The sequence below is a fragment of the Chrysemys picta genome, chromosome 3 (genome assembly GCF_011386835.1).
Source record: "Chrysemys picta bellii isolate R12L10 chromosome 3, ASM1138683v2, whole genome shotgun sequence".
Taxonomy (NCBI): Eukaryota; Metazoa; Chordata; order Testudines; family Emydidae; genus Chrysemys; species Chrysemys picta.
This window is the reverse complement of record NC_088793.1, coordinates 167,512,374-167,573,321: the sequence shown is the minus strand read 5'-3', so window position 1 is coordinate 167,573,321 and position 60,948 is coordinate 167,512,374. Positions and strand designations below refer to the sequence as shown.

The 60,948-nt window shown below is 46.0% G+C and overlaps 1 protein-coding gene and 1 non-coding gene across 3 annotated transcripts; one reads left to right on the top strand and one right to left on the bottom strand.

Moving 5' to 3' along the window:
• Positions 1-1,345: 1,345 nt before the first annotated feature.
• On the bottom strand, positions 1,346-35,284 carry RD3 (RD3 regulator of GUCY2D). 2 transcript variants are annotated; one of them, XM_005306339.4, is made up of 4 exons: positions 34,792-35,284; positions 34,216-34,393; positions 14,880-15,200; positions 1,346-3,904 (listed from the first exon to the last, which is right to left on the bottom strand). In XM_005306339.4, exons 3-4 carry the CDS (start codon positions 15,179-15,181, stop codon positions 3,607-3,609), a joined length of 600 nt encoding a protein of 199 aa, XP_005306396.1. In that variant the 5' UTR covers positions 15,182-15,200; positions 34,216-34,393; positions 34,792-35,284; the 3' UTR covers positions 1,346-3,606. The 2 variants fall into 2 exon arrangements, with proteins under 2 accessions (XP_005306396.1, XP_005306397.1); XM_005306340.5 differs by lacking the exon at positions 34,216-34,393 and having other exon boundaries at positions 34,792-35,281.
• On the top strand, positions 23,451-23,522 carry TRNAE-UUC (transfer RNA glutamic acid (anticodon UUC)). Its single transcript has one exon. It is a non-coding gene; the product is annotated as a tRNA-Glu (tRNA).
• Positions 35,285-60,948: the final 25,664 nt, after the last annotated feature.

Genomic DNA, 60,948 nt, shown 5'->3' with positions numbered 1-60,948 from the left:
CACATACCAGAGAGCTAAGACCAAGCTAATTCTGTCCTCCAAATTTATATCCTAAAACAAACGAATAAACACGCACTATCACATGTAACTACACACACAGAACACCAAGTCACAAACCAATGATCTGATTGTCAGATTTTCTGCTCTCTCTGACCCCGAGTGGAAGTAGCCCAGCTCAAACTGGATCTCATTTTTGGAAGCCCTGAGTTTCATTAATGCAGCCAGAGCCTCTGTGCTCTCTCTCTCTCTCTAGGAGGACTATACGTCTAATAAGAGACCAGAATTTCCAGCACTGTGCAAAAGTGGGCATCTAGCCAGAATACTCAGCCCAGAGTGGTTCACGTAGAGCGGATGTAGGAGCTATTCCAGCACATACTTGGGCAGCTGCTGAAGATTTAGTCCTGGCCTTAGTTTCTGTTGTCCTCCCCCAGCTCTGCTTTTAGCCTGTGATTTGGGCATGTGGCGCGCTGATGTAGGAGGAGCAGCTGGGTGGAGGGTCCTGGAGAAACGCTGCATGCACCAGGCAGCTTGTGCTGTGTGCTTTCCCTTCTCTGCCGACGGCCCACAGCACTGCGGGAGCAACATCAGTGGCTTTGGGCATGTGAGTAAGGGTTTGGCAGGCCAGGCCCTGTTCGTGCTGAGTAGTCAGGAAGATGGCCATTGTCCCAAAAGGGCTGCCCATTCCACCTTGGAGTGTTGCTGGTTGGCTGAGGTGTTTCCCCCCCACCTTACTTCCTCTGCCTAGTGTTCAAGTGAACACTGCAGCCATATTTGATGCTGTCCCTGTGCCTGTGAGAGAAGAAGGTCTGTGACCCATGCACTCCAAACTGCTCTCTTCCAGCACCCAGTGCGGCGGGTTTCAGATTAGCTGCCCCCTCTCTCAACAGACAGCATGGCAAAGTTCTAGCCAGAACTCTGGGAGAGCACAAGAGTTTCCTGAAGCGATGGAAGATGGTTCGAGGGCACAAAAACATCTCTCTTTCTAGTCAGCCACACCATTAATGTTCTAATTCTATGCTGCAGAAGTCAGGCCTAGCATTGCACCGGGCCAGCCCAGACCCGTGAACGAGTGGCCCAAAAACAGCCCGTGAAACTCACGCTACAGCTAGCAAAAGCTGCTTTTTATAATATCCACACATGCCCACTCCACCCCCACACCTCCCACCTGAAGCTACGTCCACACTAGGAGCACTTTATCGGTATAGGAATACCAGTCTACTACACCAGCAAAGCTCTCCTAGTACAGGGTTTACCCACTTTACCAGCAAAGCTGCACTTTGTACCAATATAGTAACCTCCCCCCACCCCCATGAACGAAACAAGCTAACCCCTCCCCCCCATGAACGAAACAAGCTACGCCCCCTCCCCCATGAATAAAACAAGCTATTTTGGTACTAACGTTATCTCAGTACAAATTATTCCCTAAGAAAAATTCAGGTTTCTGCTTCAATTGTTCCTTTCAAAGCTTGACTAAAGGGCCAAACGTGCCCTTGCTGCATGCAGCCATGACCCTATGGACCTGGCTGAAGCTGGGCCTGTTTTTGCCAATGGTAAATGTAAGCCAAAATTGCTCAATAGCTCGGTGTAGCCCTTCTAATAGGCTAATGGGTGGATTGTTTCCGCAGGACTCATCCATGGAAGGGCCACTGCACACAGGGCCACTCCACTAACCATCCTGCAAGGGGGCGGGGGAACCAACTGCTTCTGAGGCAGTTTTCCTCCCTGCCCTGTGCTCCAGGGGGGTCCTCAGGAGGCAGTCCGTGGTTCTGTATGTATTTGTACAGGGAGAGGTTGAGCAAGGGGCATGAGCGTTGTCATGGGTCATGGTAAAGCTACCTGAGTTAACATAGCCTGAGACTGCATTACCTTCTCCAGGGTACCCATAGGGTGCTGCCCACCCCAGAGAAGGAGTTCTGGGGCCATGTGCCAGTGTGGGAAACCCCACTGCCAGGGAGTGGGCTGGAGGGCAAACGGAGAGTCCAGCGACACAGGGCCCTTGTGTGAATAAGCTTCACCTCCAGCCAATATCTGGTGCTGAGCAGGTTCTGGGAGTGGGGCAAACCCGCCTTCCATCATGCTGATCTGGGTCAAACTGCCCTAGGCAAACTTGCAGGCAGCCTCTTTCCCTCATGTCCTTCCCTAGGAGTTTTCCCACTGGCTGAAGAGCCCCTAGATGTTAAGCGTTAGCACTGATGCAGCATCAGAGACTTTTCAGACAGCAGAGCCAGTCCTCCCACTAGGAGTTCTCCCAAAGGATGGCAGGTTGGGCCCACTCAGAAATCTCCATTGGCATTTTCCTGCATCTTCAAAGGGCCAATTTCAGAACCTCTGTTTTGCTATAGTCTGAGATTTTTTTTCCCCCTTGAAAAGATTTATTGCTTCACTGGCCATCAACCCGTTATATCCAGAAAAGCTCTCTTCTTAATATCCAGGACAAAAAGATTATGAAACGAACCTACATTCTCTCCCTACAGCGGAAATAAATCACGTCAGCAATTTGTTGGAATGACCTCTAACACTCTGGGACATAGAAAGATCCCTATATGTGAATACTGATTTCCTGCCCCCTAGTTATATACTCCAGTAATCTGCTTTCAGACTCAGCCTTGCCAGTCATTTCAATGCATCTACTTATTAAATGGAATATGAGCTGTAGCACTTACTGGAATTGCCTGGGTATCTCAATATGAGACAGTTTTGATCCAGTTGGGTTTTAATACTTGGGTTTATAACCTAATCTCTCCTTGCAACAAAAATGAAAATTAAGAGGGACTCGGGGGATTTTAATGGAGCCTCAAATGTGCACACAGAGCCTTGTATGTGTGCAGTATCTACATGTGCCAGAGTCCATGTTTGTGCATGCAGACCGCATGTGTCTGCAAAGCTGGTAGTTCGACATCTGACTGACCTGCACATGCAAAAAAGTGGGCATGCATAAAACTGAGCATCCACAATTCTATGCAAAAATCGGCTGCTATTGAAAATGTGACCCTCGTTCTAGGAAGTTTGTCGTCGATTTTGCATGAAGAGACAGATTATTTTACGATCACACTGAGTGGAAATACGCTGGAATCAGGGTTGAGTTAAGAGGCTTCTCTATAGCACATACATGAATAGAGTTTAATGTCTGTCTCAAATAGCTTAATCAGGGACCCTGATTTGGCGGGTCAGATCCTGCAAGCCTCACTGATGCATGTTCACATGAGGAATCCCATTTAACGCAATGGGGCTACAAGTCGCACGTGGTTGAGTGCACTGCATTTGCAGACAGCCATGTAGAAGGCTGGGAGGGTGGTGGTAATGCACCATGCACCAAACTGTTCTCCAATGAGCAGAAACAATAAAACTGAAATAAGAAATGACCATTGACCATCAAGTTATTGTAAACCACTAAATTATAGCCAAAGCTAACATGATAGGTGACAGAGACTATGTGCATCACCATCTGTCACTATAGCCACAGCTCCCAAGAGAGAGACAGACAGAGGCGGACAGAAAGAGAGAGAACTGGGATGCAAGTGAAATAACACATGGCTAGATAATGGTTAACTCATTCTAAAAACCAAACCAGCTCTCTCTCAAATCTCATTCTGGTTATTAATAGAGTCAGTAATCCTTGGCACTCCTAAACTCCGGCATACTCCATACTCTTCTGGTTGGCTCAGTGCCTCGCTCCACGTCCTCTGAAATGGTCTTGATGTTGCTGCTGAATGGGGAAATCCTGGTCCGGGATTTAAATGTCATTAGAGACAGGCTGGTTTTGTGTTTTGTGTTCCACTGCCTCGCAAGCTTCTTGGCCTCGTCTTCCTCTTTGATTTTCTCAGTGGCTTCCTGCAGGACAGAGCGGAAGAGCCGGGCTACTTCCTGCACCTCTGGCTCATATTCAGCAATAAGTTGCCGGAATCTGAAAAAGTGCAAGCAATGGACAACTTTAATTTTTAAAAAGCTGAGCATTAGTCCAGAGTTCGATATAGAAATTCAACTCCCATTGGGAATGGGTTTGAGCACTTTAATTTGGGGGTATTTCATCAGCTCATAATGTATGATAAGACAGTTGTTAGTCCAGTACAAATTTGGTACAGCACTGGTCTGTGCTGCAAATCAGGGTGTATTTATAATAATAATGCTTCTATGGTACCTTTTCAGGGAGGCTCTCAGAGCAGTTTACAGGCACTAATGAATTTAGCCTCACTACAATACTGGAGGCTAGGGAGACAGTATTATTTCATTTGAGAGGTAGGAAAGCTGAGGCACTGAGAAGCAGAGTGACTTACCTAAGGTCACACAATGAATCAGTGGCAGAACTAGGTGTAGAGCCCACGACTCCTGACTCCCAGTCCTGTAGTCTAACTACTAGGCTGTGTTCCCACCTGCACCTGGAGAGCATGTAGTTCCACTCACCCGACTCTCATACTGGTAGCATCTATATTCTAGTTCTAGTTAAATGCTAGTGAATTACACCCATGAACAGACAGACATAACTATTTAATGCTGAGAACTGCATATATTTAATAAAACCAAAACTATATGATGCTTGTAAAGCATTGTAGATTCTTCTATAGAATTTAATAGTGATGAAAGCAATAGGTTTCTATAGAAATGAAATCTGATGCTGCAGGAATTGTCCTAAAAACCTGAAGAATGAAGTTCTTTCTATAGGTTTTTTGAACCATCCTATGGAATGTACTAGGAAATTACATGTCTGCAATAGAATTGGATAGTTTCATTTAAAATCCTACAGCAAGATTATCATTCCCTTGTATTCCAAAGGACTTTTCCACATGGGATGAAGTAAATCCGTGTGTAAATTCAAACTGCTTGGCCTCTACTGTGCAATAATATCATCGTGAAGCACGATTGTACTGGTGAATGGCACTGAATGCGTGTTTTAACACTAGTTTTACACAGCCAAACATCTCAATGTGCTTCACTTCCTATGGTAGCACAGTAAACATATCTGAGCATTGCCCAGTGCTGCCTGGCGCTGAGCGCACTCAGCTCCAATGAAAGCTAATGGGAGTTCAAAGTCCTGAGCACCTGCCAAGACTGAGCCTATAGTTTCTGATCCAAAGCCCATTGCAGTCAATGGAAGATCTCCCACTGACTTCAATGACTTTGGAACAGTTCCTTAATGCAGTAAACAAAGCCCTTATGGACTTTGACTATCGGAGGCACTGAGAATCCCTGCACACTCCCAGTTGGACTGAGAGAGTCTGATTCCGTCAACCCATTCTGACATGAGTGTTCAGGATGCATGTAAGCTGCACATGCTTTTACCATTTAAAATAATAGGCCGACCGACTCAGATGCAGGGACTGAACAAGTGGGGGAAGGGACGATGCTTACGGGTTAATATGTAAAGATGTTAACTGACAGAGACAATGTTGCTGGCACATTGGCAAAGTGTTGCTTTTAAGCAGTGCCCTTAGGCTGTGTTCTTGGCTCTTTGCTAGGTCCAACTAGCAAATGGATTTACTTTATTCCCTCCCTTATAGTCAGAAACTTCCAGAGATGGGACTATCCAAAAATGAGGTCTTTTCAACACCAATGAAGTAGCCTCAGCATGTAGGAAAAGTGCCCTCAAGGGATCTTTCACGCCACAGGAATGAATTTGATGATACATCCTTGTGTTAGTACTCAGAACTCAGATTAGTACAACTGAAATCATTTTCTAAATCAAATTAACTTCTCACCATCCTGACTATCTGTTGGACAGCGTGGCCAACAAGACTGGGATGGTCAGTTTCACTTCTGTGTTTTCATGAACAACAGAAGTCTACAGCATTTGAATAGGAGCATGTTTCAATGAACATAAACAACCCCAAAGCCTGTTTCACTGACGTTTAAAAAAAGATTGAAATAATTTCTCTGAGGTTTCGTTCTTTTTAAACAAAATGTGAATGTAGATTTAGCCACTTGACTCTGCCCATTAAAATGTCACCACATTAGGGGCACATAAATGCAGCAAAAGGAATTGCCAAGTGTGACGCATGGCTAGAAAGGGTTAAACATCCTGCAAAATAAATAACCCTCAAAAGACATGTGGGGAGATCATGTTTGTGTTTTTGTGTATTTACATATGTACGAGTAGTGTGGACAATGTAACCAACAGTCCTGTGCTGGATTCTGATAGCTCAGAGATCAAAAGAACATCCTAGAATTTAAATGAATTGTGAACACGGGATATCTCAGTATTCATCTCTCTTTGAAATGTCCTGTGAAGGGTGGAGGAACAAGCAGATGGCCTTATGTTAATTCTATAGCTAAGTACCGGTGATGGACCTCCTTCAAAGTCCTGCTAAACACCTTCTGAATTCCAACTTGTCAAAAGACATGAAATTGTATAAAAGATCCTGGGGTCCTGATTCTGTCATCTCAGCTCTGCTTAGGCTTCATCGGGGGAAGTTTGAGTTGCACAACTGAGGTCCTAGTTATGCTGGTACACCCTGAATATGAGATTTGGACATTACCCAGGGGTAGGCAACCTATGGCACGCGTGCCAAAGGCGGCACGCGAGCTGATTTTCAGTGGCACTCACACTGCCGGGTCCTGGCCACCAGTCCAGGGGGCTCTGCATTTTAATTTAAGTTTAAATGAAGCTTCTTAAACATTTTTAAAACCTTGTTTACTTTATATTCAACAATAGTTTAGTTATATAATATAGACCTATAGAAAGAGACCTTCTAAAAACGTTAAAATGTGTTACTGGCACACGAAACCTTAAATTAGAGTGAATAAATTAAGACTCGGCACACCGCTTCTGAAGGTTGCCGACCCCTGCTATAACCTATGAACTATTTCAGAAAGAACTCTCTGCAACTACAAAGCTCACCATCTATGCTATGAATCTGAACCTCAGTGGACTGAACTCATGTCTGTAAGTATATTGATCTTTTAACCGTACTCACGCTGTTGTTTTTAAATACATTTTAGTTTAGTTAATAAGAATTAGCTGTAGCATGTGTTTGGGTAAGATCTGTAATATTCAATAACCTGGGAAATAATGTGTCCAATCCTTCGGGAGTGGTAGAACCTTTTCTTTTATATGATGAAATAAGATTTACAGAAATTTTCACCATATTTGACATGGAGGCCTGAGGCTGGATCACTTTAAGGGAACTGTGTTGTTTGGAGTTCTGAGTAACCAGTAAGGTAATAAAGAAGCTGTTTTATGCTGGTTTGGTAAATCTAAGTATTGGAATATCCACCAGCTTTATGGGGACTGTCTGCCCCATTCTTTGCAGTTCACCCTAATTGAGTGCCTATAGCTGGCCCCCACTGGGACTCCGGTCACACCAAGTAAGGGATGTTCCTAGATATAAGGTGCAAAATATATATGTGGAACAAAGAAGGAACTATTTCTCAGGAGGAAGAGTGGGCAGGTTATCACAGGCTCAAGGCAAGAGCCAGCTCACACTCCAGCTGAGGTTTACATGTCTATTTGTGCTGCTGCTGGACAAAAATATATATTAACCATGGCAACTTGTGCATCACAGGAGAGACTGCGTTTCCTGAGACAAATCAACTTATTGTTATTTTTAACAGAGTAAATATATGACAGCAAACTTTTTTCATCCATAAGCCACTTTTGTGAACAGCTAGTTATTGCAAAACTTTTATTTTTCTGTAATTTTTCCAATTTTTTAAAAAAAGTATTGACTATCCCAGTCTCAGATCGTTTCCTCCTCACCTCCAATTTAATTTTGTTGCTTTTTGGCTTCTTAGGGTATGTCCAGACTACCCGCCGTATCGGCGGGTAGTGATCGATTTATCGGGGATCGATATATCGCGTCTCGTTAAGATGCGATATATCGATCCCCGAACGCGCTCCCCATCGACTCTGGAACTCCACTGGAGCGAGCGGCGGTAGCGGAGTCGACGGGGGAGCTGCGGCCGTCGATCCCGCGCCGTGAGGACCCAAGGTAAATCGATCTAAGATACTTCGACTTCAGCTATGCTATTCACGTAGCTGAAGTTGCGTATCTTAGATCAATTCCCCCCTCCCTTAGGATGAGTCAAGATGGATATCATCTTACTTCTGTGCTTTCTTACAGTAAGATAAGAGTCCTTAGTCTTTACTCAGGCAAAACTCTGTAGGAGTGTTTCTTGAGTAAGCACTGCAGGATTGGGCCTGAAGTTTGTCACTTGTTGAGGGATCCTTCATGTGACTCATGTGTAATCAATAAATCGTGTGCAGGGTGGTGGTTTCCCACATCAGGTCCTGTTTCTCATATTTCAACGTCTAGAATGGGTTTGTGCATCTTTTTCTCGTGTACCTTTCCCCTTCTTCAGCACTAATGATAGACATGTTCTTCTGAGCATATGGTAATTGTACAAACATCAAATTCTGACTGTTTCCAACCCAAGAAGGAAGGATGAGGAGGGAGTCAGAACATTCCACTCACTAAACATTACTGCCCATCATTTAGGACTTTGCCAAGGGAACTAATGCTTAGCTGGCATATGGTTAACAAACTGCCTCCCTGGTAAGAAATCTGCATGGCTCCCCAGTCATATTAACTGGATGCTGCAGGGGAGGAACCATCACCAACAACAGAGGGATGAGTGGTCAGACAAATACTGTCTCATGCCAAGAAAGAACCAGAGACACTTGCTACAGAGGTTGCTCAGAGCAGAGTGTTTAATCACAAAATCAGGGTCACTATGTTTTCCCCCTAAAATGTTTGGGTTCTCTTACATACCAAAACAAGCACACAGAATCATAGGACTGAAAGGGCCCTCGAGAGGTCATCTAGTCCAGTCCCCTGCACTCCTGGCAGGACTAAGTATTATCTAGACCATCCCTGACAGGTGTTTGTCTAACGTGCTCTTAAAAATCTCCAATGATGGCGATTCCACAATCTCCCTAGGCAATTTATTCCAGTGTTTAACTACCTTGAAAGTTAGAAAGTTTTTTCTAATGTCCAACCTAAATTGCCCTTGCTACAATTGAAGCCCATTGCTTCTTGTCCTATCCTCAGAGGTTAAGGAGAACAATTTTTCTCCCTCCTCCTTGTAACACCTTTTATGTACTTAAAAACTGTTATGTCCCCTCTCAATCTTCTCTTCTCCAGACTAAACAAACATAATTTTTCAATCTTCCCTCAAAGGTCATGTTTTCTAGACCTTTAATCATTTTTGTTGCTCTTCTCTAGCCTTTCTCCAATTTGTCCACATCTTTCCTGAAATGTGGTGCCCAGAACTAGACACAGTACTCCAGTTGAGGCCTAATCAGTGCAGAGTAGACTGGAAGAATTACTTCTCGTGTCTTGCTTACCTGCTAATACATTCCAGAATGTTGCAAAAAAAGTAAACATCCGTGTTACACTGTTGACTCATATTTAGTTTCTAATCCACTACGACCTTAAGATCCCGTTCTGCAGTACTCCTTCCTAAGCAGTCATTTCCCAATTTATATGTGTGCAACTAATTGTTCCTTCCTAAGTGGACTGTTACTTATCACCTTATTGTCTTCTAGATGTTTGCAAATTGATTACTTAATTATTTGCTCCATTATCTTTCCGGGTAATGAAGTTAACATGACTGGTCTGTAATTCCCCAGGTTGTCCTTATTTACCCTTTTATATATTGGCACTATATTTTCCCTTTTTGAGTACTCTGGAATCTCTCCTATCTTCCATGACTTTTCAAAGGTAATCACTAAGGGCTCAGATATCTCCTCAGTCAGCATCCCTGATGCCATTCAGAATTGCCCTCGGTGCATTCCTGAATCTTTTCTCAGATATGGAGACCATCATATACTAAGCATTTCCATGCCAGTATTAGTCAGATTAGCAGGAGTATCAGTCAAAGTGTGGAATGCAATATTGACTGATCCAGCAGTACTGGCTTCAGCGTAAAAGGTGTGACACAGAAGTGGTGGTAATACTATTCACAAGGCACAGAGATTAGTATCCATCAATTCCAGTGTCTATTGTTACACTAAGGGTAGGTCTATACTTACCTCTGGGTCCGGCGGTAAGCAATCGATCTTCTGGGATTGATTTATCGCGTCTTGTCTAGACGCGATAAATCGATCCCGGAAGTGCTCGCCGTCAACGCCGGTACTCCTGCTTGGCGAGAGGAGTACGCGGCATCGACGGGGGAGCCTGCCTGCCGCGTCTGGACCCGCGGTAAGTTTGAACTAAGGTACTTCGACTTCAGCTACGTTATTCATGTAGCTGAAGTTGCATCTCTTAGTTCGAAGTGGGGGGTTAGTGTGGACCAGGCCTAGGACACAGAGTTCTTACATGCAGTTGTTCAGTGGAATCAGGGTCACCATTCTTCTAGGCTGGATTAACACCCTAGCGTTCTGTCAGAGAATAATTTCAAAGCAGACAATCCTTTCTGATTAGCAAAGCCCCTCGTGCTGAGTAGGTAACAGCATTTTCTTACTCATCAGAAGATTACATCTTTATTTACAAAGCATAATTTGTGAACAAAGCTGTTCTTTAAAATATCTGAGGTTAAAAGTGGTTTCTTAGGAGAGGGAACTGTCCAGTGGAAGTTGGCGTTAATTCAGGTTGTGCTGTACGCCAGCCCATTTTGTGAGCAATGCACTAACCATGCCTGTTTATGTTCTTTCTATGACCCCAATTCAGAAACACACTTAAGCATGAATGAGGCTTCACTTTAAGTATATGTTTTGGTGGGATTTAAGAACTTCTTATAGTTATGCAGATGCTTAAGTGCTTTGCTGAAGTGGGGCTATATGTTATTTGAATTGCTTAAATAAACTATTAACTGCTAAATGCTGGTGATAAGCCGCTAGTTGATTCCCGAATTTATTTTGTTAAACAACATTTTGGTTATACTTTGCAGCAATAAACAGCTTTACTGTAGAAAATTACTTAACTTAAATTTAAAATTACTTAAATTACTTACTTAAAAGATTGCATTGTTCACACCAACCCCCACCCTCCAAACAAATCAGCTTTGCAGCTAAGCCGGTAAACTGTAAGCAAATAAACTTTTGATCTCAGTAATTTGATTCTCATTCAATGTCAGGTAAACTATAAAATCTGCTTCCTTTTTTATAGTCCTTACTAAATTATAACCCTTATAATACTCTGTGGTATTAATGATACCTTAGTTTAGTAAAATCTGATTTGCTCTTAAGTATGCAACTTTTTACATTTCTCTCCATCTTGGACAAGGTAAACAGAGTGGGTGGTTTCACTTTTGTTTCTAGTCAGTTTCACTTTCGGCAAGAGAGGAGCCACACAGGCAGTGATCAGATCTGGATTAGGGGTAGGTTTGAAGTTCAAGAGCAGTGAAATCCAACAAGCTGTTCTTGCACAATCTCAGATCCAACTGTAGAAATCTTGTGAGATCAACTATGCTCCGGAAAATTTCACCATTGTGGGATGTATCTAAACTGGATCAATCAGCCCATCTAGGCTAATGTCAGCATTTCTAATGTGCCTATCACTCTAGCATCTGGGTACTAGGATAGAAATCATAGACCCAGTGCAGTCAATGGCAAAACCCCCATTGACTTCACTGAGGCCAAGATTTCAACCTAGACATATAAAACAGGTGTCTTTTGGTTTTGAATTCAACCCAGAGCAAAACTGAATGAGGTAGGTTTATGTTGGCAGGAGATGAATCAGAATCCCTTGGAATTTGATGGAAAAGATAGTTGAATTTAAGGTTTCATTTTGGGCCTATTTCTAGATCCCTCTTGAATTTGAAAAGGAAAAAATCCATCAGAGAAACATATCTACTTGTAAAAAGCAACAGAGGGTCCTGTGGCACCTTTGAGACTAACAGAAGTACTGGGAGCATAAGCTTTCGTGGGTAAGAACCTCACTTCAGATGCAAGTGAGGTTCTTACCCACGAAAGCTTATGCTCCCAATATTTCTGTTAGTCTTAAAGGTGCCACAGGACCCTCTGTTGCTTTTTACAGATTCAGACGAACACGGCTACCCCTCTGATACATATCTACTTGTGTTAGGTTGTGCAAATGCTCATTTTGTACAATACCTACATTCTAGGCCAGTTTGACCTGACAATCTCAATTTAAAAACTTTAATATCCAAAGAGAGTGAATTTGCAGACATATATCTAATATCTAGCAAAAGCTCCTGGTTGCTTTTGCTAGAAATCAGTCAAATGATGACTGGGGTGCTCATATGAAAATCACCTGAGTCTTTTGGAGGAGCACATGGCATTGCTGACAAAAGCTATCCGATGTTTTTTCTTACTATGACTCTTAATTTAGCAATTCATTCACATTATCAAAGGAAGAGACCTGCCCAACAATAGCAAATACAATGAACAGAATGAACCCTGTAATTTTATGACATAGCCCCTAACAATGGAGTCTGACTATTATAATCAACTTGCTGAGTATCAAAAAGGGACAGTGGCCCTTCAAATGCCTGAACTGGAAGGAAAAACTATTGTGCAATCCCGATGAACCTTTTATCTGCACTTCACTGGAACACGTTATGCAGAATTGTATGCTGTCTCGTTCAAAGGCTCCTCTTTTAAGCTACAACTGTTTGTGCAGCCTCTGAATGTCCAATGACAAGTTTGTGGGTCTTTTTAAATGCAAGATGATTATTTTACAAGCAGTTGTGTTTAAACTAATGGTGATCTTTATACTTATAGCATGACAGAATGTTATGGGATGCTCTCTTTTTTTTGAGAGAGAAAGGAAGGATTGAGAGTGAGATGGTCTGAGATTAAGTCACTGGACTCTGGAGCTCTGAGCTGAATTCCCAGCTCTGCCAAAAGATATCTTGTGTGATCTTGGGCAAGTCACTTAATGTCCCCAAGTTTCTGTCCCCCATTTGTAAAATGGGGATAATACATCCTTTGCCTGTCTCGTCTAATAGTTTGTAAGCTCTTTAGGAGAGGGAGTATCTCTGGCTCTGTGCACGTACAGTGCCTAGCACAATGGGCCATGGCCGGCACCTCTAGGTGATACTGTAATACAATTAATGATGATGATGATGATGATGATGGATCCTTTTTAATAAGGAAGGTTATGTCCTATTGTCCTTAGTCACAACTGCTTCACAAACACAGCCAACTAGTACTAGGGAGCAGATGTATTTACTGCAATGTAGGGCCAAGTCCTGAACAATGCTGAGCACCTGCAGGAGCCACAGAAGTCAATGGAAGATGCAAATGCTCAGCTCCCCTTGTGATCTGACCCAGGGAGAAAATGAACTGTGCTGTACGTCAGATTGATTTGGGGCTTAAACATTAGAAGATGGGAGCCTCAAGTTTCGCCAGTAACCACCCACTGCCATCACAGGAAGCCAGTCTCATGGGATACGCCCATCTGCCAGAGGATCCTTGCTCAGTCCTCTAGAGGCAGGGGAAAAGAGCTCAGGTTCCGTTCCTTCCTGTGTGGTTTATAATGGGTTCTGGGTTCAGGGTGTGAATGAGTGTATGGCCAGTGCTGTTTTGAACTGTTCTGCTTTCAGATGAATAATACTGGTAAAACCCTGCAGGGGCCAATTTGGCCATTTTGGTTTAAACCATCAGTAAATCCTAGACTCTGCCATCACCTGGGAGCCCTGCAAGGGAACAGAGGAGCCTCTGACAGTCTCCCCATCCCATCCCACAGGAATGAATCAACTCCCCACCGGGGGAAGAGGAGCGCCTTTCCCAGTCTCCTTGCATTTGCAGGAAGGATCCGTGGGCAGCAGCAGAAGGGCCCCAGGGTGTGCTGTGGCTCACTTCCCTGCATTGTTGGCACTGGTGGCCAGAGAGAGGGAAACAGGAGAGCATTAGCCCCGTTGGGATATACGTTCAGTGCTTGTAAAAAGGTCTAAGCTCCCCCCCGCCAATCTTTTGTTTCCTAATCAAAACAATGGGAAATGTATCTTAAAAAAACAAAAAGAAAGGGAGAGAGGCTCAGGGCCTGATTCTCCTCTCACTTGAATCAGTTTTACTCCAGGAAAAGTGCACTACTCACTGGAGTCACTCCTGATTACACCAGGCTCGCTGCATTGACTTCAGTGGAGTCACTACTGATCTGCACCGCCTTAAATGGGAAGAACAGGAGTACTTGTGGCACCTTAGAGACTAACAAATTTATTAGAGCATAAGCTTTCGTGGGCTACAGTTCACTTCTTTGGATGCACATAGGGGAAGAGAAACAGACCCCATCTTTAATATCAAATGTAAATAATTCTCTGTCTTCTCGAGGTTGACTCAACAGTGAGCAGAGCTTCCCTCAGCCAGTGGCTGGGCAGACTATGTGCATCTTACAGGTCTCAAACACAAACCCTCGTGGTCCCTCCATAGTAACTCTACAAGGTAAGCCAAAATGGAGCATTTTGCTGGTCAAAACACGAGGAGCTCGTTCTCAGCCTCTCAGCTGGAAGTTGCTTTTTGCATCTCTTCTTTGCAGCAGGAAATACTTCCATCTCTTACCCCTGTATTAATAAACTTTGACCCTAAACTATTAGATCTTTGTTCCCATAACCTCCCAGACTACTTCCACTTGACCCACTCTGCTTCCATTTGAAATAATCAGCTGTAGTAAATGGCAATAAATATCAGTGTGATCGTACATGTAGTGTTGCTTTCTGATTGTGAATTTGAGGTTCTCGTTATAACAAATAATGAATAATACTTAATACTTCTGTAGCACCTTTCATCTGAGGTATCCGAAAGCACCAAACATTAATTGACTCTCATACCAACAGTGCAAGGCAAGTATTATTATACCTGTTTTACATATGGGGAAAATGAGGCACAACGGTTATTTGGCCAGTGGTCATACAGTGAGTCACTGTCACAGCCTGCATTGAAACACAGGTATGCCAACTCCCAGTCCTGTGTTCTAACCACTAGGAAATCTGCCTCACTGCGTGGGATGCGCAGCAGTCCTGTGTCTACAAAGCCTCCATTATACCTGAGTAGGACTGGCCCACAGTAGGAGGGATGTATTTTGGTGCACATGTCCTCCAGCTGCAGCCGCTCCCCTGGGCTGATGTCATAGCTGTGCTTAGGCTTTGGGTAGCTAACCAGCCAGCCGTAGTCCACGCCCGTCTTTATCTTGCGATATTCATTCTCTCTCTCTCGTTGCTGTTTCTCTGCCTGCTTGATCTGCCAGCCTAGTTCCATCATTAGTGTCTCCACCACCATCTCTGTGGGGCTCCTTTGGGAAATCCGGCTCGGTGGCTCATTCCACCTGAACCAGGAAGCCAGCGACATGCTTGCCCAGTTCTTTTACCTGTAAAGAAAAAAAACACATTATTGTTAATGCGTTCACTGCAGACGCTGCATCTCTCCAATTTGCGGTGCTTGATTTTCCAGAGCTCAGCACCCAGCACCTCTCCACCTAGACCAGTAAGTGCTGCTGGGTGCTGAGCACTTTTGAAAAATCTCATCAATAGGGGCCCAGTTGTGCTTGGCCTTTGTGCAGGTTTGCAGGGGGAGAAGGAAGGTGCAAGGAGACACTGCCTCCCCCCCACACACACACTATGCCCAGGCATTAAAGGGCCAGCGGGTCACAATCACAGCGTCTGAGCTTAGAAGTTTCAGAGTAGCAGCCGTGTTAGTCTGTATCCGCAAAAAGAACAGGAGTACTTGTGGCACCTTAGAGACTAACAAATTTATTAGAGCATAAGCTTTCGTGGGCTACAACCCACTTCTTCGGATGCATATAGATTGAAACATATATTGAGGAGATATATATACACACATACAGAGAGCTTAGAAGAGCACAGTGCCTGCTGCTCTATTCATTTAACCATGGGAAGAATAATGCACTAAAGGGAACAGAGGCAGGGCCGAAGCCTGAGCAGCTTCCCCTGCCAAACCCCTGCATATTTGAGAGCTGAGAGAGGGACTGTAGGACAATCCTTCCCAAACTCTCTGTGGGACAGAGTGGCTCCACGCCATCTGCAACCCACAGCTGGGCCCTGAATGTTCCTGCAGTTATCTTCCAGTAGCAATGGAGCTCTCAGGAGTTGATCAGGTATTGGGGGCAGCTTCACTGGTGCTGATGGAAAGTGGCGTGAATTACAATGATATCTCACATGTGACCAACCGAGGATCTGAGGATAGGAAAGTGCGTATGATCATCTCCATTTTACAGATGGGGAAACTGAGGCACACAAAGGCAAAAAGACTTGTCCAAGGTCATAGAGTAAAGCTGGGACTCTCCTGTATGTACACACACACACACACACACACACTCTCTCTCTCATGTTTTTAACACCATAACCATCACTATGGTTCCTTCCTACCATTCACACCTTTCTGTTCCAGTAAAAGTCTCCACCCCAGGAGGAATTCACACCAAAGGAGGACAAGCTGTGTTACCGCCACCACCTTCCCTTGGAGCTTCCACTGGCAGAGGTAGCTCCAGTTTGCAGCCAGGGGTCCCGAGTCCTGCCAGCAGACTGAGGCAGTGTGCCGAATCAGCACATCCTGCGCTCACTCTGGCTACACTCCCTTCTCAGCCACATCCTGCTAATGAACACAGCATATTATTGTATCTGATGACATATCTTAGTGCCCTGGTCATAAGGAATTCCTCCTAGTTAATGGCAGTGAAGTGTGGGCCAGTAGTTAGCAGACAGCTGGCCCCCCGGGCGGCCCTGTTGGACACTGAGTCGCTGCCTGGCCTTGGGCAAGTCACTTATACAAACCAAGGCACACAAAGGTTATCTGTAAAATGGTGACAATGATACTGACCTGCCCCACAGGAGCTTTGTGAGAGCTGATAAAATTGGGGGCAGGGGTCACACACTCCTCAGCTTCTGTCAGCTGAGTTCATTGCATGCACCAGAGGCTCCTTGCATCTCTCCATTCCCTCCACAAGTTCTCCATGTGCTACCCTTCCACCCCCCCCCCCTCTATTCAGCTATTCCTTGCACCCCACCACCACCAGGGGTTCTTTGTGCCCCCTGACTGATCCCTTCCCCCATACCAGGGTGTCCCATTCTCCCCCCCCCCCAACCCCATGCCAGGGGCTCTGCATGTGTCTTCTTTCCTAGAGGGTTGCACACTTCATTGCGTATGTTGCTTAGGTAGGCAGAGCTGTATTCCTCCCATTCCACTCCTCCTCCCCTGCCAACGCTCACTCCCCTCCAGGTCCCTGCTTCCCCCCCCCATTCCCAAGCCTTAGAGGAAGCATTTTTAGTGGTGGAAGCAGGGTCCGAGAAGTAGGCAGGCCACTCATTCAGTATTAAACTGAACAGTCATTTGCTTTTCCAGGGTTTGCCCCCATCAGGTACTTAGACAAAACTGCATGTGGTTTTGTCCAGTATTGGATGGGGGATGCTCTTTTGAAGAGAATATTGCTCTGCACAGGTCACGCTGGCGGGGGCAGAGCTACATGCTTTTAAAAAAATGGCACCTCCTGCATGGCGTGACCTTACACACACTGCACATTTGATGTCACACCAGCAGGGGCAGGCCTACACCATTCCCAGAAGTACTGGAATGCCCAGTGTTCCAGGAATGTGTGAATGGCCACCCTACCCAGAGGGGATTGGGGTGGGAGGGAGGAGGGACCATTACAGCTCAACTACGTAAGCAACGAAGTGTATCCCCCCTTCATGGGGCTGGCCTGTTTCCTGCCTGTGCAGGGGCAGAACTGTGTGGGGTGCCATGTAATGCCCTGAGAGCAGTGCAGCGAGGAGAAGCCACTCGCATGCGCGAACGGGGTTGGACTGTGTCTGTCTCTTTGACATTCCTACAAACATTTTTTCAAGTTTTCTGATTGTCACCAAAATCAAGCGGATTCTGCCCACTGATGCCTAGCACATTCCGTGAAGTTCTGGAATTCACTGGATGCAGCCTTCAAAAGTTATTGTGCTGCATACAGACAAACAGAGAAATGCCATCAAGTTGTGTTTAGGGCCTCGCTTTGCTTGGCCAAAAACATCTGTGAAATTCTTTGAGATCCTCAATTGAAAAGAACTGGAGGGACAATTTTTTGTCAGTAACGATGGGCTGAAGAAGGAGCGTGCAGGTGCAGATTAGATCTAGGCTCAGCTCTAGGGCCTGGATTTGAGGCTGAATCCTGCTTTTGGGCTCAATGGTACTAAAGTCCTATGAGCTGCCATCATAAGATTTCAGCACCAAGTAGTAGAAGCCTCACAAGATCAGTTGATCCCACAAAAGTTCCATCTTCCTGATTGCTGTTTAAGGAACTCAGGTATCCTGTGCAGGGTTTGTAATTGAATTAGTATCGTTTACCCCTATTGGTTTTTGCCCGCCAGAGGCTGCCCGTGCCAGCTATAGAAGAATTCAGTGAGTGCCAGTCACAGTCTCCTCAACACAACAGCTGCCTGGTTCCTTACCTGCTATGTTCTGTGTTGTTTTCTTGGAATAAAGCCTGAAACTGTTTCAGCTGAACCTGTCAGTTGTGAGTGTTAGCTTGTTCCAGGACATGGTGGAACTCTCAAGACCAGCCACTCTCATATTTCAGCCACATCTGAAAATAGGTTCAGGATCTGACCCAGAACCAAAACAAGAGTGGCAGGTCTGGAACAGGGAATTCAAATGTGAACACCCTCTCCTCCTATCTAATACACAAAGGGGTTTGGATCTGGGGGTCAGCTCATCTCTAATTATATTATTGCTGGTAGCAATAGCAGTTGTATTAACCATAGTGTCATGCAGAGCTTTTGATTTAAATGGAGGACTTACATGCACCGAGGGAAGGCCCTGGGACCCCCACTGACTTCTAAAAACAGATGACCTGACTGTTCTGGTGTGCTGGAACTGTACAAACAGGCAATATCACAACTATTAATGGAACAGTGAGGGCTGTCCTGGGGGGAAGTGAAAGCATGCATATGCTTGGACTATTATTTTCAAATTAAATGCACCTGTGTTGCTGGATGTGTTTATATTGTATTTGGGCAAAACATTCAACACCAACCAGCTCCTCCTAGTGTAGTCATTTTAACAGCACTCTATTGTGTCAACAATAATCGCCATTACAATGGTCAGGATAGAGTCCGAAGCAGGTGCTCAGAGCATGAAGAAGAGCATGCACAAAACAACGTCTACTATTTCTTCTCCTAACACTTACATGCCTTGCTGCTTCCGTCTGTTAGCCCTCAGGGATGGGTACAAAGGATATTTGCAGTGGAGGTTACAGAGAGGCTAATGTCAACCAGTTCTAGATCAGTCAGGAGATGACATGCCATGACTGAAAGGGGCATATGAACCAGGTGATGGGCTAAGGGCCTTGATCCTGCAAAACGCTTGGGACTAACCGAATAAGAGGTGTGGAGAGATGTCTCATGAGGAAATATTTAAGTCAACACAATAAGCGGGTTCAGTAGGCTAGCCAAAAATTTTTCATCTAATTTTTTTTTCCAGTGGAAGATTGTTTGCAACAAAATTAAGATTTTCACAGGAAGTATCTGCTTTATCACCATTTTTGATTTTTTTTTAAAACAGAAAACTGAAAATTCAAAACCCAATTTTTTTTTTTTTTAGTTTTTAGCTGAACATTTTGGGGTTTTGAGGTTTTGTTTTTTTGATGAAAAAGTCAAAATTTTCCATGGGGGATTTCCCCCTGCCTCCAACCAGCTTTAGTGCTCAGCATCTTGCAGGACTAGATTCCAACAGGGTGATCCTACATCTGTGGATCCAGGCCTAACACTCTGAAAGGGTTCGCCCCAAAACGAAGAGTATTGCATCATGATGCAAATGTTGTGATGGCACCAGTTAAATATCACAGTGTCATTTATCAGCTTCATCCACTGCTGTGTGAGCAACAAGTTGGGTTGCCAACTTTCTAGTCGCACTAAACCAAATACCCTAGCCCCACCCCTTCCCCGAGGCCCTGCCCCTTCCCCAAGGCCCCCCCCCACTCACTACATTCCCCCTCCCTCGGTGGCTCGCTCTCGCCCACCCTCACTCACTTTCACTGGGCTGGGGGTTAGGGTGCGGGGTGTGTGTGAGGGCTCTAACTGGGGGTGTGGGGATGAGGGGTTTTGGGTGCAGGAGGGGGCTCCAGACTGGGGGGTGGGGCCAAGGGATTTGGAATGCAGGAGGGGGCTGTGGGTTGAGGCTGGGGGTTGGGGTGCCAGAGGGGGTGAGGGCTCTGGGGTGGGGCCGCAGATGAGGGGTTTGGGATGTGGGAGGGAGCTCTGGGTTGGGGTGCAAGGGAGGTGAGGGCTCTGGGCTGGGGGTGAGGGCTTTGGGGTGGAGCCGGGGATGACGGGCTTGGGGTTCAAGAGGGTGCTCTGGGTTTTGGGGGGGAATCAGGGCTGGGGCAGGGGGGTGGGGCTTGGGGTTGGGGCATGGGATTACCTTGGGCAGCTCCTGGCCAGCGGTGCAGCGGGGGGAGGCTAAGGCAGGCTGCTTGCCTGTCCTGGAACCACACTGTGTGCGCCCTGGAAGCAGCCAGCAGGTCTGGCTCCTAGGCAGGGGGGGCCAGGAGGATCCATGCACCACTCTTGCCTGCAGGCACCGCCCCCCCCCCCAGCTCCCATTGGCTGGTTCCTGGCCAATGGGAGTGTGGAGCCAGTGCTCGGGGTGGGGGCAGAGTGCGGAGCCCCGTGGCCCCCCACCTAGGAGCCAGACCTGCTGGCTGCTTACGGGGCACAGCATGGTGCCAGCCAGGACAGGTAGGGACTAGACTGCCTTAGCACCACAGCACCGCCGACCGGACTTTTAATGGCCTGGTCGGTGGTGCTGACCGGAGCCACCAGGGTCTCTTTTCCACCGGGTGTTCCGGTTGAAAACGGTTACCTGGTCACCCTAGCAACAAGGAAGGCAGAAGCTATGAAATAGCCTGGAGTTGTCCCAACATTAGGCCCTTTATACCACATGGCTGAACCATGCTAACAGCCACGTTTACAAAAGAAGGCAGGGATTTGGGATGGCTCAGGTTTGGAGTGTCCAACTGGAGGCCTTGACTTCAGATCCTCAACATTTCTGAAAATCAGTCCCTAGGAGTCTCAAGTTGGGCACTCCAAAATGAAGCCTGGCAGAATTAATAAACTCTTCTGAACAGTTGGGTCTATTTTTTTAAAACAGAGTAGGTAGCAGCAGCTATGCACTAGCAGAATGAAAGGCTCATAACAGAGCTAGTCAAAAATGTTCTGTCAAAAAAACTTTCTTTGATGGAAAATGGCTTTTTTGGCAAATCAAAAATTTTAATGAAAAGTGTCCATTTGTGTGACAAAAAATTGGATTTTCATAAAAAGGTAAAAAATGTTCAGTTTTAAGTAACTGAAAACTGGATTTAAATTTTTTTTTAAACTGAAGCTTGTCTTGGTTTGGGTTTTTCTAATGAAACACACCAAAAAGATGAAGAAAATTTTCAGTGAAAATGAAAAAAAATTTCATTGAAATTTTTCACAGGGGAAAAAAGCAATTTCCTGATGAGTTCTCCCTCAATCATCTCTTGATGATGGCTGCTAGTAAACTGCACATCTAAGTCCTGACGCTCCACAGATTTACACGGAACATTAATAGGAGGCGAGAGTAGCAGCACAGTAAGTGGTGTGAAGAACCAGCAGTGAAGCAGTTAATACAACGTGGTGGTATATAATGTATTTCGTTTGGCTCTTGTTTTAAAATGATTACATATTGTAATTCACCTTCCACTTCACTTGTACGCTTCAGAACACTATCTCAAGCACTCTGCGAGCTAAGCACCAACACGTCCACTCCTCCTCTAGGCAGGATGACCTACAAGATAATTTCTACCTTGATTTTCTAGGTCAAATTGTGTACATTTGATTTTAAACATTAACTTTAATAAAATTTTTAAGCTGATGAAGCCCCTAGAGAGAGATGTACCAACTTACACAGGTCTGAATTTGGCCTTATACCTCTACGCTTCTGTTGATGCCTTCATACCGTCACAAAACCATTTAAATAAGCAACTCAAATAGTTAAATGACTTAAAGCACAAATCTCATTGACTTTCAATGGAACATATGATCCTAAATCACTTAGGTGCTTTTGAAAGTCCCACCAGTAAGCTTAGATCTAAAACCTGAAAATGGCAGCAGCCTCAGAAGCCAGAAGAGAAGGAGAATTTCATATCTAAGTTGCAAAGTGACTAAAGCTCTAGTCCCCAATATAGTGATAATTACCAAAAGTTCATAATCACTTAGAACTCAAGGTACAACTTGGAATATCCTAAGTGCTTCTGGACTCCCAGAAGTAGTAGTGGTCAAAGGGCTTTTCTTCTCCATATGGCAAGGAAATGGTTTCAAAAGTGGACCTTGCCGCAGTGAGCCACACCTTTTGTCACTTCAAGACTGCATTACTGCAAGGTGCTCTATTCAGGACTATATTTGAAGACCACATGGAAATTCAGCTAGAGTGGAACAAAGTTGTCTGCTTGCTTACTGGTGTGCCAGGTATGGAGCTCATTGCACGGTTACTCCATAGACATCACTGGCATCCAATTTAGTATTCAGGTGCAATTCCTGGTGTTGATTTTAATCTAAAAGCCCTGCATGGTTTGGATCCTGGTTATCTTTGAGGCCACTTCTCTCTTCATGCCTCAACCTGGAGGTTGAGACCAGGTGGGAAGCTCGAGCTGACAAATCTAGATTAGTATATTTAGCATCAGAGTATTCTCTGTGAGGAGCCCCTCAATTCTGGAACTTGTTTCCTGTGCTGGTCCAGAAGTTCACGAGTCAATTGACTTTCGGGGCATGATGTAGATCTATCTATTTATTTACCAAGGCTTTTGCCTGATGAGATAAGCTGGGAGGGTTGGAGTTCTGTGTTGGCAGTGGGAGATTTCCAGTTTGATGCTATGTCATTTTAAGATGTAATTGTGTGTGATTTCATATTTTTTCCATGACCCTAAAAGTGCAAGTAATAAAATGAAAAATAAAATAAATACAAATACAGTAGGGAACAAGATTTCTAAGATAACGTTTGTGGAGTTCCTAGAATGTATGGAACTCCACAAATTGTATGCAAAATCAGATCTTAATACAGAAGGACTGGGAAAGTGTGTTGAACATAGCTAACTTGGGAGGAACCTTTTTTGGTAAGATTGCCCCATTCTGCAAGGGTTTTGCTCAAAGATCAGTCAACAAATCAATAAAGTCCAAAAGTGGAGTCTAGAAGTAATCAAAGTGTGCTATGCATCAGCACATTGGTATCAGAGTGGGGACAAACCTGGAAATGGTTCTTACAATTTCCTCCCAGTTTCCAACAGCATCTACAAATGTAGGTGATATGATTGTTCATCAATGTGCATGTCACTAAAAGAATCCACACCATTAAAGAAAGGTGCCCCAAGAAGTCTATATTCTGTTCTTGGGGTCCCAAGTTTGAAAATATTGTACAGTCTAATTTTTAGACTCTTCCAGATTCAGAAAATGTGCCACACTGGATCAAACCACTGGTCCCGTATCCTGCATCTAACAGCAACCAATACCCGATCCTTCAGAAGAAGGTAAAAAACAAAGCAAAGATTACAAGTTCTGTGGGACAAGGACCATATATGTGTGTAAGGCAACACATACATACACAGTCCCATATGGTCTAGTGGTCAGGATTCCTGGTTTTCACCCAGGTGGCCTGGGTTCAATTCCCAGTGTGGGAATAGTGCAGAACATACACTTCTGGTGCTCTATAAATAATGATGCCCTAACTAGTCGTGCACATGAGGGAACCCTGTGGTGATTAGTTTATGCCCCGAAGCTTTGATTACCCTTATGTTAGCAGGCAGAGCAACAGCTATTGGAAATGATCCTGCTCCTACTGAACTCCCATACAGTACAGTGGGAGCAGGTGCCAGTTCCCTTCCTATTAATGATAATGGTAATATCACCAGGATGACTCCAGTTCTTTCAAGCCAGCCTCTCTCACTTTCACATTACCACAGATGGCAATGTCTGCCTGTTGCAGATCTAGCCCACCTGTATAGGTGACTAAGCTCACATGGGAATGGTGGGCTGATGGCTCTGAGTCCATAACTCCATTACCCTAAAATGCATCTATGCTCTGTTACATACTTAGATGGTATTTTTGTATTTGTGAGTTTACCATGTGTTCACCAGTATGTTATTAAAGGTTAAGATACCTTGACAGATCCAGTAAGAGGCACTGAGGCAAGCTCACTGCTAGAAAAAGTGGATGGTAGAATGAACTAAGATATTGTAAAGATTTAAATGTCTCTGCACTCTCACTCACATGACTGGGTAATTTATATTAAAGAGAAACTATTCTACGGTTATTTAGAAAAGATGCAAATACCTACAACACTTAGCAGCACCTTCCTTCATCTGATACAGGTTGAGCTGGGTCACTCATATAACGTGTGGGTATTTTACCAATGTTTTTAGCAGCCAACAGGCTAATTAGTGCTATATTCCTGTCAATTAGCCTGTTCTTATTACTGTCTGAGTCTGACCTCACACTGGTATATACGCACCAGTGTACGCACAGCCTAGTGAGAGGAGAGCTAGGCCCTGTAAGGGTAACTTGTGAAGCTGAACAGATTATAACCGCCCATCATCTTCCAGCTAGTGCCATTGCTGGCTGTTTTATTAGAGGCAGCAGGGCCCCTAATGGATAGAGCAAAAACTGGGAGTCAGGAAACCTGGGTTTTAATTCGCACTGACTCACTATGGGTACGATCTTGCTGAGCTCTTCTTATGGCCTTCAGCTTTTTGAGCTGTTTCAGTGGCTCTTTATCAAGAGCTGTGAGGGAGTGCAGCTTTGAAAAGTGTTGCTGTAGCAGGGCATCAGAGTGGTGCTGCAAGATGAGAATCACTTCTGAAAAGAGTTCAGGCACACTGGTATCAATGGGAGTTTTGCCTGAGCAAGGACTGCAGATTGATTTGTCCAGTCCCCACCAAGTAACTAAATGACTTGGGAATACAAGTCCCACAGGCTTTCAACAGGGCTTGTAGTCCTCAGTGTCCTAGGTGCTTTTGAAAAAAATCACATGCCCCAACAAGAAGGATGTAGGGCAGGCAGAGCAGATTGCCTGCAATTCACACTGCCTGTTTTCTAACAGAGGGAAAATCCAGTCCAAGCATCTCATGAAAGCTACAGTCAGTGCTAGTTGTCCCTAGGTGGTTCTTGTTTGCATGAAGCTGTTTTTCCATCCTCTTCCTTTCTAGCGCTGGAAACCGGCCACATACACTCAGTGGAACTGACAAGCCACCCCCCCCTCATCCTGCCATTGGTCTTTTCTATTAGGAAGGACACAAAGGACTGGGGCTTACAGTCAGGTTGCAGGATGCTGATGACCAAGAGGGCTCAGCCTGGCTCCCTTCTGGGGAACAGGGCTAACACAGCCATCTGTGTTAAATAACAACAGTGCTGCATCTGGCTACAAAACCTTCTGTTGGACAATAAGTCAGTTTTGCTGCTACTCAGAGTAGCCCATTCATGTTTCAGAGAGCTGGATTTGACCATGCTCAGTTTATAAACTGGTCAAATACTAATAAATTAAAAATATTAAACTGTTCATAAAAATCTCCACTCCAGAAGTAGTGCAGAGTTTGAGGAATTTTGCCTACTCAACTCTATATTTCCTTTTGGAAATAACACCTTCTCCTCAAGGTTGACCATGTTTGACATCAGATAGTATATTTTACATGGTTGCTTTTTCAATGTACATATATAACTATACCTGTACCTGGATTATACAATACTTCTATACTTGTACCTGTAGCTGGATGTTAATATTGACAGAAGGGGAGTTTCCTTGATTGTCAGTGATCATGTTCATAGGAAATGCCATTGAGTAACCTTAGCTGTAAACAGCTAAACTAACGGCCCTTTCTGTGTAGGCATTTCCTTCCAGAGATGGGCCACGCCATCCCCTGTATCTTAACCAGCTCCTGTGGCTGCCTCCATTCCTTTTCCAACTCTTCCTCCCTTGACTCCGTCCATGTTCCCCCTTGTGCTCTTTGTCTCTGGCTCCCTTAAACATTTATAAATATAAAGATGTAGAAGTGGAAGGGCCAGGGAGGGAGGAAATCAATGGGGGAGCTAGTGCAGACAATGAACTGAGGAGCCAGGAAAGTACCAAGCCCATATGTGTTGTGGCTAGGGTGACCAGGTGTCCAGTTTTCAACTGGAACACCTGGTCAGAAAGGGATCCTGGCAGGCTGTTGACTGTTCAGTTGGCAATGGCGTGCAGCAGGGCTGATGGGCTCCCTGCTAGCCGCCACACCTCATGACTCCCGGGAAGCAGCCGGCATGTGCTCCCTCTGGCTCGTAGACCAGGGATCTCAAACTCAAATCACCATAAGGGCCACATGAGGACTAGTGCATTGGCCTGAGGGCCGCATCACTGAAACTTTTCCATACAATGATACAAAAGTATTGTCAAAAATGAAAAAAATCAAGAGTAATATAGTATGCTATTAAAAGTCCATGTATTAAACTCCTTAAAAATTGTAATGCGAAAAGTCAGTGATAATTTTGACAGTCATTTCATTTTTGGCCACTTAGCTGGCAGCGTTTTGCATCAACCAGAGCATCAATATTAGGTTTGATATCCTGAGATGAAACCCATCTCAGTGTTGCTTGCAAATTGTACCACATTCCATACAAAAAACTACACCAAGAGAATGTTAAGGACTGCACATTATTAGGGTTATTATTATTATTAGTGCCAAAATTAGGGTTGCGCACACAACTTTTTCTCTACTTCTTCTCTCTTTGAGACTATGTGTACTGTTTCTCATATAATATATACCTTTTTTCTACACCCTTAAATTGTATAGCATCTTACAGTGATTTTTCTACTGACTTTTATTGCATTGTCACAGTAGCCCAATATATGCTTATTAGCAAGGACTTGCCACTTAGCCACTCAAGTTTATGGTAAGTATGAGTGAGGGTGGCAAATGTGTGTTATGATGGGAAGCTGTGTTGATTTGTGCCTGGGTTGTGTTGTGCTGGGAGATTTTGGTTGATTTGTGTTGGTGGCAAATAAGGGGTGTGTGCCGGGGTGAGGGGCTATCTGTATTTGGACTTGCTGGTTGTGTTGATATGTGAGGTGGCAGCTAGGCACAAGTGTGTGGCAGTCGGGCCAAGTAATCCACCATCTGTGAAGTCTCCCTCATACAACCAATAAAACTGTAGGATGCAAATTAGTTATTGAGTAAGGGTGGTGATTGGTTGAGTCATCTCTGATATCACAATGGTATAGTACTCTTGGCACAGCACAGATACACACCTTTCTGTAGTCGTACACCAATTGTCAAGTCAAAATAGTTGAGAACTTCAAAGTTGGTTGGTAACAGACTGCAAAACCCCACTCCATCCCTTCCATGAGGCCCTGCCCCTGCCTCACCTCTTCCCACCCCTTCCACGCTCCCATTCCAACCCCTTCCCCAAATCCCCACCCCAGCCCCGCCTCTTCTCTGCCTGCTCCCCTGAGCACGCCACATTCCCGCTCCTCCCCGCCCCCAGAAAGTCCTAAGCACCTCCCAACAGCTGTTTGGTGGCGGGAAGTGGAGGAGCGGGGACATGGTGCGCTGCGGGGGACAGGCGGTGAGGGGAGTTTGGCTGCTGGTGGACGCAGAGCACCCACTAATTTTTCCCCGTGGGTGCTCCAGCCCCGGAGCATCCACGGAGTTGGTGCCTATGGCAGGCTGCAGGAAATAGGGTGTCCAGACAGCAAATGTGAAAAATCGGGACGGGGGTGGGGGGTAATAGGAGCCTATACAAGAAAAAGACCCCAAAATCGGGACTGTCCCTATAAAATCGGGACATCTAGTCACCCTAGCAGGAAATAACTCCACAGGCTACATGCCCCTCATCCCTGGCCCCACCCCGGAGCCCGCACCCCCAGCTAGAGTCCTCACCCCCTCCAGCACCCCAGCCCCGAGCCAGCCCAATGAAAATGAGCAAGTGAGTGAGGTTGGGGAGAGCGAGCGACAGAGGGAGGGGGGATGGAGTGAGCAGGGGGTGGGGCCTTGGAGAAGGGGCAGGGCAGTGGGCAGGGCAAGGGTGTTCAGTTTTGTGCAAGTAGAAAGTTCGCAACTCTAGTTTTGGCTCCCTGGCTTCCTAGGTCTGCTCTCTACCCCTCCCCCAGCCCCACTACTGTGCTGTGGTATACATTTCTTTGACTTGCTGGCTGGCTATTCTGACTGCAGGCTGCTCATATAGCCAGACCCTGATTCCCTTCAGGCTCCTACAAATCAGCCATGCTCAACTACCGGGAGTCTCAGTCTGACAGACTTGCTAAGTTTTATTAGAAGGGGTCTGCTCTGTTGTGAATCACAGGAGGTTCATCAGATGGAAAATGTGCTTCCCTGGCAGAAAGAAGAGTTCAGCAAGCAAAGTGTCTCCCTTTCTCCCCAATGCCATGTATCTGCCTCCAACACCAACAAAAGAGGGCATGGATCAGTGTTCATGTCGCACTCCCCGTCAGTACCTGGCCCCGGCCAGGAAAACTAATCATCCAACCAGCAAACCAAATTCGGTGATGAAACCTGATCACATGCCACCCGAGGCACATTGCACATACACTAAGAAAAGGCACCCACAAACAAAACGGAGGGAGGAGGCAGAAGGTGAGACTGGCAGTCAAATTGGGTTGAAAAGCAGGGCTTGGATCTTGGAGGGGCACATTGTCAAACTTACAGTACAGGAATGCCACTGGCAAAATGTATTGGTTTGCCGGAGCCTTGGGGGTACTTGTAGGAGTAGGAGGAAGAAATCTACCGCGAAGGGCTTGGATGATTGTCTATGAAGTTAATTCAAAGCCCATTGAAATCAATAGAAAGACTCCCATTGACTTCACTTGGCTATAGATCTGGTCCTATATGATCAACCTGTTAGCCAGGCAAAGAAATTCAGCCCCAGGCTCACTAATGGGCTGGGGAGCCATGATGCTCCCTGCTGCCCAGCTTGCCTGTCTCGCTCACCAGCCTGAGGAATGGAGCTGGGCAGTCAGGGAGCAGACAACTGAGTGGTGGCAGTGCATGGCAGATACTGACACACCTTTGAGCTTTCCGTACAGCTTGTGAAAAGGTTATGAAAAATAGTGGGGATACATTTTAAAAATGTGACAAACCCAGCATCAGAGATGTGATGATAATCTGCGAGCAAATGTGTGGAGGGAGTTTGGAGGGACTGTGGGTCACAGGGAGGCAAAAAAGTGAAACTAGGTGAGGGAAAGTTAATAATTACCTTATCCAAAACCCCACCATCAATCCAACCGTCCTCTGAACAGCAACTGTGTTAAATCTGGAGACTAAATTCAATCACTGACATCTCAAATGGGAGTTTTAATCCTGCTTTAAGTGAAAAGCTCAGCACAGCCCTAATTATGAAGTTGCTACTGACGCCTCTGTAATAGTAATTATATAACATGCCATACAACTGTAATAAAAATATCTGCTTTCTTCCTACATCAACAGTTCTCCACTTTTTCCATATGGGGACCACTTTTTCCATACCAGGGCCCCTAGTACCACCACCCCTTCCCATTTAGTAGCCATGATCCTCTCACCTTTATACTTAGCAATAGGGGATGGACAGAGTGATTGTGACCTCCTGACAGCTATTTGCAGCCTCCTTGGAGGTCATGACCCTAGTTTGAGAACCCAATCTATGTAATAAACCATAAAAATGGAAGGAAAGTCTTGTACTTAAGAGGAAAGTTTGGAAGTCAGGGAATCTGGATTATATTCCTGGTTGTGCCACAGACTTCCTGTGTGATTTTGGACTAATTGCTTAACCTCTCTGTTTCCTAATCGGTAAAATGGGCATAATCAAATGTATCTATCCCACTGGGATGTTCTGAGGCTTAATTCATTAGTGCCGTAAAGCACATTGACCTTCTCACACACAAAGCAGGACAAATATAACAAGTTATGCAACATCTTTCTTGTTCCCAACAAGTGGAATTAAAAGACATAATTCTTGCACACATTTCAATTATTCTGTTTTGTACCACAGTGGACAAAATATTCTTTGTTTTGCTTTACAAGCTGGACTAGCCAAGTGCTATGGAGGACACAAGATATGGGATGCAAAGGGAATTGTCACTGTAATTAACAGATGTCAGAGGACATGACCCTATTGCAAATACCAGGGAGGTTTGGATAACTGAGGTGCCTGTAAGTGTAACACTGTAAGGCCATGTCTGCACTAAGGACGCTACAGCCACACAGTTGTAGTGCTGCGGCTGTGCCGCTGCAGGTGCGTATTGTAGATGCTTCCTACATTGGTGGAACGGGGTTTTCCATCACTGTAGTTAATCCATCTCTCAGAGTGGCGGTAACTAGGTTGATGAAAGAATTCTTCCATTGACCTAGCCATATCTATACTGGGGGTTAGGTCAGGTTAACTATGGCACTCAAGGGTGTGGATTTTTCACATATGATGTAGGTAGGTCAATTTTAAGTGTAGACCAGGTGACCGGGTCTAAGTGAAACGTATTTATTATCAGTCTTTCTAGCTATAGGCTTTGCAGGGCTGTAAATAGTCTGACATGATTTCTAAGGATGAGCTAATTAGACAGTGACAGTTTGGAATGCTAGCAGTAGACTTCCAGGTAAGGCCCTATCCTCCCATCCCTTTCTTACATGAGTAGTGCTTACTGATTCAAGTAGTCAGTAACATCAATGGGACAAGTCAATGTCAGGATTGGGCCCTGTCATTGTATCAGGTTGCTTTTGCTAGAGATGTGACATGACTGACAGTAACTTTCAGAGGCATGTGAGGAGTACATTTTTATCTCCAAGTACAGCATATAATTTTTGTATTTTATATGGAGTAGATGTACGTACATTGAGCAGAGGATCTGGCTCAGTGTATATTGTACTGCTTAAAGGGTAGTTTAAGGGAGAACAGAAAATGTTACACAAGGTGCTGTGAGATAAAAGGCTAACCACAAACCAGGAAATATAAAGACATCATATTTCTTCCAAGAGTTAAGATGCATACTGCAACTGTGTTGCATTTTCTACATTTAATGGCACCCACAAGATTGTGTAAGGAACCTTTTTATAAAATTAAAAGCACATGACCTTCCCTATGTTTGTATATTTTCTGAAATATTTTGATTCCTAGAGATTTGTTGTTATAGGAGAAAAACTTTTTTCAATGTGTTTTCAACATACACTTTAATTACAAGAGAGTAAAGGAACAGGACATGGACTCAAGTATCAGAGGGGTAGCCGTGTTAGTCTGAATCTGTAAAAAGCAACAGAGGGTCCTGTGGCACCTTTAATACTAACAGAAGTATTGGGAGCTTATGCTTATGCTCCCAATACTTCTGTTAGTCTTAAAGGTGCCACAGGACCCTCTGTTGCTTATGACATGGACTGTGACATGAACACTGTAATGGTAGTGATCCAAAGTAACAGAGAAAGCATGTGTTTTGGCTGATCATGGGAAAATATAACAAGGAACATATGCTACCAAGCAGAAAAAAAATATATCTACTCCAGATCGACAGCTGATGTAAGAGCCATAGCTCCATTGACTTTAATGGAACTACACTCGTGTAAATCCACATAACTCCACTTAAGTCAAGAGCTATGTTGATTTACAGCAGCTGACCTTTATATGTCAAATAAAAAAAGCCAACAGAGTAGATCCCTAACTATGGCTAGGAATCTCCACAGAAGCTAATCTTTATGTTATCTGCAGAAGCAAAAGGGTTTTTGTTCTGTTTTTTACAATTTACTTCAAATGCATAATAGCACTTCACAGTCTACCTACCTATCAGAGCAAATCAGGTTCATCTGCTGAAACCCAGAACTATTTTCATGCCAATTTCCCACACAGACTTCAAGCACTAAACATTTTCTAATGCAGACCACAATAAACAAACAAATAAATAAATAATACAAATGATATCAGTGGAATGGCTTAAACCTAGTAAGCCAGGAAGTTCAGAATTAAGACAAACACTCTTTCCTTAATTGAATCTTGTGGGCCAACTGTTGTGTAATGTTGATGTTTGCTGCTTAAGAGCTGCCATATTTTACCCCAGAAGTGGCTGCATGTCTGGGATGGAGCAGGTAATCATGAGATTCATACATCTCAAGTCCAGAAAAGATCATGTAGTCTGGCTTCCTGCATAATACAGACTATCAAATTGCACTCAGTTATGCCTGCTGCAATGGAGGGAATTATTCTTCCCTGCCATATAAATAAGTGGTAGAAAGGAATCCCGCTAGAACACATACCATGAGCAACATCTCTTTCCTCTCATTTTGTGGCTCATCTAATTTTAAAGGTATGTTCAAGTAATGTTAAGGATCTGATGTAAATCCACAATACAAAAGGATTTCAGAATTAAAACTAAATATATATCCCTGACTCACCCTTTGTTAATCCTTAGTTATTGTAACAGTATTCCTTAGCCACAAAAGGGCGAGTCAAGGATGTAACTTCAGCTCAGAAATTCCTTGCATTGTGGTTTATACTACAGGTTTATTTAAAAATAACACATTGTGCTTTGATTTATCTTCATATTGAATGGACAGAGTTATTGCTCATGCACTGTGGCATAGAATTACAATTTCTTATATCAATGGACCTGTTAAGGTTAACAGAGCTTCCTATATTATTCCTATATTCCCAGCATAGACCAGACTATGTGCTATGAATATGCAGATGGGATGGTGTGAACTCTAGTACCAATCCATCATCTGGAAAGTTTTGGAGGGATAGTTTATTCACAACAGATAGCATAGTGGCATATGGTGGGAATGTATATTCACAGGAGCATGTGTATCTGTGTATAACAGAGTCACCATCATGAGACTAATAAAATTCCCACTGAAAAGATTTACTGTGGGCTAAATCCTGAAGATTTTATTCATTCCCATGCAGGCAAAACTCCTAGGTTACTACATGGGAATTTTGCCTGTGTAAGTATTGCAGGATATTGGGCTCAGTCTCAAAGTTTGGTGTAGCACAGTAGCTGCTTAAAAATACATATCGATATGAAATTAGTGCTCATGACAACAATGCCAGTTTTCCAGCACTGAAAACTTGACTCCTCTCTCCATAGAACAGTACAGAAAAGACAAGAGCTGGCAAGCTTCCCTTACTCTGTGAAACCCATTTAGTCCTTGGCGTCTCTGCAGAACAGGCTATCAATGATGCCCATTATGACAGCAGTACCTGTCCACTGAGACTCCAAACAGCCTTCCAGGAGGTAACTGAACTGAAACTAAATTGAGGTATTTAGCACTGAGAGCAGAATGTGTGCCTCCATGACACTGGAATAAATACAGAATAACACAACTGATTTCAGTGGAATTATTCTGGATTTACCCAGGTGTAATTGAGAGCAGCATTTGTTCTGGAGCACACACATCTTGATCTGAACAATACTTAGTAACTAACATTGCTTTTCTCTTGTGTTCCTTTTCTTTATATGTACACTGTTACCCCATGCTTAAACCATCATCTTAGTGACCACTATTTAAATTAAGATCAATTATAACATCTGAGCTGGTAACTGATTTTCTTCAGAAAATACCAGAAGATCACAGGGCCTGATCCAATGCTAATTAAAAATCAGTGGAGTGACTCCCATTACTTTCAAGGGCTTTGGATCAGACCTACAGTTTTTATGGACTGAGAACTCTGTTTTTTAATTTTAAATTAGAGGGTGATATGAAATACTATGATGATGAAGCGCATATAAGTCCTAGATAGATAGACAGACATATATTTTCATTTTAAAAACTGCTGAGGGTTAGTTTAAAAAAAGCATAAAAGCATATGATATTTTATTACTGTCATCTAACTCAGTGACAGCACAACAAATATTTTAGGACTTAATTCTTCACGTCACTCCAGTTTTACAGGTGTAGTCATTGCCATTGACTCTGGTGGAGTTATGCCTGCGTAAAACTGGAGTAACTGGGAAGGGAATCAGCCCCCTAGTTTTTAAATTGTGTTTTAAATAAGGACAGCATCCAGGGGAAAGACCAAAACAAGCACAGTGGTATGCCAAGATCTAATTTAAAGTGGATGCATGACCCCTTGTAATGACTTGTCACAACATTCAATGAATGGTCTGTGACAGAGGCTGCCCAGTGAATTCTAACCAATTTTCCTGGTAGAATTGCCTCAGTTAAATGTAACTTTGCTGGATTTCAAGACTGCAGTAGTCTCGATTCACTTTTTTGTGGGCTTGTTTATTCCCCTGGAAGGTGGCAAGTCAAATAAAAATGAACCTACTCCGGGCACTTTCTATGCCAAGTCGGTGATAAATACTGACAGCCAATTTCGAAACTCCTACAGGAGGCTGAGTGGGTTGTCGTGGAGCCGGATAGAGCAAGAGAGGAACTTACCTCCAGCCAGAGCAGACCGCGTCCCCGCGCTCCGGGCGAAGGAAAAGCCCCGCGGCCGCTGCTATTTCGCAGGCTCGGTTCAGCGCCCGACCCGAGCTCCCGTGCGCGGACCACGCCGCAGCGCCCAGCCCGGCCTCGCCCTCGGGCCAGCTCCCACCGCTCCACTGGGCTGGGCTGCCTGCAGGGGACGGGCCGCCCTTTAGAGGAGCTCCAGCCTCCCCTCCCCTGGCACCTGCCCAACCGCCTCCCCTGCGCTGCCTGCCGCTGCGGTGCCCGGGCTGCCCCCGCGCGGCGGAGGGGACCCAGCCCCGCCCCCCAGAGGCACGTGCCCGGGCTGGCACAGCTGGCACCCGCCGAGAAGTTGGGGAGCGATGGCCGGCCCGGGAGCCAGGCAGGGGCGCTCCCCGGGGGACACGGCCGGGGCAGTGCCCTGGCTGCCCCCTGGCAATGCGGGCCAGCTCCAGGCACCCCAGCCGGCGCGCCCGCCCCACGTGTCTGCAGGCTGGACACACAGTCCCAGTCCCGGGACTCTGCCCGGCCGGCGGAACCCGCCCCGCGGCTCTCCTGTCTCCTTACCCGGGCCGGGCCGCGGCGGGACTCGGGCGAGGAGCGGGGGCACCCGGAGCCGCTCGGCGGGAAGCCCGGTGGCCACGGGCGGTGCGCGGCGCCCGGCTGCACACTCCGAAGTAACAGGCGGGACAGGTGGGAGGCGCTGCCGGGTCGCCGCGGCGGGCGGGATCAGCCTCCGCTGAGCGCGCGGCCCCCCAGCTGCGGTTGCCATAGAGACCGAGCTAAGCCTAGGTGGGCTGAGAGCTGGGCTGGGCCGGGAGGAGCCGCGGGGCGGGGCGGCCGGGAGCGCGGGGCCACCTGCTCCATTGGCTGTCAGGGCGGTGGCTGCGCTGCCCCGCCCGGGCCCCAGTCCTGCCCCACGTGGGTCCCGCCAGTTTCTGATCTGAAAGCCCAGCGAAGTGCCACATGGCCCCGAGAGTGGGGCCCGCGGCAATCGCCGTTCCGGCTCGGCGGTAATCGCTCTGCGACCACTCGCCTCGCAAGACTCCTCTGTGTTCTCGTCCTCATAGCGCAGCGCCCTCCCAGGGCTAGACGCGAAGTTCAGGGGTGCGGGTCCCTCCAGGGGCTCGGTTCAGTCCATGGGACCATGTGTAAAGTTCGTGTCTGGATCCGGAGTCAGCATCCAAACACTCCCGAAGTTTGGAAATGCTCGAGCCAGGGGGTTGCTTTGAGACCATCTCTAAATTCCTCTGCAGTCTAGGAGGGAGAGACGCTAATTTATTGTTACCATCTGTGTAGCCAACTTTCTAAGGCACCAGTTACCTTGGCGTGAAGTCTGCATCGCCAGTGTAAGTCTTAATAAGTACGGGCCCCGCAGCTCTAGCTTCAATATACAGTGATATAAAATGGGACATGGAGTCTGGAATTTTTCAGTGTAAATTGATATGATTTTGAATCCAGGGTGATCAGTAACGAACAGCTACAGCTGTGCAAAATGCAGTACCGTCAGATCACAGCAATTAGTGCAAATCTTTTATTGGTTGTGGGTCCTGGGGACAGAGAAGGAACGGGCTGGTAGGGATGAGTCAGGGGCACAGAGATTGAGGGATGATGGCCTGGAAAGGCAGGTGTGTCTGGAAGGGGTGGGGGAAATGGACAATGACATCTAAACCATTCTGATTAGATAAAACATTTCTGTATCACTGTACATTTACTCAGGGTGGGAAGAGGATCTTTGTGTCCCTCTTGCTTAATCCCCCATGCTGGAGCCAGGTTGAATCTAGCCCATAGAAATAAACACTTCCCTGCCCCCAAAGAACTGTCTAAAGCAAATACAGACAAGAGATGGAGCAACAGTTCAAAACAGTGAGGATCTCAGGATAATTGATGAGATGAAGGTGGTTTCCTGAAGATGGAAGTATACAAGGAGGGATTAAAGGTGCATGGCAGATGAAAGCAGTGAGGCTGTTCCTGGCAGAGGGGCAGCATGATACGGAAGGAGGGAGTGGGAAATGGAGAGGAAGAAGGCAATAAGGCCAGAGGATTGGAAGAGAGCCGGGAGTGAGAAGGGAAGTGGAGGAATGACAGCAGAGGTGAGAGTGGGGGGAATATTACATAGGAGTACAAGGAGCTGTAATCTGATGTGATTGGAGACGGGAAACCAATGGAGGGTTTCATGGAGTGGAGGGTGGTAATATAGTCAGAGTGCAAAGAGAGGAAAGGTGACTTAGGCAGTAGTGGGTGGGAGGGTGAGGGAAAGACAGTAATCAAGATGAGAGGTGACCAAAATGTGGACAAGGTGGGAGAGCAGTGGGGAAAGTAAGGGATGTGTAGATTAGGGAAATCCTAAAAAGAAGTGACCAGATTTAGCAAGAAACCAACTATGGGGGCAGGAGAGAGGAGTCAAAGGTGACACTGAGATTGCCTGGGAGACAGGAAAAAGAGTGGAGTTCTCAGTGGAGTCAGATGAGAACAGGAGTCTATTAATCATAGTCAAGCACCTTGTACTGTGTGCAGGAAAGGCAAAATAGGTAAGTGTGAAACAAAGGGAGAAGAATATGGCTTGTCACCATCCCATGCAGCTTAGCTCTCACCTTCTCTATGCCACAGACCATTTATGGCATCACACAGCAGACTGAAAATTCATTAAGGGGCCAGTCCTTCTCCCACTGAAGTCAGTGGCCAAACTCCCATTGACTTCAGGGGGAGCCACACCCGGCTGAACAATCACTGAGCCAAGGCCCTGATTCAGGAAAGCATCCCTGTTCAGGATATCATTTAAGCATATGTGGGACTTAAACATGTGCTTGACTTTAAGCATATGCTTATGTGCTGTCTTGAACAGGGATGGATTTAAGCACGTGCTTAAGTGCTTTCCTGAATCAGGGCCCAAATTGTGAAGTCCTTACTCATTATCTATGTAGTACTTACTCAGGCAAAGTGCCCAGTGAAGATTTGGTCCAATGTATATGTCACTATAGGGAAGTGGTTCTGGGGATATGAATAAAGCAAAAGAAAGAGACTGGATGGCCAAAGGGTCAGAGCAGACCAGCTAGGCAGTCCCCTGTTTGAGCCCTGTAACAATATATATTACAGATGAAATTAAAAAACATGATGAGTTTTTTTTATTAAGTGCTGTTTATTATTAGATTGAATACCACAAGCAGACTAACAGAGATTAGCAGAGTCTTCTGCTCTAATTAATCAGGGAGGATTATGTATCTGTCCTCAGCCTCAACTCTAGTCCCGCAGGCTCCCCGGTATGCAGCGATTTATAACAACATTCAGCGTATGCTCCATCCAGCACAGGATTGTGGAGTTTTAATTTAATGCAAACATCACTATAGATGGCTAAAGTCCTTTAGGTTTTCATCCACAAAAATGTCTTTCAAAAGTCACTGTCTCTAACTGCATCTCTACTGCAGAACAAACGCTAGCTGGGAACCGTCCAGGAATGCCCTGCAATGAATCACAAAGATTTATGATTAAGGAACAATTTATGACTTTCTTTGGGAATATATGGGGCCTCACAATAAAAAAATCATTCAAATCCCCTACACCCACCCCAGCAGGTGAAATCTAAGGGTTGCTAATTTCAGATTACATTGAAACTTTCTTAAACAACCATTCAAGAGAAGCAGAAATCAGTAGCTTAATGGAGATGTTCTTCGTTCTAACATAGATGGGGCACAATTGTACTCAGAACATTTTTGAGGATCCATTGAGGCAATCTCTTAAGACAAGATGTGGCATCTTGTGCAAGTACTTTTCACTGTACTGTTCACAGTAATATACATGTAGAGTTGTTTTAGTTGGTTTGTTTAGAAGCACACCAAATTCTGCATTGACTCACTGGAATAAATCCAGGCACAGTTACAACATAAATCACAACCACATCCTTGTGGAGTTAAAAATAGAACCTTGGTCTTTCAGCTCTAAGAACATAGGCCTTGGACACTGGAGCTAAAGAATGATTCCCTTAACTAGAAGCAATAGTAGGTTCTTTATCTTCTTTGTGGGCCCAGCCACAAAAGGGCAACCTCACTCACACAAAGCCAGTACATTGCATTACACTGGGTTTACAAGTCAGAACAAAATTTGGCCCGTTGGTTGGTTTTTTTGGGCTAAATTACTGATGTGTGCTCTACGAGGCAAATGTAATAGACCTTGCTGAGGGAAGAAGTAGGACTGGGACAACATTACTGTTTTCAAAGTTCAAAGCCCTATGGTTGCGAAAGTTGTCAAATCCATAGCTGTATTTTTGTAGCATTTATTTTCTCTCAGTAAAGTAGTCTTTTCAGTCACAGAGAAGCATTTCTTTCTGTTAATTGGTTCAAATCTAGTCAGTCTACCCACGCAAAAGTACACTATCAGCAAAGAGAAAAAATCCATTCATTTTAGATGATGCAGAGAAACATCAGCTCAGAAAGGAGTCACTGTCTCGTATGACTGAGTACGACAAAAGAGGCTTTCAATGGGACTTCACATTCCGGCGGAGTTGAATGAAGGGCTGAAGAATGGACCGCCTCAGAAAAACCTGTTAAACAGAGCTGGGAACCTGTTAAAGGTATAGATATGCCCAGTATGGAATTTTTATCTTCAAATAAGCATATTCTTTTGTCCTTAAGAACATAAGAATGACCATACTGGGTCAGACCAAAGGTCCATCCAGCCCAGTATTCTGTCTACCGACAGTGACCAGTGCCAGGTGTCCCAGAGGGAGTGAAACTAACAGGTAATGATCAAGTGATCTCTCTCCCGCCATCCATCTCCAATCTGACAAACAGAGGCTAGGGACACAATTCCTTACCCATCCTGGTTAATAGCCATTAATGGACTTAACCTCCATGAATTTATCTAGTTCTCTTTTAAACCTTGTTATAGTCCTAGCCTTCACAACCTCCTCAGGCAAGGAGTTCCACAGGTTGACTGTGCGCTGTGTGAAGAAGAATTTCCTTTTATTTGTTTTAAACCTGCTGCTCATTAATTTCATTTGGTGGCCCCTAGTTCTTATATTATGGGAACAAGTAAATAACTTTTCCTTATTCACTTCTCCACACCACTCATGATTTTATATACCTCTATCATATCCCCCCTTAGTCTCCTCTTTTCCAAGCTGAAAAGTCCTAGCCTCTTTAATCTCTCCTCATATGGGACCCATTCCAAACCCCTAATCATTTTAGTTGCCCTTCTATGAACCTTTTCTAATGCCAGTATATTTTTTTTGAGATGAGATGACCACATCTGTACGCAGTATTCAAGATGTGGCCGTACCATGGATTTATATAAGGGCGATAAAATATTCTCAATCTTATTCTCTATGCCCTTTTTGAATGATTCCTAACAACCTGTTTGGTTTTTTGACTACCCTGCACACTGCGTGGACATCTTCAGAGAACTATCCATGATAACTCCAAGATCTCTTTCCTGATTAGTTGTAGCTAAATTAACCCCCATCATATTGTATGTATAATTGGGGTTATTTTTTCCAATGTTCATTACTTTACATTTATCCATGTTAAATTTCATTTGCCATTTTGTTGCCCAATCACTTAGTTTTGTGAGATCTTTTTGAAGTTCTTCACAGTCTGCTTTGGTCTTAACTATCTTGAGCAGTTTAGTATCATCTGCAAACTTTGCCATCTCACTGGTTACCCCTTTCTCCAGAGCATTTATGAATAAGTTGAATAGGATTGGTCCTAGGACTGACCCTTGGGGAACATCACTAGTTACCCCTCTCCATTCTGAAAATTTACCATTTATTCCTACCCTTTGTTCCCTGTCTTTCAACCAGTTCTCAATCCATGAAAGGATCTTCCCTCTTATTCCATGACAACTTAATTTAAATAAGAGCCTTTGGTGAGAGACCTTGTCAAAGGCTTTCTGGAAATCTAAGTACACTATGTCCACTGGATCCCCTTTGTCCCCATGTTTGTTGACCCCTTCAAAGAACTCTAATAGATTAGTAAGACATGATTTCCCTTTACAGAAACCATGTTGACTTTTGCCCAACAATTTATGTTCTTCTATGTCTCTGACAATTTTATTCTTTACTATTATTTCAACTAATTTGCCTAGTACTGACATTAGACTTACCAGTCTGTAATTGCCGGGATCACCTCTAGAGCCCTTTTTAAATATTGGCATTACATTCGCTATCTTCCAGTCATTGGGTACAGAAGCCGATTTAAAGGACAGTTTACAAACCATAGTTAATAGTTCCGCAATTTCACATTTGAGTTCTTTCAGAACTCTTGGGTGAATGCCATCTGGTCTTGGTGACGTGTTACTGTTAAGTTTATCAATTAATTCCAAAACTTCCTCTAGTGACACTTAAATCTGTGACAATTCCTCAGATTTGTCACCTACAAAGGACGGCTCAGGTTTGGGAATCTCCCTAACATCCTCAGCCATGAAGACTGAAGCAAAGAATTAATTTAGTTTCTCTGCAATGACTTTAATGTCTTTAAGTCCTCCTTTAGTACACCTCTACCCTGATATAACACGGCCCGATATAACATGAATTCGGATATAACACGGTAAAGCAGCGCTCCGGGGGGTCGGGGCTGTGCACTCCAGCAGATCAAAGCAAGTTAGATATAACGCGGTTTCACCTATAACGCAGTAAGATTTTTTGGCTCCCGAGGACAGCTTTATATCAGGGTAGAGGTGTATCTTGATTGTCCAGGGGCCCCACTGGTTGTTTAGCAGGCTTCCTGCTTCTGATGTACTTACAAAACATTTTGTTATTACCCTTTGAGTTTTTGGCTAGCTGTTCTTCAAACTCCTTTTGGGCTTTTCTGATTACATTTTTACACTTAATTTGGCAGTGTTTATGCTCCTTTCTATTTACCTCACTAGGATTTGACTTCCACTTTTTAAAAGATGCCTTTTTATCTCTCACTGCTTCTTTTACATGGTTGTTACATGGTCCTTGAAAGTCCTCTGAAGTGAGTGAATTCCCCTTTTTCTACTACCCTTTCCGCTGACAGAGTAAGAGCAATAGACGTGCTATTACATCCTGGTATGCACAAGTTAGGCCTTTCCTGTCTATTCTTCCTTTTTTTGTCTTATGAGAAAACAATAAGGTTTTTGGCTAACTAAACAAGGGAGGTCTTGAAAAACCAACTACTGTTTCTCCCATCTCCAGCAGTGTCTGTATGGCTTATTCCAGCTCCAAGTTAGAATTAGTGAGATTGTTAGGATGGACCCAAAGAAAACAAGACCCTGAAATGCTGAAATTTCAAGGATGGAGAGGGATTATGTAGCATAATACAAAGGGTATAACTCAGAGTAACCAAATGAAATTAAGGAACGTAGGCAGATATCAGGATAAGGTTTCAGACAATGAGATTTACATGACTGGGGAACAGTTTCCCAAGCGTGGAAGTCCCATTCACGCAGGTCCTGACTAAACACTAAAAAAATGTCTGGTGGAGAAGAGAGCTTCACTGCAGGGGGATGGACTGGACGACTTAACTGGAGTTTTCTCTCTTTAACTTCTGTGATGCTAGGAACTAAAAATACACAAGGCATTCTTAGCTGCATCCATTGTCTGCTGAGCCCAGCTAGTGCTAACTGTATGTTGACCTTGGCATACTTTAGAGCAGCCTGAGCACACCTGGGGGGTGAGGGGGTATGTAAACTGTGCCACCCCTGGCCAGCCCTGGAAGGCATTGTGCCTCAGAACCACTCCCCTCCTGCTTCACCCTTGCTCCTGCTGTGGGTATGGGGGTAGATGCTTTCAGCTGGCTTCTACCAGCAACAAATTAGAACAGTGGCTTAGCTGTGTGGGCAAAAGGAGGCAATGAAGTCAACAGCCAAGGCTCTGTCCATTCCCTGCTCACCTGCTGTATGAGGCATGAACTGATCATGCAGCCCCTTCTTACTGTGCACCCAAGGTCTGGGTAGCCTGCAGAGGGGCGGCCGTGGGAAGTCACAATCTAGCCCTAATGAATCAGCAACCTGAGGCAAAGCTAGCGATGAGGGTGCTTTGGGTTTTTCAAGCCCACTCAACCTTGCTTTTTAAAAGTGTGGCCTTTGTTGCACTTTGAATTTCATGGAACAAATTTCCCCTCTGTTAAAACCATTATTTTTCAGAGGGAATGTAATGCTAGAACCCCATATTCTGGTATTTCTACCTACAAAGAAGCCTGCGCTAGGCAAACAGGAAAGATCCTTGTTTGAAAGGCATTTTCACCCTGCTTTCTGCACCACCAGGGGAATAAACCTAAAAATCTGCAGGAGTGGCCCTGACTTCGTCTCTTGCCAGAACCAGCAGGAACTGAGGTCCACATACTTAAAAGTATTTAGGTGTCAAACTTCTATTAAAATCAATGGGAGTGAGGCACTTCAATACCTTTGAGGATCTCGGCCTGAAAACTTATGTTTAGACCTCAACTTGGCTTCTCTTCTTGCCATTTAGATGTCTATCCTAGTGGAAATTCCAGGTGAGGATTTGTGACTGGGTCTAATTGTTCAGCTAGGTTTTGGTAACATAGCAACAGAGCTATTGATCTACTAGTTTCCAGAGCTACATTTCCTCCAATTGAAACATATGCTGATGGAGTGTTGTGGAATTTCTACTTGGTTTGCTGGCATAAATCAGTTATTCATGGATACATGCCATATTCATTACATCCACCAATTTATGCAACCACAGAAAGGGAGGTCATATTTAAAACTCTGGTTCCCAAAATTCTGAGCTTTAAACTAAAGTTAGAACCTGTGATTTTTGGCCGGTTTCTAAATTGGGTTAAACAATTTCTTCTCTCTCTAGGCCAGCCTCATCTGCTGTCCCATGTGCCCATTACCCAACAGGCCAGTGAAACGTCATTGGATGCCCCAGAAGGGCTGCATTGGTGAAGTTAAAAACAATTATTCAGCAATGACATCCCCTCCCAGTTTCATAAGCAGAAAATGATTTATGCAGATGCCCGTGGCAAACTATATTCCCTACAGCAGGCATTTAGTCTGGGTGCAATCATTCATTTGTTCTGAAGCTTTATTTGCAGGTATGGGTTGTGGCATCACATTGTGTCACTACTTGCTGCACCATTGGAGTGTAAAGTTACACACATGCAGTGTGAAGGCTGAAAATGGAAGCGGAATATACAACAGCTGTTGATCGGCAACTGTCAAAGCTATATTTGGGATAATTCAGGCTCTGCCTAGTAGAGATTCTCTAATGCATTAAATATTTTGCAGTGCATCTACCATATTAGCCTCTATTCTACATGATGTAACCCTTCAGTCTGATGAGGAAATATTTACATTCTAACTCAAGAAAGACTATTTGTGAGGTAACTGCCCATTTTCTATTGTCATTGTATCGTAGCAGCTTTCTGAAATCTGTTGCCATTCTAAATGGTTAAACAAGCTATATACCAGTAAGAGTAATCTGCTCTTCTGTAATATGGTTAGGACTAAGGTATGCAGTTAGAGCAGTGGTTCTCAAAGCTGGTCCGCCGCTTGTCCCTCACCCCGTGCCGTTTCCCGCAGCCCCCATTGGCCTGGAGTGGCGAACCATGGCCAGTGGGAGCCACGATCGGCCGAACCTGTGGATGCAGCAGGTAAACAAACTGGCCCGGCCCACCAGGGGCTTTCCCTGGACAAGTGGCGGCCCTAGTTTGAGAACCACTGAATTAGAGTGTTGCTTAAGCTCTAATCTCAGAAAAAGCAGTGATTACCCACAGAAGCCAACTGGCAGACTGTTTATAGTATAATCACAAGATAACTTGTGAGCTGTTCAGAGTGTATTTGTCCAAAGATTAACCACATTTAGCAGCTTAATAGTTTTCAACTTTCTTCTTCTGGCACTTCAGTTGATATACAGCAAGCAAAGTTTGCAAAAATACTGTATAGGATCTGTGACCACTTGTAACTGACAGCAGAAGAATGGAGAGGTCTCAGTTAACGGTTACTAGCAGTTGTGATGTAAGAGAAACTCAGATGGTGTTTCTCACCTTGGAGAGCAGTCTAGGGAGGAGCAGTGGGGGAGGTGCAAGCTATCTGACCCTAGATCAACCTCTCTCTCCCCCCCTACACACACACAGCACATGTATTCCCAAGGCTATATATATAAGTTCCAGGTGGCTCCTTTAAAGCCTTCCCTCCATTTGCACAGCAACCCTTAATTCAGTTGGCCACATGAGTATTTCACATCTACAGGACTGCAGGCTTAGGCAGCAGTCTGGTGGCCCAAACTTCTCTTGTCCTTGGCCATGGGACTGCCACACCCCTGAGCAACATGTTGTCATATGATCTGAGAGAGTGGGGATGGAGCCACCAGGGCTTGTGAAGGTGAGATAGGGGGGACAGCCATCAAGAGAAGGGGCAACCAGAGAAATAGAAAGCTAAAAAGAGGACAGAAAAAGAGGAGAGAGAGAGAGAGAGATGGTAGCAACTCTACTGAGGCCTGGCAAAAGGGAACATGGGGTTGGGGAGACATAGGCACCTAGCTGTCAGTTTACCTTAATGGAGGGAACTTTACTCTCAAAAAAGCCTGTTAAGCGAGGAGGTGAGAGCAGAAGGGATTCCTTGAGAAAGGGAGCTCCTGGGTTGAGGAGGAACTGCTCTTCTCTTGCACTCCATTTTTAGAGGGGCAGAGTAATACCCAGGTTCTTGGCATTTTTTGTTTATTGAGAAGACTGTTGCCTTTGGGTCAGGAAGAGGGATAGATAATGCCTGAAGCTGCCATTTGAATCCATAAAACACTGTGCTTTCCAGGCGGTCAGTCTAGATCAGGGGCTGCATCAGGTTTCGGAAATTGTATGGAGGGCCGGTTAGGGGAGGCAGTGCCTCCTCAAACAGCCAGGCGTGGCTCGGCCCCTGCCCCCTATCTGAACCCCCCTGCTTCTTGCCCCCTGACAGCACGCACCGGGACTCCTGCCCCATCCAACGCCCCCCCATTCCCTGATGCCCCCCCCCCCGGGACCCCTGCCCCATCCACACACACCCTGTCTCCTGACTGCCCCCGGAACCTCTGCCCCTGACTGCCCCCTGGCCGTCCCATCCAACTCCCCTCTCCTTCCTGACCTGCTCCCCTGGGACCGCTGCCCCATTCAACCCCCCTGCTCCCCACCCTCTGACTGCCCCTACCCCTATCCACACATCCGCCCCCGACCAACCCCCCCGAACTCTCCTGCCCTCTATCCAACCCCCCGTCTCCTTGCCCCCTTACCGTGCTGCCTGGAGCACTGGTGGCTGGCGGCGCTACAGCCATGCTGCCCAGAGCACCAGGACAGGCAGCCATGCCGCCCAGCTAGAGCCAGCCACGCCACCGCGCAGCACAGAGCACGGGGTCAAGGCCCAGCTCTGCAGCTGCGCTGCCCCAGGAGCTCGCAGCCCCGCCACCCAGAGCATTGCGCCAGCGGCGCAGTGAGCTAAGGCTGCGGCGGAGAGGAACAGCAGGGGAGGAGCTGCGGGCTAGCCTCCAGGGACAGGAGCTCAGGGGCCGGGCAGAAGGGTCCCGCAGGCCGGATGTGGCCCGCGGGCCGTAGTTTGCCAACCTCTGGTCTAACTACTGTAACAAATCCACAGGCACACAGGAACTCTGGCTGTCATTATCCATGCTGCTCACCATGACTATTCAGAACCCCACCGGAGCAGCAGGGATCGAACTGACCCTCCTGCTCCTGAAGCCGAGGCTCCCTGCTGCTAGAGCTACAGGAGAATGGCTGTTCACTAGTCTATTAGACAGACCAGGGGGTGAGGTAATATCTTTTACTGGACCAACTTCTGTTCATGGAAGAGACAAGCTTTGGAGCTACACAGAGCTCTTCTTCAGCTCACAGAGCTCTCAAGTGCCGTGTAGCTCGAAAGCTTGTCTCTCTCACCAACAGAAGTTGGTCTAATAAAACAGCAGTTCTCAACTGGGGGTCCATGGCCCCCTGGGGGTCCGTGAGCCCTTTCAGAGGGTCCACAGAGCCCCGGGACTGAAACCCGGTGCCTCGAGCCCCAACGCTGAAGCCAGGAGCGGTGTGGAGCTGAAGCTGGCAGCCCCTCCCCCCCCACCCCTTCAGGAGCAGCATGGGGCTGAGGCTGGTGCCCAAACCCCCGAAGCCGGGAGTGACGTGGGGTTCAAGTCAGCAAACCTCCCCCCCCAAAGCCAGGAGCAGCGTGAAGCTAAAGCTGGGAGTCCCAGTGCCCCCCTCCACTGAAGCTGGGAGCGACATGGGGCTGAAGCCGGCAAACCTCCCCCCACAAGCCAGGAGCAGCGTGAGGCTGAAGCTGGGAGTCTCAGTGCCCCAATCCGCTGAAGCTGGGAGCTGCACTGGGAGCCCCCCCAGCCCGTACACAGTCCCTAGCTACTCCCTTGCCTGCACCCTGAGCTATCCCCTGCCTGCACGCAGCCCATAGCTACTCCCTGCCTGCACCCTGAGCTACCCCCCCCTTCACACAGCCCCTAGCTACCCCCTCCCTGCACCCTGAGCTGCCCCCCTGCCCGCACACAGCCTCTAGATACCCCCTCCCTGCACCCAGGCTGGATGGCCTCCTGAGTGAGTCAGGGGATGAAGGTGACGCTCTGTCCTTGGACCCTGCTGTGCAGAGCTGGCTCAAGCCCTGCCAGACCTTGCCCCCCCAAAATAGAAGTAAAACTATGCCTATGTCCAAGAGTCTCCCCCACCCCCCAGAGCCCTGGCATTTTTATAGCATGTTGAGGGGGGGCCTCAGCAAGAAAAAGGTTGAGAACCCCTGCAATAAAACAGATTACCTCACCCACCTTGTCTTTCTAATATTCTGGGACCAACACAGCATACACTATTCTATTAGGCATACAGGGACTATGACACACCGTTGAGCAGTTCCATTTGCATCCAGTGTAGGGCAGAGGTGACACAGCCCTACTAGCCAGCTAATTATTCTGTGCGCGTGCTGCTGTGGGAACATGGAGGAAAAGTGGAAGTATTTCAAGGAACCACCTGCCACTTTGCCTCACAATTATTTATGCAGCAATGAATTGACTCGTATTTTTGTACACCACTGCCCTTTACAAACTCAACTGGACAGGTTATATTATATAGGGGAGCTGGTAACGAACCCTCTATTTCAGTTGGGTGCATCTGAATCCCCCCCGGCCACACTTCCAGGATGTACTTATGCTGCTTTTCTTCACTTGAACTGGGCCTTGTTCACCTCAGAGAGATCAATCAATTGTAATTGCCGTCGATAGATTGAAATTCACCTAATGTCCACACGTAAAAGTACCCCAGTTAATTGATAGGCAGGCCTCACAAAGTTACCCTGAGAGCTTGTAGGAGTAAAGCCTCAATTAATTGTGTGGTAATGTGTATGCAACACAGTGCAGTCAGCTCTGACAGCTGTCATCTTTGATAGTGCTCCCAGTCAGCCAGCAACGTAGAACCAGAAGCAGCAGGAGGTGCAAAGGTAGCATTAAACTCCTACTTTCAGCAATGTCCTTCTTAGATTCCTCCCTGCCCAGAAATTCCCCGCCAACCATATTCCCATATTACCCCTGGGAAGTGCTCCTGATCTGTATTTCCTCAGTGGGCAATCCAGTTGTAAAATGCTAGCTGAGACTACAGTATACTCCCTTCTCCCTCCCACAATATCCTTCTGTCCATGCTCCCATTCATATGCTGGTCCCCTCCCCAAATTCAGTAATGTCCCCTCTCTGATAGCTACAATTCTCCCGAGGAGTGTAGCTACTACCTTTGCTCCTCTTGGGATTCAGGGGGACATAGATGGCACGTAGGGCCTGTGCTGTCCCTCTGCAAAGGGGAGAATTTCACCCATTGTGTATATATCAAGACTTATTTGGAAACACTATTTGGCCCATACTGGATTACTAGTGCTTAACGTAGTTGGAATTGCCTTATTATCAAGCTGCAGTATTGTAGTATTGCTTGTATATTGACCATTCTATTTGCTGCTGTTTCTTGGATAATGATTTTCTTTGTACCTAACTCAGGAAATGAACCTGGGGGTGGGGAAAGTGTGTGAGAGAGGAAACTACAACAAAGGCTCACAAAGGAGATATTTTTTCCAGGTTTGCCCTTCAGAGGGTTTTTTTTTTTTTTTAGACACAAGTGTCTGGGTTATATAGTGCTTACAATATATGGCTTTTGTGTTGCTTGGCAACTTTCTGAAACACTCTTGTTTTGAGCAGCGATGTAGCAGTTCAAAATGTACATTAATGCTTCCAAATACAATCCTCTTAAATTATTTTCTTCTATTCTGTTCAGTGCTCTGATGTCTCTTATTGATATATGTCAAAAAGAACGTCACTTCCCCGCTTTACTCTGCAGAGCCCATTGTAGGTGAAGTGCCTTTTTAGACCTCTCTTTTCTTGGGAAAGATTCAGCAGGTTTATATAATTGTGATACAAGCTGTGCTGAATAAAGGACCAACCCCTGCACCCTTACTCCTGCTTGGGCACTTAAGTATGTACTGAAGCTCTTTCCTGAAGCCGAGTTTAAAGCAATAAACTGGAAGGTCACCTCTTTCTGTCACTGAATGAGAATCCAGCTTTCATCATAAAAATTATACCAAAGGGACTGATGCCACCCCCCTTTACACCAGTTTTTGGGGGTCAGTGGAGTCACACAGATATAAAGGTGAGGTAAATGAGTGGAGAACATTGAAAGGCACATATCAGAGCCTGGCTTGCAGAGCTTTCCCTCTAACACTGCTGAAACTGCTATGGGGGGTTGTCAGCTCTCTTGGTAAGACATAGAATATGGAGTGCAGTTTTCCATTTCCCCTCTCAACAAACTGGATAGTTCTTTTGATGTTATTTTCCAATTATTAAAAGAAAGAGAGAAAAGGTCAAGAACAGAGAGTCATTGTGCTGCCATTATGGGCTTGAGTCAATGTAGAAAACAGAAGCTGCGTGTAACCCTTTTAAACATGTGTTAGTAGCTATTGTGATCATTCTTCAGAAGGTCACCATAACCTAGGGTGACCAGATCACTGACAGGAAATATCGGGACCCGAGGGGTCGGGGGGGGGAAGATATCGGGATGCGTGGGGGGAGGGCGGAGCAAAAAAAAAAAAGCTGTTTTGCAGGTGCTGCGCTGTGGCCACTGCCCCTCCCCCCGCCAGGGCCCCAGGCACATGCGGCATGTCTCGCTGCCCCGTGGGGAAGGAGCTGCTGGAGCGAGAGCCGTGGGGCTCTGGACCCTGGCAGCGGCGGGGGAGAGCGGCTCAGGGCCGCGCAAGTGGGCACGTAAAGTTTATCGGCTGGGGGGGGACCCCGGCCGGCTCCTCGCCCTGCCCTGTAGGGGGGTAGCGTCCCCGCCCCGCGCCAGCATGTCCCGCCAGCCGCCGCAGGCCAGGTAAGGAACCGAGTCCCTCCCTCCCCTGGCTCCTCAGCTGAGCGGCATTCCTCCTCCCTCCCAGGCTTGCAGCTGGAATGCTGGCACAAGCCTGGAGGGAGGGGGTGGTGGCCGGCTTCCAGTTCCTGCGGCTAGTGAGTACGGGTACCAGGCGGGCAAGGGGGGCTGGCAAGGGGGCTGCTCCCCCAGGAGGGTGATGGGGGGGCTCAGCTGAGGAGCCAGGACGAGGGGGGAGGGGGTGACTCTGCTCCTTACCTGGCCTGTGGCGGCCGGCGTGACATGCTGGCGCGGGGCGGGGAGCTGGCCGGGGTCCTGTCCAAGCCGATAAACTTTACATGGCCACTCGTGCGGCCCTGAGCCACTGTCCCCCGCCGCTGCTGGGGTCCGGAGCCACCCCTCGTCTCCCTTCTGGGGGAGCAGCTCCCTTGCCAGTCCCCCCTGCCTGCCAAGTGCCCGTACTCACCAGCTCCAGGAACTGGAAGCCAGCCACCACCTCCTCCCTCCAGGCTTATGCTGCCATTACAGCAGCAAGCCTGGGAGGGAGGAGTAATGCCACATGCATGGGAAAGAGGCGGGGCCAGGGCGGGGATTTGGGGAGGGAGCCAATGGGGGAAGGAAGGGGCGGAGTCGGGGTGTGTGTGTGTGCGAGAGCCCTTCCAGGAGGGCAAAATTGCTTGTTTGTCCAGTGTCCCGACCGCACATCGGTCGGGACGTGGGACAAACAAGCAAATATCAGGACAGTCCTGATAAAATCAGGATGTCTGGTCACCCTACCATAGCCTAGCTCAGGGGTGGACAAACTCTGGCCCGTGGGCCACATCTGGCCCTTCAGACATTTTAATCTGGCCCTTGAGCTCCTGCCAGGGAGCAGGGTCGGGGGCTTGCCCCGCTCTGCGTGAACCATGGCTCCACGTGGCTCCCGAAAGCAGCAGCACGTCCCCCCTCCGGCTCCTACATATAGGGGCAGCCAAGGGGCTTGGCACACTGCCCCGCCCCAAGCACCACCTCCACAGCTCCCATTGACCAGGAACCACGGCCAATGGGAGCTGCAGGGGTGGCATCTGCGGATGGAGCAGTATGCAGAGCTGCCTGGCTCTGCCTCTGCATAGCAGCCGGAGGGGGACATGCTGCTGCTCCTGGTAGCTGCTTGAGGTAAGCGTCGCTCAGAGCCTGCACCCCTGACGCCCTCCCATGCCCCAACCCCGTGCCCCAGCCCAGATCCCCCTCCTGCCCTCCTAACCCCTTGGTCCCAGCCCGGAGCACCCTCCTGCACCCCAAACCCTCATTCCCAGCTCCACCCCAGAGCCCACACCTGCAGCCAGAGCCCTCCCCCCGACACACACACCCCAACCCCCTGCCTCAGCCTGGAGTCCCCTTTCACACACTGAACTCCTCATTTCTGGACCCACCACAGAGCCCACACCCCCAGTCGGAGCCCTCACCCCCTCCCACATCCCAACCCCCAATTTCATGAGCATTCATGGCCCACCTCTGTACTAAGGCATGAAGAAAGCATAGCCAGAAAAAATCTATGTGCATTTTGCCAGTGGATCTATGGGAGTTTTAATATAAGCTATATTTGAAATGGTTGCACAACTCACTTGGGCCTTACACAGTCCCCTATGTGTTGGATACTGTGCCACATGGCAAAATTGGAAAAATAATAATAATAAAAATGTTATTTGTCTGACAGTCATATCTAGGAGCACTGTGTGAAAGGCACTGGACAGACATATAGTAAAAAATAGTCCCTGTTGAAAAGAACTTACAATCTACATATAAAGGAACTATTGTTATCCTCATTTTACAGGTGGGAAACTGAGGCACTGAGAGATTAAGTGACTTGCACAAGGTCACACAGGAAGTTTGCACAGAAGTGGAAATTGAACCCAGATTTTTTGAGGCCTGGATCTGTGTCTTAACCACAAGACCATCATCTCTCTAGCTCAGAGGTGGGCAAACTACGGCCCGCGGGCCACATCCGGCCCACGAGGCCGTCCTGCCTGGCCCCTGAGTTCCCGGCTGGCCCCAGCCCTCCCCTGCTGTCCCCCCTCCTCCGCAGTCTCAGCTCACCGTGCCAGCAGCGCGGCGGCGTGGCTGTCTGGCTGGGCAGTGCAGCTCAGGGGCAGATTTACAAGTGAACACAGGGTGCCCTGGCATGGGCCCCCCAACAACAGGGGGCCCCAGGGCCAGGCACTCGGGCAGCACAGCACAGGCGCACCCCCCGCAGGGGGGAAGGGGCTGCACTGCGGGGGCAGGGGAGCAGGTGGGTGGTGCGGGTAGCAGGAGCGCGGGGAACGCAGCCGGAGGACTCAGGAGGAGCACTGGGTGGCTGCGCAGCCGGCCGGAGAGAAGCGGCGCTTTGAAGGGGAAACTGCCGCTTCTCTCCGGCTGCGCGGCTGCCCATGTTCCTCCTGAGTCCTCCGCCCATGTTCGCAGGGCAACATTCCAAAACCTGGCTTTGATCTTCCTTCTATTGTACCTTTGCTCTTTTCTTTTTAGGGTGGACTCTTCTTACTTTGTTAGGGCTGTTGTCTGCATCTTCAGCCGTTGGTGTTTGAACTCTGTTTCATCAGGCTGGCGCTAGAGGTTGATTCCATCATCCATACATACCTCATTCACACATCTAAACTAAACTAATAAGATTACAGCAGGGTTTTGCAAAAATGAAGGTTGCAGCAAGCTTTTACAAAATGGAGTAAGCCTTGTAAAATGGAGTTTGAATTACAATATGGCAAACAGTGAACAGAAGTAGACAAGTGTAACGAATGGCAAACAGTGAGCAGAAGTTACAATACTGAAACAGTGTAAGTCTCAGTGATTTAAGCAGAAATTGGATTGACAGTGAAACTTACAAGGGCAACTGGCTGAACAGCTATGGCTCTTAACAAGCATCTTAATTGTCAATTAGCTAGTTATTGGGGTAAACGGTTTTATGAATGAATGTTGTTTCATTCATAAAACTTTACTTATCGAGTTACAATAATAAAGTGAACAATTAAAGACAATTTCATTCATCAGTTCTACAGGCTTAGGAACCCAATCTTATGGGATTCCACAGACTTCTGTATAGATTATTTAGGTTATTTTTTCTATCTACCCAATGGTAGTCTCAGTCTAGAAGTGCTCAGTCTAGAAGATACCATCAGAGATGCTTAGTTTTGCAGTTCTCAAACTGTGGATTTGTGTCTCCAGAGGTAACAAGCTTGTTAACAGCAAAAATGTTTTAAAATAAATAAATAATGTATAGAGGTGAGAAATAACAGATCTCAACTCTATTGTCCCTCTGCAAATTTGTGTACACAGGGTCAACCCCTTACCTCTCTTTAAAAGTGAAAAGTTTCAAAAAGTTCAATGAATAGAAGATTGTTGGGGCAGAATAGATCTGGACAAGGAGAAGTCTGGAGATAAATGTGAGAAATGAGGGACATATTTTTTTTTGTTAAAATATTATGTTTGCTGTTGAAAACAAAAATCCAGAATACTTAATGTTATTGTTTTAGTTAAATAAAACAATTTAAATGTCTGTGTGGTGATGTTCTCCTCCTAATACAGCCTGGCAGAAAATCCTCCAAATATTAATGATTAACCTCTTTAATTGGAGATAGTTCACCTCCCAATGACTTCATAAATATCTGCTTCAATTATCTTTGGTAAATGAAATAAGCAAACAATCATTCATTTTCTGATATAGCTGTAAAACTCATCTGAAAAGTTTTCAAAATAAATCACGGTTTAAAAATGTATCGTGTGTACCTTCTAAAAATGAAACCTACATCTATCTCTGAGTTGTGAAGAATATATTTTAAGGTTATAACAACCAACAAGAATGGACTTTTAGGTAGAAACCCATGATTAAATTGAGTCTTACTAACTAGTGATTTAAATCATGATTTAAATCAAATCCACCCTGCCTGCTTTGCTCTTGCCCCCGGCCTCTTCATTCCCCAGGGGGACCCACAAATATGTTTGGCACCGGGCCCACAAAAAAGTTAATCCGGCCCTGATTAAAAGTGATGTGACAAAAGCCGGAATGACCAAGCCTTTTGAAAATAATAAGCATAATGGTCCAGATTTTTAAAGGTATTTAGGTGTTGCTGAGCTCAGGCGCTAACTCTCTGTGGGCACAGCTTTTAGCAGCACCGATAACACCCGAAATAGAACAGAGAGAGTGCTCAATGGAAATATATAGGCAAAAAAATGGCCTGTTCCACTTACAGCTGCCTACAGATAAGGGCAAAATTACCTGTCACCAAAGAGCAGATGTGCACATTATCACGTTGTTCATGTCCTACAGTTTGTGAGGTGTCTCAAGAGCCCATTAGTACAGTGCTTCCAGTACAATGTGCTGCCAACATGGGATCTGATTCCTTTCATAGTCTGAGAACCTTTAGAAAAAATGTGCAGATCGAATGAGCGTACTCAGATGAAATGCAACATTAGTGCTGAGATTTCAAGGGCAAAGCAAGCCAGGACATTCAGAGTAGAGGTTCCCAGAGTAGTCTTAACGCTACCACCTGCTGCCTACGTGTTACAACAGGTTCTTTTAGAAGGAACCTGTTTCTATAAGCTTTCTGGGAAGAGGCACAGGATGAACACACAGTTAGTGCTCCCTGCAGAGAGCAGCATGTGCATTAGCCAGCAGACCAGGCCCCCTTGGGGATATGGTGCCCTATAGCTGGTAGCTGCATCCTTAGGGTACGTCTTCACTTACCGGAGGGTCCGGCGGCAGGCAATCGATCCCGGAAGTGCTCGCCGTCGACGCCGGTACTCCAGCTCGCCGAGAGGAGTACGCAGCATCGACGGGGGAGCCTTCCTGCCGCGTCTGGACCCGCGGTAAGTTCGGACTAAGGTACTTCGAATTCAGCTACGTTATTAACGTAGCTGAATTTGCGTACCTTAGTCCGAAGTGGGGGCTTAGTGGGGACCAGGCCTCAGAAATGGGTGTAGACTTGTCATTGCTGGGCCAGGGAGCTTATCCAGGCCTCAGCGAGGTTATTGCTAGTGTGAGGAGAGGCAGAGGCAAACCAACGAAATGGAAAGAACCTTACATTTATCAACTTTATAAAGGCAAACCTAGAAATATGGCAGGAACATTAATAATATGAAGTAACATCCAATATTCACCGAGGAAAATAATATACTGTAAATTACCATCGTAATAAAAGAAATTTGTCAACAACACATTGTGTCACTTCCAAGAAGGAATCAACTTCTCCCTGGCTGCAAAGTCTAGTTTCACCCCTGCTGTCCTGCTTTCACCCATCCCTGGCTTGTGCTGCTCCTTTGATTCGGCCCTTTGACAACTCCGCCTCTTTCCAACAGGGTGACCCGTGAGTGACAGATTCTCCCCTGGAGAGCCACACCCATTCCTCAGGCGCCCAAACTGTATCTGTCAGCATCCCAACGTTCAGTCTCCCTGGTCAGTTGCTCTGTGCCCCTCACGGCTGGCTCCTTGCACATCTCCCTTTGAGGTCCAGCTTTCCTTGCCCCAGCAAATCCCCTTTATACCCCAGCACTGACTTTTTCGTCTCCTTCTCTCACCATCTTCCCACTGGCTCCTTCCAGCGGATTCTGAGCTCCCTCCTCAGCTTGAGCTGCCCTCTCGCTGCCTATCTCCCTCCCCAGGACAGCACTCTATACTGCTACATCGTAGCTGCGGGCTCTAATATTACCTCTCTTGGTTAAAACTGCAGCAGATGCTAGTGCCAGGCTTACTACACTTCTAGCAGTAACAAACAGACTGTACCACCTGGTTCCTAGTACGGAGCTCTGCCCCATAATGTCCTTGTGTGATTCCTTCGACAGAGATCCTTCCCGTAGCTTCTCTGTATGTATTGGGGAGAGCTAGAACCGGGGGGAGGGGAGGCCAAAAATTAGCTCCTGCACTGCCCCCTTGGCATGTTTTTCTGCCATGTGCTTAGGTACAAAAGGCAATCACAATTTGGCCATTTTTTCTTATAAATACCAGTTTCCAGACTTACACTCTACCTAAGCAATATTGCTCTTCAAACATTCTGTGGTCTTTCTGCTTGGCTGTCTGGAAGTTGAGGCTCTTCTGGCTCTCTGTAAATGATCTGCACTGGGCATGAATATGGAGGTTTCTGTTCCTTTTCTTGTTTTGGTCCAAAGTCCTAATGAGAATAAAAATGAACTTCAAAACAAAAGTGAAATCTGGGGAGTGCCCTCAAATACACACAAGGACGAGTTGTGAGTCCTTGTTAACTTTTTCTGGCAAGCTAGTAATTAAATATGAGTTGACACTCCAGAATACACAAGGCAGGAGTCATCTGTAGTTAGTGATTTGGTATGAGACCAAGCGTGTGTGTGAGAGATTCATCCCTGGAGGTCAAGGCAGTTCTAATCGGGGTGACTTTGGTATATATAACTGAATTATCTAGTTCAGTACATCAGGATATTTCTGATTGGTGTGGATTTTATCTGATAACTTTCTGTGCCATGGGCCAAATCCTCAGCTGGTATAAATCAGTGTAGCTCCATTGACTTATGCAGATTCACACCACCTAAGAATCTGGGTCACAGTCCATATTTCAGGGTTATCTTTGCTCTATGCCCTTTCTTCCTTGCCTCCATTTCATCCCTGCCCACCCCCTTGCTTAGTCATTTGTGTTTGTCATAATCCCAGGTAAACTGTAGACTAGAGATGAGCCCAAACTGGAACACCAAGACTTAATTCCTTTGAACTTTGGGGAGATTGGGATCTGGAGCTCAACTTCTTGGCTCGGCCAATTCTCTGCTGCAAACATTTATCCAGCACAAACCTGATGCTTCAGGAGACAATAACCGAAGATTAGAATGATCAGCTCTGCAGAGGGGTTTGTCATGAGTCATGAAACACGAGTCAGCAAATGAAAGAGTCCCGCACAGTAGCTCAGATACTAAGACGCTGACAGAGACAACTGCTAATGTAGTCTTAGTGATAGAGTAGAGCGCTATAGGAGGATTAGCTCTGTAATGTCTGAGTCCAGTGTTCCAGAAACTGCACAATGCTTTGCAGAACAACACTTCATTAACTCTACTGAAAGCCTTTGTGGTGGATTTGGAAGAGGCACACTGAACGTCATGCTGAATCATGGGGCTCAATTCTTGGAGTCAAATGGGAATTGCTTATATCCCTCAGGGAAAGAACTGGCCCCTGTGCATGTGTGTAAAATAGACAGAGCAACTAGAAGCACCCTTTCTAGAAATGCATTAAATATGTGAGCACATGCAATGCTCCTTAAAATCCATGGTGCCTTTTTGGCAGCTGAAGTACCGGGGCTGAGAACAGCAGGAATAAAGTATAGACTTTTCTTTGTAAGGACCGGATCTGAGGCCCATTGAAGTCAGTGGAAGGCTCTCCATGAGTTCAATGAGTACTGGTTTATGTTCTCAGACCTTTAACACAAGTGGTTGTGGTACATGCTTTTAGAACTGCAAGTGCTGGGTTAAATTCCCCAGTCAGCTCAAGCTGGGTGGGTTACATATGTGCAGTTGTGTGCAGGGTCAGCTCCAGGGTTTTGGCCGCCCCAAGCAGCCAAAAAAAAAAGAAAAAAGCCGCAATCGCGATCTGCGGCGGCAATTCGGCGGGAGGTCCTTCGCTCCAAGCAGGAGTGAGGGACCGTCCGCCGAATTGCCACCAAATAGCTGGACATGCCGCCCCTCTCCGGACTGGCCGCCCCAAGCACCTGCTTGCCAGGCTGGTGCCTGGAGCCGGCCCTGGTTGTGTGCACTGTTTCCTATTCCAGCAGTGTCATATGGTGTCAATTTGAAGGCACTGGACATCGTTTAGTGTGGGAGAGTTATTGGTCTTCCTAAACCTACCAGCTTTGACTGAGTCCTTTGTTGTAAAGTACTAAAAGTGTAGAAAAGAAGCCAACAGGTTGATGCTGTGACACTGTTGTATCTTTTAATATACAGAGTTCAACACAAAAAAACCTCAACAGCACCAACATGAAGAAAACATGAAGTTTCATTAAACGGAAGTGTTCACTGAGCTCACAGAATAGCATTTTATTTTCATGTCAAAGTGTACTGGTCTCTGACAGACAAAAGGCAGGATAAGTGGATTTCTGAGTGACAATAGCAAATTAAATGGAATCCTAATAAGAAATAGGAATGCCACCTTCAGCAGAAACACTGCTGGTTAAATCTCCCAGGGATTTGGAGGTTCCAGAATTCAAATGCATTCTATGACTGGATCTAACTGAGGCCTTGATTTTTAAGAAACTTTCTTGATGTTTGAGCCAATAGGTGCCTTGTGTGTGCTTTATTATTATAGTGATCATGAAAGGTCTAATCATCCTGAAGACCAATCCTCTTTTTCAGGGCCAGCTCCAGGCACCAGCAAAACAAGCAGGTGCTTGGGGCAGCACATTTCTAGGGGCTGCATTCTGGCATTGGCCATCATAGGTGCCAACTCCGGGGCATGGGGAAAAAGTGCCCCCGCCGCCCCAGCTTGCCACCCCAGCTCGCCTCCGCTCTGCCTCTGCCTGCTCCCCTGAGCGCACCGCCACCGCTCCGGTGGAGCGGAGGTGAGCTGGAGCGGGGAGTGGTTCCTCTACCCCCCCGTTATTTCCTGCACACACACACCCCCAGCTCATCTCTGCTCCGCCTGCTCCCCTGAACACACCACTGCTCCGCTTCTCCGCCCTCCCTCACTTGAGGGGAGTGGGAAGAGGAGCGGAGCGGCAGCGCACCCAGGGGAGCAGGCGGAGCGGAGGTGAGCTAGGGCGGGAGGTCACGGGGGGGCCCCAGGAAGCAATGGGGGGGAAATACGGCACACCCCGGGGAAGAGGCGGGGCTGGGGATTTGGGGAAGGGGTTCGGAAGGGGTGGAGTTGGGGCAGGGCCGGGGGCAGGGGGGCACGAAAAAAGGGGGGCCGCCAAATTTTTTTTTGCTTGGGGCGGCAAAAATCCTAGAGCCAGCCCTACTCTTTTTATTCACAGAACAGGTCCATTGTGAGCAACTCCTACTCTTACCATGTGCCTCAACCCTGACTAGGAGGGACCACCTGTGGAGGAAACAGAGTCATCATTCAGTTTCCATTGACACTCAGTCCTTGACCTCTCCGCCTGACTGCCAACAATGGTGCCAATAAGTGGCAGTTGCCATGCGGACACCTATCCAAGAGGAACAAGACTCAGACTGTCAGCCTAGTTAATGGGAAAGATCCTTCACTGGGTATAAATCAATGTAGCTCCATTTAGGTCAACAGAACTTCAATGATTTACACCAGCTGAGGATCTGGCCCCATTCTTCACTTCTCTGATTCTGCAATTAACAGGAGCAGTACAACTTGACTGACTGTACTGTGTCCCTTTATACAACCAAACTTGGCGCAACTGCTGATATATTATATATATATATATATATTGCACAGGTCAAACAGCAAACATCAAAAGATGTGCAACAACAGAGATGACATTTTGCACCTGGTCTATTGCTTAGTAAAGTGGTTTCTCAGAATGATAGCTTTGGAATTTGGAATTACAATGATTGCTCTGTAGTAAATGAAAATATGTACTGTGCCTTCTAACAGTTTGGAATGGTTTCATGATCATCATGTCTAGGAAAGAAGGGTGGCACATAAACAGTTCCTATATGATACATTTTGGGAGCTGACTATATAGTTGTAGCCCTCATCTAAGTAAGGCTTTGAGCTGAGAAATAAGATTTTTATTGTAATGAACTATCCCTGGGATAAACTGTGTTTCAGGTAGCCAGGAACTGTACTGCATGAATGATGTATGAACTGGAGATAAAGACACCAATTCACGTAGGCTGTGACAGTCTGTTGGGCCAGCAAATAAGAAATTACATAGATTGAGTCGCTGTAAACATTACAGATTACAACATTGTTATAATGATTGTGAAACTCTGTAGGGTATGGCCTGGGATAACCTTACTTGAAAATAAAGGAAATACCAGAAAACTAAAGGTTTTCTATTGCATTCTATAGCTGCCACTTGAGATGTTAAACACTTGTTTTTTCTGAACAGATGTTTAGCATCTACATTTAAGGGAGGAGACCCTCACAGATTTAAAGGCCACAAACAACTGATCTGAAAAAATGTTTAAATAGGAAACCTGAAACTAGTAAGTAACTGACTCTGAAGTGAAGGAGCTTGGTAGGGCTTTTTATCCATTGCTCACTGAAGTCAATATAAAGATGCCCATTGACTTAAATGGTCTTTGAATAAGGTGCACACCCATACACCTCCCCACTTGGGGAGTGCTGTATCAGTTCAGAGAAGTTATCATGAGGGACCAATCCCTGTTTTCACATTGATCTTAAACCAATGGCTTCAAATGAGTTACTCTGGATTTACTCTCCCATAATTGAGAGCAGAATTCATCTCTGGTTTTAAATGATATATCTCCACTGAGGTCAGTGCACCCACTTATCTAAATTTGTTCTGAGGAACCTGTCTGTGTTGTTTCAGAGAAGCAGCCGTGTTAGTCTGTATCCACAAAAAGAACAGGAGTACTTGTGGCACCTTAGAGACTAACAAATTTATTTGAGCATAAGCTTTCGTGGGCTACGCTACGTTGAGCTTATGCTCAAATAAATTTGTTAGTCTCTAAGGTGCCACAAGTACTCCTGTTCTGTCTGTGTTGTGTCTATCAACTAGACCCATTCTGCCTCTGTGCAACCCACTGACTTCAGTCATGTCTACTGTGTGGTGCAACTGAGGTCCGAATTTAGCCTACTGAATGTACTCTGTCAGATAGCAGAGTCGCCTGTGCTGTGACTGGACTCACTGACACGCTGTGGAAGATACGAACATTGCTCCAGCTATGATCTGAATGAGGTCCCTTGAACAGGGGCAGTAAGGCAAAGCCTTCTACTAGTTATGTACATAGACACTTGCGTTAAGCTTTTGTTTTTTGTCAGCTGGAGGTCATGCTTATCTTACCTTACAAATATCACAGGTACAGAGAGGATGGAGAATAGTGAAAAGGAAACATCTATCTATCCATCTATCTATCTATGTTCTGATAACAGTGTCTATCACTACATAGTATTTGTTTTACTGAGATTAAAAAAGAAACACTCTTGCTAATTTAAAAAAATATATATTTGATTCCATACAATAGATTTTTCCACACTCCTCAGAGTCACAGTTCTTCCTCTGCCCCAAGGGGGTAATAATTTATTACTGGTGTCAAAGTCAGATTCAGGACTCACAATTTGTTAGACCACTCTGTTTATTAGCACAGTGCTCTGCTAATACACCCAGATAATGTGAGAACCATGCAAGACCCACACTGTTATACCAATAGAATAAAAACCAGCAGGATCTTATTAAGAGGAATAAGGCAAAGATGCCACATTTATACTGATAAAGCAAAAGATAAAAGTAAACAACGTTGTATGACTACTTATTTTTTATACACACACACACACACACACATATATATA

Bases quoted from the DNA above. Each gene is read 5' to 3' on its own strand.
- RD3 (XM_005306339.4), bottom strand. From the start codon at position 15,181: ATGTCGCTGGCTTCCTGGTTCAGGTGGAATGAGCCACCGAGCCGGATT. The intron at 3,905-14,879 runs GTATAATGGAGG...GCACTTTTTCAG, and splicing joins TGTGGGCCAGTCCTACTCAG to ATTCCGGCAACTTATTGCTG.